The 60,948-nt window shown below is 34.5% G+C and overlaps 1 protein-coding gene across 1 annotated transcript; it reads right to left on the reverse strand.

Moving 5' to 3' along the window:
• Positions 1 to 35,508: 35,508 nt before the first annotated feature.
• Positions 35,509 to 46,412, reverse strand: NMBR (neuromedin B receptor; the record flags this gene model as incomplete). The annotated part of the gene is made up of 3 exons (XM_081296225.1): positions 35,509 to 35,910; positions 38,720 to 39,068; positions 45,991 to 46,412. 3 exons carry the CDS (start codon positions 46,410 to 46,412, stop codon positions 35,509 to 35,511), a joined length of 1,173 nt encoding a protein of 390 aa, XP_081152351.1.
• Between the last annotated feature and the right edge of the window lie 14,536 nt (positions 46,413 to 60,948).

The raw sequence follows: 60,948 nt of genomic DNA on the forward strand, positions 1-60,948 counted from the left end.
TTAAACCTTGAAGTTTTAGGATGATTTGAAATGCAATAATAAAATAATAGTACTTACCTATTTTCATAGTTTAAAATTTTTAAAAAGAAGGCTAAAGGAGAAGAACTCTTACAGTGTAATGAACCAGTATAAATATTTTTATACAATAAACACATTTACTAGAATAAAGGACAATCATGACTTTTTTGTGTAGTCCCCTGTCCATGTATGAATATAAAAGAACAAAATTCTTCATGCATTATTCAAAGATTGATACAGAAACTCTTAAAACCTTCCAAGAATTGAGCTCCACATTATAATCTTGATTACTACTCTTTTTTAAGTGCTGTTTCTTGATAATTTGCTTGACTTAGCCAACAACACCTCTTCAATGCGAAAAATCAGTTGACTAAAATTATTTGAACCACAATAAAAAATTGAGACTAGAGTTATATAATTATGGTTGTCCTTGTTATAATATAAAACAACCAATTAAAAAGATTGTAAGAGTGTCTTTTCTCACTCACACCAGGGGATAATACTTAATGATATGATATGCTCTTAGTGAAGGTATTAACTAATGTCAGTGAGGATTGTGGATTATTTTTTTCTCCCTTAGAAGACAATTACAAACTAAAAAGCTGCAGGTGACTCATTTTAATACAAAGAGATTAGCATAATATTTTGTAAAAAATATATATTATTTTGTGTTTTAAGGCTTCTTGTTTTTTGGAAAAGTAAAGTAAAAATCTTTTATAATAGCAATCTACATTGAAGGAGAAAATAAAAACTATTCTCCAGAATAATTTTCTCTCTTAAATTTACTTAATGGCTGTATAAATAAATTACAAATGGTAACAATCTATCATACTTTATTTCAAATAAATTTCCATATTTTTAATTTAGTTTTTTTACCTTATTGACGCAAAAGAATTGATATGTACAGTCATATACAAGTAATTTTTATGTGTTTCATACATATTCATAGAGCTCATCTCCATTCACAATTTGGAGAAATATCTTCCTGTTTTCCTGCAATTTTTTTAGATACATTTTCTAGGGTTAGCTCCTCTATTTTTTTTTATGAAAAGCAGTGAAGTGAAATAAAAATTAATTTTTAAGTTATCTAATCAATACTCTCAGCAATGCATTTTGAATGATCCATCTCTTTTACCTGATCTATGATTCATGAAGATTCACTTATCAGACATTACCTTAAATGGTTTGACTCCTAGATAGCTATTCTTTTCCATTGATCTGTCGATTTATTTTCACCACTAAATACTACAGTTGAATCATTGAAACTGCACTTTTAATTATCCTAGTTTTATATAAAGTTTCAATATCTATGGGACTAATCCCTACATGTTATTCTTCCTTTTCAAAATTTCTTTTCGACACTGGGGATTGTACCCAGGAATGCTTTACCACTGCACTACATTATGTCCATTTTATTTTATTTTATTTTATTTTATTTTGAGACAGGATCTTTCTAAGTTGCTGGAGCTGACTTCAAACTTATAATCCACCTGCCTCATCATCTTGAGTGGTTGGAATTACAAGAATGTGCCGCTTCACCTGGTCATATCTGCTTAATTTTTTAGACAATGATGGAATGCATTTTTGTCAGTTTTGTACAATGATTGAGAATATTGGTTCTAATCCATTCTTCATAAACTTAAAACCCTAGTTCCACCACATACTAACTCTCTAAACCTGAGCAAGTCATTTGAACTCTCTGTATCTCAGTTTTTCATCTATAAATTGACAGTAGTAATAGGACCTACTTCATAGAGCTTTTATAATAATAGAATGAATGATTGAATCTATGTAAAATGCTTAACACAGTACCTGAAAACATGAAATGGAAATATAGATATTATACAAATCTTTCTCTATATTTATATATGTGTGTAATATATATAAATATATATATTGTATAGATGTGTGTGTAATTATTAATTGGTAATTGTTCAGTCCTTTAGGCTTCCTAACTTTGAGTCTGTACTTGATTCTAGTTTTCCTTTTTGACTTAAGGATCTTGTGAAAACTAATCAAGTTAAGGCAATTTCATATTTCATATTTCAATTTCATGAGAAAAGAGTCTTATCCTGAAAACAAAAAAAAATCCAAGATTAATTTTTCCTTTACTATTTGGATAATTTTCATAGATATTGACTCACCTCAAGGCTACTGATTCTCTTGACTTCCTAACCGATAAGATGGGGGGAAAAAGTATAAACACTAGCTTTAGTGCATGTATTAAAATAATTCCCAGTTCTTTGCTTTACTGGGTGTCTTCTGCTGTGGTTTTATCCAAACTATAAAATAGGAACAACTCTCTGCATTTTACAGTTTCCCAAGAAGAACCCTATATATAGAAGATACTATCCTAGTGGTCCTTCATGATGTAATTTGGGCTCTTGTTACTAAGACATATAAGAGCTTCCAAGAGAGCAAATTATAATCAGGTGTCCCGTGGATTCTGAATTGGCAGACATAGTAGACATTTTATAAGCTCCTTGCCCTACAGTGATAGAATACAAATTGGCTCAAAAAACAGATATTGAGAACTATTATCCAAAAGAGAGGTCCAAAGGGAAACATGTGGCATGGCCTATAATTGTGACTGATGCCTTATAAAAAAATAAACAACACAAGCTTCTCTAAAAGAGATGCTATCAGATTTCAGTATGAAGCGAGAGTATTACAGACTTGCCTAGATATGCTGCTGGCGTGCCAATAACAGGTGCTTTAACTTGATGGCTGCCTTGACTAGCAGCGTCTAGAATACCTCTTGTCTAGTTCCCACTTGCTCTGATTGTAAGGCAGGCTGTTTAACCAAAGACCATATACAACTATGACCATGTCCTTCATAGGAGGCTCTCAACATATTTCCTGTTTGAATCCTGGCTTTCTCTAACTACCATAAAACTCTTGGATTATAGCTTCTGTGTGTCCACCTCCCATGGCTGACCCTTCATACAGGTATGGTCACTTCAAAAGGAAGAAGGGGAAATCATTAGATCTTTTTGTACTTAAATATAAATATGGATATATATATATATATATATTTTGGATATATATATATATCCAAAATCATAATCAATGATTATGTACTAATTGAGATTTTACCTGTAAAAATGTTATCACTGATATGTTACAAAATATGAAGTATATGGTCCACTTTTCCAGTTGCTTGGCATACATATCCTCTCTTGCTTATATTACCTCCTTCTCCCTGACTCTTCTCCCATTATCATCTCTATACTGCAATGAATTCCACAGGTCAGTGAGATCCCTGGTATTTTGAGAACTATTCTAGGGATTAATGTTTCAGAAAGTTCAGAAAAAGTGCAAATTTTGAATAAGAAGGATGAGAGAAATGGGTTCTCAGAGAAGTATTAATCATGTTTAACTTGCAAAATTCCCAACAAGATTCAAGTGCTTATGCTTTTACAAAGAGAAAATCATGCCAGATTTTCCCCCCAAAATTGGGTATCACTCACTGCAATTTCTTATTGGTTTAATATTTTCTTGGAGAAATATTTTAGCAATTTTATCGGGTTCTGTTAAAAAATATTCATTATCAAATGGTGCTCAAGGATGGTAGGTTTTACCTGGGCAGTGATAAAAGAGTCTCACATAATAACATTTATTAAGCTCAGCTTACTGAAGGCAGGTAGTTTTGGTGAATGACTTGTAAGTTTCACTGACCAATTTGCTTTACTTAAGGAACATCCTAAGTAGGAACATAAAGCCAGCGAAGCAAAACTTTAAAGAAATAAAAATGGGCAAAAAGTGTTACATGAAAAGACAATGAACCAAGTTTCAAGAATTAGAAAAAAATAGGATTCAGTGAACACTAAAAATTTGAGAGATGAAATAATTGGCTCTGAATAAGAATGAAGCAGAAATACACTCTTTATTTTATTTGTTATAATTAGTTATACATGACAATAGAATTCATTTTGACACATCAAATATAAATGGAGTATAACTCTTCATTCTTTTGGTTGTACATGATATAGAATCACAATGGTTGTGTAATTATATATGCACATAGGGTAATAATGTCCGATTCATTCTACTATCCTTCCTACCCCCTACCCACTCCCCTCTCTTCACTCCCCTCTGCCTAATCCAAAGTACCTCTAGAAATGTACTTTTTAGACATGGTATGAACTATCCCTGAAAACAATTTCCACCAGGTCAAGTCAACAGTTAAAGATAAAAAATTGGTAACATTTTAAAATTAATTTTAATTAGGTATATGTGACAGCAGAATGCATTTTGATTCATCAAAAAATGGCATCATTTTAAGATTAGCTGAGTTGCCTTAACATTTTAAGTTTATCTAAGTCTCATGTAAAGAGCATAATGTGAAATTTTATATCCCAAAAACTGTTCTTAAAAGCAGGAAGCTTTCTTTAGATGCTTGCTAAAACCTAGTCATTTCTATATACAGGACGAGTATTTCTTATCCAAAATGTGTTGAACTAGTGGTGTTCAGATTTGAGATTTCTTTTTGTTGTTGTTATTGTTGTTGATTTTGGAATAATTGCATACATATAATGGAATATATTAGGAATGGGAACCAAATCTAAAGACATTTATGCCTCATAAAAACCTCATACACATAACCTGAAGGAAAGGTTTTATGGTATTCCTATGTGCTTGTGTTTTAGCTGTGACCCATCAAATGAAGTCAAGGGTGGCTTCTTCCACTTGTGGCATCATGTCAATGCTCAAAATTGTCAGATTTTGAAGTAGTTTGGATTTCAAATATTTGGATTAGGGCTGTTCCACCTGTATAATACTCAGGGACTACAGCTCTTTGTGCCCGCTGTCCTCATTCCACAGCCTAGTTTAATGTTCAGTGGATACCATGAGATTGTAACACCACTGTCAATAGCAATGGTCCAGGTGTCTGCCTGTGTAAAAGAGGTGCACAACAGCCAGAACTTCAGGGGAATCCCAGATCTGAAACAGAACGTGCATAGTCTGGTGGCACCATTTGGTGACAAAGCACAGCACCATGGAAATAACATTAGAAGTGGAGACAATGGATCAAATTCAGGTTCTTTTATTTTCTATGTGGGCCATCTTGAACAAATTGCATGACCTGCTGAGCCCCAATTTTCTTGTTGTGAAGCCATGATAACTCCTAATTTATAAAAATAAATGTGGAATCATACTTAGAAATTTGTCTGGTTGTTCAGGACTTGACACACAAGAAGAACTCAAAAATGTGGTTGAATCCAAATCTAAATGTTCAGGATATTCCAGAAAACTTCATTTAGTTTCTACACCCACTCAAACCTAAGAGTTCACACTGACACGAACATGGAGGGCACTTGTTCCCCAAGGCATACATATCTTCCCTAAGTGTCTCTCCCGTTTGTTACACATCAGAGGTCCACAAAGTCCTGACACATACTTAATTGCAATCCACTAAGTGCTAGGAAAAGTAACTTAATAAAAGTTACTGATTTGAATAAAAATAATGACAAACACAATGTGCCAGGCACTATTATAAGTGCATTGCCTATATTTATTTAGCTATTCCACACAAAAGCTAACAAAAACAAAATTTATTTTTCTGTGCCTAAAGACATTGGCAACAAAGAGAATAGAATCCCCTGTGTCTTAGAAATGCCTCTACCATAATGAGAAGCCTGATTATGTGCAGCTGTTCTTCTTTGCATCCCCTTAGTTTCAGTCCATTTTAAGAATACAGGAATCACTCCAAATCCAGGATGCAGAACTCCACAGAAATGGTCCAGGTGGCTGGCTGCTAAGAGAGGTGCCTAACAGCCAGGAGTGTAAGCTTTCACCACTGACAGAGAGAAAGGTCAACCTAATTCAATCACAATACCATTAATCAAAACAACTTTTTTATAAATTGCTGGGGATTATAAATGATAAAGGAAATTTTCTTCCTTTCACTTTTTTACTCTTCTGTAATTTTGCGTACACCCCAAATCAAGGACTTTTTTTTTCTACATTGATGGCTGGTAATAGTCTTTTCTCAAATTCTATGAGATGGTTGGAACTATTAAAGATTTCATTGTAAGATGTCAAAGAAAGAGACAGAATAAAGTCAATCTCATGTTGAGAGCAGTCAGTGGCATTTGGTGACATTTTTACCTTTGAAGTAGCTGTGATTCTTATTGTTTTTTTTTCCCACTAAACTTATAGCTGTTAAATAAATGTTTTCTAGAATTCAAAAATTTTTACTTTAAAGAGTGAAATTTTAATATTATTGAATCATCTTCCAACAAAAAGCAGAAGTTATTATATATGTTCATTTTATACATGATAAAAAGTACTTCAAAATAGAAATAAGACATTCACCAAAATATAGAATTATTGCAGAAATTTAAAATGTTTGAAAGGCTTATTAAATTTCACACTATAATAAACATATAATGTTTCTTTTTCTCTTTTAGTACCCTTTCCCTTTTTTCTTAATAAATATACTTTTTATTTTTTTATTTTTTTAATTAGTTATACATGTCAGTAGAATGCACTTTGACACATCGTACATAAATGGAGTACAACTTGCCATTCTTCTGGTTGTATGTGATGTAGAAAACAACAGTCATGTAATCATATATGCACATGGGGTAATAATGTGTGATTCTTTCTACTCTCCTTCCTATCCTTATTACCCCTCCCTTTACTCCTCTCTACTAATCAAAAATAACTCTATTCTTTCCTAGCCATTGCCCACCACATATTGTGAATTAGCATCCTCATATAAGAGAAAATATTGGGGGGATTGGCTTATTTCGCTCAGCATGATATTCTTCAGCTCCATCGATTTACTGGCAAATGCCATAAATTCATTTTTCTTTAAGAGTGAGTAATATTCCACTGTGTCTATATACCACATTCATCTGTTGAAGGACACCTAGATTGGTTTCATAGTTTAGCTATTGTGAGTTGAGCTGCTATAAACATTGATGTGGCTTCATCGCTGTAATATGCTGATTTTAAGTCTTTGGGGTATAAAACAAAGAGTGGGATAGCTGAGTCAAATGGTAGTTCCATTCCAAGTTTTCTTAGGAACCTCCATGCCACTTTCCATAATGGTTACATCAATTTGCAGTCCCACAAGCAGTGTATGAGTGTACCTTTTCCCCCACATTCTTACCAACATTTATTGTTGCTTGTATTCTTGATAATTGCCATTCTGATTTGAGTGAGATTGAAAAAAACAAATTCCACCAGAGAATGTCTAGAACTAATAAATGAATTCATCAAAGTAGCAGGATATAAAATTAACACCCATGAATCAAATGCATGTATATCAGTGATGAATCTACTAAAAGAGAATTAGTAAAACTCCCTATTCACAATAACTTCCAAAAAAAAAATACTTGGGAACTGATCAAACAAAAGAGGTGAAATACCTCTAAAGTGAAAACTACACAAGACCTTAGAAGATGGAAATACCTCCTATGCTCCTGGACAGGAAGAATTAATATTGTCAAAATGGTCATACTACCAAAAACATTCCACAGATTTAATGCAATTCCTATTAAAACCCTAATGACATTCCTCATGGAAATATAAAAAGCAATAATGAAATTCATTCAAAAAAATAAGAGGCCCAGAATAACCAAAGCAATCTTTAGCAAGAAAGGTAAAGCAGGAGGTATCACAATATCAGACCTTAAATTATACTACAGAGCTACAGTAACAAAAATAGCATGGTATTGGCACCAAAACAGACATGTAGACCAATGGTACAGAATGGAATACATAGAGACAAACCCACATAAATACATTTATCTTATACTAGCCAAAGGCACCATAGATATAGATTGGAGAAAATATAGTTTCTTCAACAAATGTTACTGGGGAAACTATAAATGAATATGTAGCAGAATAAAATTTAACCTCTATCTCTCACCCTGTGCAAAACTCAACTCAAAACAGATCAAAGACCTAGGCATTAGACCAGAGATCCTGTACCTAATAGAAGGAAATGTATGCCCAACTTTCCATCATGTTGGCTTAGGAACCAATTTCCTCAATAAAAAATCATTTTAATTGCTTAAATTATTCTGTATCAATGATATATAAGGCTATGGTCATAATAAATTGGAAACAAAAAATTAAGCACTTAGATGACTTTACAAAATAAGATGAAAATAGGTCATATTCCACCTGTAATATTTGGACATAAAATTGTCTTTAAAATTAGAAATTATACAAATAATTAAACATTAATCCTATAAAGGAAGAGAATACACTGATGACCAAAGGAAAAATGTTTAAGGAACCTAGCCATTGGCATATGCAAAGGGTCATGGACAAAAAGAGAGCTTGGTAAAAGAAAAGATGACCCAAAGAAAAGAACTGAAACTATTTCTATTTGCAAAGGAGAGTTCAAGTTAGAGAGAGATAAAGGAAGGTCGAGGAGGGGGGGGGGCGGTTAGCAGGCTTTTTAAGACTCCATAACCACTCAAACACTTTTAAGTTCATCATAAATTATTATTGTCTCTCAAATTTGAAAATGCAATGAAAATCACCTGAAGAGCTTATTAAAGCAGGGTGCTGGACTTCCCACCTCCAGAACTTCTGATATATTAGGCTTGAGGTGAGGATGAGAATTTGTATGCTGATTTCCTGAAATTGCTTACACTGTTTCCTCTGATCACATTTTAAGAACCTGTTTTAAGTGAACCTATGAAGGACTTTCATCAAGAGAGAGAATTCTCTTATGCAGTACAAGCAAGGTAGTACAGAAGGGAAATGGCAGAGTCAAGATGTTTAAGAATCCAAGATTGTCCTCACACTACTGACCTGAACACCTGAGTGAATGGGTGTGAAAATTTCTGCAGTAGCACTGGGAAAAGAACCATTTGTGGGGAGAATAGTGTGGGACAGGTAAAGGTTGAGAGGTAATGGTATTCTGGTAAGTGTTCACCCTCCTGCCCTCTGTGGGAAGTTGTTAGTAGTGCTCACTAATTTACCTGTCCAATGTTGAGCTACTAATGTAGTGCCACAGAAGAGGGAAAAGATGTAAAGTAAGGCATTGCTAGGTAGCATTTCTATGTGGTGAATAAAACTTAAAAGAATGTTATGTTTCAGGTATAGCTATAAAGTTTAGTCAGACATACAAGCCATGGGCAAGGCCCTATTTATAACACCAAATACCAGTCTATGTAAGACCTGATCAAATAATGAAGTAAGGGCCTGGGTCTCAAGAGAAGTGGATGGTGAGATGGGTAAGAGGGGCAGTCCTGGAAAAACAGGCAGAATACCAGTGAGTAGAGGTCAGTCATCAGCAACCTATAACAGACAGCAACCTAGCAACCCAGTTGCAGTTTGGAGAGTTCCTGTCTCTCCCTAAACCAATAGCTAGAATAAAGTTTTAGTATTAAAGAATAGCAATGTTCAAGTGCTTAAAGAAGGAATCTTGTATGAGGCAGCAGTCCAAGTAATATATCAGTGCCACTTGATGGCAGACTTTCCAGGAAAGTAAAGAACTTAGTAATGTAGCCTGGTGTCTAAGGTCAGAGGCACACCAGCAAGGATATGAACACTGAGTTGTATAAATATGGGGATAATTAAAGCCCTGGATGGTGATAGATCCTGGGATCTAAGATATATAGGAGATAGTTATACATCCCCAGTGAAGATAAAGGAGGGTTTTAGGGGCTGGGAATAATAAGAGTATGATAATTATACAACTCTTATTTGCACAAGTCCCTTTCAATTAGCCTGCAGAGCATTTCCTCATGAATTGTCACTGTTCGTGGGCAGATAGATTTTATTCCAAGATAGAGAAGAGAGGTGCTTTCTTAAAATGTACCTCTTACATGTATTGCTTATGCTCACTAGTTAATAGATTTCACATAAAATTAAAATGTAGTGAAATACAGCCTCCATCATCTCCTAAATACAAAGGGAAAGCATGAGTGCCCTAATGATAAATATGCTTTTTGAAATCATTGATTGGAGTGGTTAGACATGATGTCTACTTTGTAGATCATATAGTAACTAAATTAAATGAAAACAGTTGCAAATGTTCTGAATTCATTAAGATTTGGGGAGGAAAAGACAAAGCAATTTTATTTTCTAAATTCAGCACTACACTGAAATCTATTATACACAACCAAAAAACATGAAAAATACCCTCAACTGTCTCTTGTATTGAAACAAATTATTTCAGCTTCCCACTTCTATATTTATTGTATTTACTACAATATAAATTAATTTAATCTGTTTTAAACCAATGGGATATTTAAAAAGCTAACTGGAGTATATTTCTAAGAAAAAAAATAAGCTATCCAAAAGAAATTTTAAAGGCACAAAGGTTTTAGAATACTCTAATAAGGAGAAAAAATAGGTTTTCTTTTCCTTATCAATTTTTTCCTAGCATTCTGTTGTTTTTACCTGATTTTGAGACTGTCTCTTTAAATAAAGAAAAAAAATCAGTCACTTCATTTGGTTTCTATAGTAACAAAAACTAATTTCTGGGTTTCTTCATGAGCTATGATCATGTTGTAACCAAAGAGGACTCATGGGTCTTGCAAAATTCATAAAGTCCTGATCAAATAGGACTGCCATCTTCTGGCATTTGTTTGAAATGACAGATAATTGTAACAGTTCTGCATTCCAACTACAGATTTCCCCATCCACCTCATATTTCCACCTGCTATTTCTATCTGATACATATAACATGACACATGCTCAGACAGTTCCTGGGTGACCTCATCGAGTTGCAAATAAGCCATTTTTCCCAAAGGGAACACAAAGAAGTGAGGATATCTTTGCTCTAGAAAGTTGGAAGATAAACACACTGTGTAATAAAATCTTTCTGCTTCTTTCAAGAGGTTATTTAATCATTTTAGAATTAAACAATTCAAAAGATAAGCCATATGCTTCAAGGGGAAATTTCACCAGTGATTACTATGACAGAGTTGCTCTCTTCTAGGAAAGAATGGAAAAGGGACTAATGGAAGAGGGCATAGAGGATCCAGAGACTTCCTCCCTCCCCCTCAGCTGACAGCAGTGAGTTATGAGGTGTTACAGAGTAAAACAGAGTTACCGTAAGAGCTGTCCAAATAACTTATGGCACTGAATCACAACACCATCTTCAGGAGATAATTCATGTCACCAGTGCATGTTCAGTAATATGGATTTTCTCCAAAACACCATATTTAACAGGCAACACCATTGAAAGGTGAATTTAATGGCAAAGTGAATTATTTAATAGAATTGAACAGCACTCCAACATGGAACAAGAGCTGATTAAAATGTATGCATAGATGATAAAGTCATTTAAATTAAATATTGCATGTGAGCAGAAAATAATGATAGTCCAAAATGTTAAGATGCCAGCCAAATCAAGAGATGAAGGAGAGTAGAGATAATGTAATTAGTGTTTGTATATATTTCAACACTGCCATTTTATCATTATAGACATTAAGAGTAAATTAAATTTTAAATGTATAAGGCAGATATTTATTCTATCAGAATAGTTTATCATTGCAATATCCATTTATTACAAAACTCAGCACATAATTACTTGAATAAATGAAAGAGTCTGTGAAATCTTTAATTTAAGAATTCAAGAATTATGTGTAGACTGTCCTCAAATGTGACCTAAAATCTACTTGCCAATAATGGATTAACTGAGATAACTATGAACATTATAATAAGCAATGATAGAAGTAACATTTCATTGCTGATTTTATTTTAATATTACTACTACTTGCTTCAAGTCTGAAAAAGACCAGAATGGGATCTTTTTAAAAGCCCTTAAACCCAGCTTGAGGCTTTTTGGAAAGAACTGGATAATTTGATTAGCTTTGGTCTTGGCTCTATGATCAGTGTGACATTCTGTCCTAGTATGAATTCACAACTATGATGCATTACCAAGTGCATCTACTCAGTTTATCCTGCAGGACTAGAGACGTTTCTCTGCAATTGGCAATGCTAGCATATCTCTCAGCACTATGTTGACTTCAAGTTGCTCTTTCTGAAATTTGGAATCAGTCACGCATGATGCTCTAGCTCTCCTTCCAGATCAAGTAATTTTCCACCCTACAGATTCTTTCAATAAAATAGCCAATTGTATCTGCCAGAAGTTATATATACAGGCAAGTACCAAAGTAAAAAAAAAAAAAAGAGGTTAAAAAAATGAAATGGAGGGAAGGAATACAGACATCTGATTTAGAGCTCCAAAGTGTTTAAACAAAGTTAACTGACTAGAACTACATAACCAGCTGAATTGTCTTTTAAGAACAAGGGCAAAACAAAAACATTGTCAGATAAATAGAAACTAATGGAATTTCTAAAGAATACTGCAAGAAGAAAGAAAATTATTACAGAAGAGAGATGTCAGATGAAAAAACAAGTGGGGAATAAAAATATTTAAGCGTGTTGTTAAATCAAAATAAATATTTACCATGTAAACCAACAGAGTATATAGTACAATTCTATATACTCTGTTAAATAATCTGTGTGCTCACATTATTTCCAAATTATTTCTCAGTTCTCAATTCTTTTTTCAATTTCCACTTCAACACATTAGCTCGAGTCTTCACAGCTTTTCACAGTACTGATCCACGCAATACTCTCTAACTTGTTTTTCTAACAACCTTACCCCTCTATGAACCACCCTACATGATACTTTTATATCGGTCACTTCAAGGGAAAACTCTACTTAAGCCATACCTTTGATCAAAGTCACCAGCTGCCCTTAACTTGCAACACAAAATCCAGTCATAACATGTCTTTTGAACTGCACAATCTGAAATCAACTAGACTTCCTAACTTTTGCTTCCACAATTCCCTCTGAGAAGTGTAAACTTCTGTCAAAATAAACCCATAGAGATTTGCCTACCAATATTGCTTCCACCTGAAATTACCTCAAGTCCCTGCTTAAATGAAACCAGCTCTTCAAGCCTTTTTTGACAATCTAGCATAAGCATCTGGGAACTCTCAGTCCTTCAACCCCCATTATTTGTGTATTTCTTAGGGTTTCTAATGCATTTCTCAAAATATTATAATTTTCTGCATTTATTTTCAGGTCTATCCAAAGGAGATTAATTCCTCAAATCAGTCAAAAAATTGATTTCATTTTGACCCTTTTTATTCACACATTCAATAAACATTGGTTGAGTACCTACTAAATCCCAATTCCCATCATAGGCACTGGGGATAGAGGTGTGCACCTGAACAAAAAGAATTTGGATCTCATGGAATTCTCATTCCAGGGGAAAATAGACTATAGGGGCTGGTGGCACATGTTTAGCATTTATGAGGTGAGGCCCTGAGTTTGATCCCTAGCACCACAAACACAACAGACCATAGACAAGGTAACAGATAAACAAGAAGCCTAGATTCTGAGATAAACTTTATAAAGTAAATAAATGTGGAGATGCAAATGTGAGAGTTTATTTTATCTGGGTTAGCAGCTGAGACTTAAAGAGTGAGGAATGAAAGAAGCAGGTCCTAGCTCTGAATGGGATAGTCTCAGGGAGCAAGGGACATTCTGTGATTGGCAATCTTCATAAACTATACCCAGACAAACACTTTAAAGAGGGAGCAAAACACTCCCCTTACCAAGGGAGCTTTAGGGTAAGTTTCGTGGCTTGAACAATGCGCATGATCTATGTTCAGACATGACTACACAGTGGTATTGCTTTTCCTCAATCCATTGTGCTTAGAGCATGGCTTGATCTGATATTAATGTTCTACAAACTTGTTCATGTTCAATAGTTGAACAGCAAGCTCAAGCTTGGGACCAAGCCAGTTGCAGGATGCCAGATGGGACTTTTTTTTTTTTTTTTTTTTACTTTTTCATAGGCTGTTCTATGTAGTTGTGGTGGATTGTCATGGATTTGTTTGCTTACTTGCTAGCTTATTTGTTTTATTAAGTATAGTTAGACCCACACACACACCTCTGTTAAGAGGAAAAAGTAGGAATATGTTCCAGGCTTTAGACCCAATGCTTAGCCACTACAGCAGCTCCACACCTAAGAGATCCCTGAGTCATTCTAGAGACCCCACATGTAGGTGAGGAATTTCTGATTCCTCCCATGTTTTTAAACTAGGGCTACCTGTATCATGTTGCCTGATGTTTGAAGAAAGATAATAGTGTACTTTTAAAATAGGTCAGAAACAGAGAGATGAGGCTGATATAAAATTCACAAACCATCTATGTGCCTGGATACAGTTTTACCTACAACTCTAATTCACCTTTCCCTATTATATAAGCCAATAAATTCATTTTAATCTAATTTTAACTTCTATCACTGACATTTAAAACAGTATGGAAATATATATATCACACATTAGAAAAACTTCCCAATTCAAGAACTGAAGTCCCCTCTATTAGAAATAGTCCATAATCCATCAACAATTCTTCATGTGTGTACTCCCATTTTTATCTTACATTTGGCCATCTCTCTCTGATCTGTGTGGCCACCACTCTGATGGAAGACATCACCATCATGCATACAATGGCAATTTCAACTCAAATTTAAGTTCAAAAATCCAGAATAACTGGCCACTACCAAGTTCCCAAATATCATTTCATTGTACCCTACTCTTCACTCACTCTTCCTCAGTCACACTGTCCTGTTTTGGGCCCATCAAGCTAACCCAATTTTTTTCTGCCATCAAGATGTGCTATTTCTTCTGCATAAAACATTCCTCTAACTACCATCACTCTCATTCCTATCCCTAACCCTATAGGAGTCAAGTAAGATCCTTTCAGGTACAAGTGGTACAACAGAACAATATTGGTAATAATTTTCAAAAAAATATATCAGAAGGGTCCTTTTCAACCTCCTCTCAGCTTTAACGTCAGAAGTCCTTTCACTGTATTTATTTTAAAGGACCAGGATTACACTATAATTATAAATGATTTTTTGTGTTGTTTTCTTGGTCATTTTATTTCTCCCACAATTGTCTAGGAGGCCTGGATACTTTACTTGTTTGACTGTCCTGCATAAATATTGGTTCTTATTCCCATTTCTTGCCCATCTTTCCATTTTCCCTTTAGTCTCAATTCTCAATATCCTTGCCCAAGATTTTCCTTCTGCTTGAGTTAGTTAGAAATTTCTGACAGCTAAGAATTTTCTGACCATGTCTGTTTATAAGCTGTCTACTGAACATACTGGAGCACCCATTACATATTTGTTATTCCATAAATATTTGTTAAATAAAATTTTATTCTATTTTATGTAGGAAGCATAAGTCTAAGACCTATTGCTATGAAACCCCACAAAAATCTAGAAAACTAATCAAATTAACACAGTTGAAGATTCTCTCCTCACTCAAGTTCAGGCAAAGTAGGCCATTATAAGAAAAAGAAGTGGGCTATCAAGAAAAATGTTGTATTAGAGCGGTACACAAGAAAGCTGCACAGTTGTTTCCATGGAGACTTAAAGATGAGATGCCACCATTCTCTTCCTGGTCGTGTAGATGTCTTCTCATACTTAGATAAATCTTTGGCACAGATTATAATTCTAGTGAACTGTGGTTGTTGACAAGCTAATGCAATGAATCTGTAAAAAATAACCACGCTCAAAATTGCTCATCAAATCTGAAACTTGATGCCCTTTATTTTGCAAGAGTTGGGATAAGAACAGGATGAGAACCTACATTGATCCAAAAAGAGCTATCCTTATTAACACTCAACTTTATCCCAAGGTTGACTATTTTACCCAGATACTTTTGTTTTAGCAGTGTCTATATCTAAGCAACTTATTTTTGTTTTTGTTAGTAAGCATATGAAGATTTAAAAAATAAAGAAGCCATCCATGCTTTATCTTTACTTACATTTTCTGTGAGCTAATGAAATAATCTGTCCAGTCTAAGAACACATATAGGAGCCATCTGAAGAAATGTTAAAAGCTACAATTCTGGCCTTGCTTGGGGCTCTTACTGCATCATTCCCCATCCTTTTGGGCCATGCACATCCTGGAGTCTATAAGAATCAAACTTCAGTGATAAGAGGGTGGCAATTCATACAAAGTCAGAAATTTATAGTATACAGGATTTTAGGATTCTCAATACAAAGAACTAGATCAAATAACTGAAAGTTCACAGAAGCAAATGCCACAGCTGACCTAGCCTCTGATTTATATATTCTAATAAGTAAACTATATCCAACCACTAAAGCACATCCATTTGGAAAATATTTGACATAGCTGGGCATGGTGGCACACACTTATAATTCCAGCAACTCAGGAGGCTGTGGCAGGAGGAGATCAAGTTTGAGGCCAGCTTCCTTGTCTCAAAACAAAATTAAATTTTAAAAGTTTAGGGATGTAACAGTGGTAAAGCAGAGAACCCTGGGTTCAATCTCCACACCACAAAAATAAAATTAAGTTTTATACCTATCTTAAAAAACTGATTGGTCTGTTTTATCAGTAACTTAATACTGTCTCAAATTATATTAAACTATGACTTTTTTCCTTTTTTGAACTTAATGGAACCATCATACAGAACAATTTTTAATTGTAAGTCCACAAAAAGGAAAGAAAGTTATTATGGTTTGAATATGGTATGGTGTTCCCTCTTTCCCCAAACTCATGCAGGAGTTTAGTCCCCAAAGTCATATGTTTATAGTATTAAGATAGTAAAAACTTAATTGAGCTTTGATTCTTAGAAGTAGGGTCTTTAGGATTCGATCAGATTAGATCATGAGGGTGGAGCGCCATGATTGAATCCTGTTGGCTGCATGAAAGTGAGAGAGACCAAACAGACACAGCTGTCTCTCCCTGTCTCTTGCTATGTGATATCCTGCACTGCCTCGGGACTCTGCCATCAAGAAGGCCGTCATCAGATGTGGCTCCTAGGCCTTGCATCTCCAGAACTGTGAGCCAAAATAAAGCTTCTTTCTTCAAAAGTTGTCATTATAGTAATGATGAGCTGCCTCATACAGAAGATTTCATGCAGACCTAATGGAAATCAGTGATTAAATTGTAGCTAGAGAAGAGTCCTTGTTCCACATCACATGGTGACTCTTAACCTACAAAAATGATTCTCAAGGGTGTTGATTCCTGATGAGTGACTACGAGCTCTAATCTCACCTCAAACCACAAGGTATTTAAGAACAAAGCAAATCTAAGGGCATAAACATCTCATGTGGCTTTTAGGACAAAGGTTCCAGTTTTGCTTTATGCCCATGTCATTTCTTTAAAAATATCCCACCCAAATTATATTTTACAGAACTTCATGCTTCGGGAGGCCAAAGATAAAAATTCATCAAATTCTGGGGTTATCTCTCCTGGAAAAATATATGTTGATCTCTGCATAGCAAGGTAGATTATAAAAGCACAGTATAAAATAATGATAAATTAAATATTTCATAGATTGGATTAATTATAAAGTAGTTCCTGTTCACATTCATTTCCAATAAAAAAGAGGAATATAGGATGGTCCCTTTAGACACCACACAAAATGCTTCCATCGTTTATTCTTAGGTACCCTTTTTATCTGCCAATCCTGCACATTTCAACTTTCATCTAGTCAGTCTACAATTACTTAGTGAGCATCAACTACATTAAAATACAATGTAGGAACTATTTGAAGTCACAGGATATACTATACATCAACACAGACAAGTCCCTGCTTTTATAGGATTTATATTCAAGATGAAGGAGCAACACCATGCAAGCAAGTCAATAAAGAGACAAGATAGACACTATAAGAGCATAAATCAAGACAACGCCATATGATAGAATGATAGAATGGGTAGGTTGATCACAGAGAGCCTCTCTGACAAGAAAGAGACAGCCATGTGGATATCTGAGAAAAGAAAATTCTACACACAAGACTCAAGCACAAAGGCATTCAAGTGGGAACTTGTTTATGTGCTAAAGGATCAAAAGAGAGGCAGTGAGGCTGAAAGCCAGTGAGTCAGAGTTAGGTAGAAAACGAAAAGTCTATAAGTCAGGGGCTATATCTTGTAAAATAAGCAAATCATTTTTATTTTATCCTATGTATATTAGTAAAATATGATCTCGTCTAGTTTTACCATGATTTTTATTTTTAGTGTAGAATATGAACTAAAGTGAAAGCAGGGAGGTTGTTTAAGAGTTAATTACATTGACCTAGGCAAAAGAAGTGGTTGCTTAAGAGTTCATGGTAATAATTGAAATGAAGAGGCACAGATTTGAGATATAATCTTTGAAGTAGGACTTGATGATAGAATAGAGTCAAGGGTCAGAGAAAGATGAATTAAGGATGGTACTTTTGCCCTTATTTTCCTTCAGTAAAGACTGAAAGGTATAACACTTACTAATATACAGAAGGACTAAGCAGATTGGGGAACAAGGAGTCAGCTACAGACACAATTATGAGATGCTTGTGAAATGCTCACAGTGAATGTCCACAAAGACAGGATTTACAGGTCTGGACCACAGCTGATGGCCTCTTCAAGGCTCCACCCAGCTCCCAAGACCCTTCTTCTTGGGAAATCAGCCTGAGCTAAAACTTGAAAATCACTATTATAGTGCCATAGCATCCTCCCATACTTTTCTTCTCTTTTGTTTTCTTACCCTTAAAAGGAAATCTTCCTTTCCTCATTCCCAAAGAGTTGGACTGCTCAGCCCAGGAATGAGAGCGTATTTCAGCATGACTTTGGAACTTCCAATGATTCTGTATATGGTCTTAAATATATGAGTTCTACCAAAAGTAGTTCCTTCCTACCTCTGCTGTCTTAGCAATGGCTGATAGAGTAACTTCCTTTGTGACCTCCTTATGCACCAACTTTGACAGTCACTTGCAAACCAAACCCATGAAAACCCCATCTCTAGTTTAGTTGGGTAATTCTGCTCAAGTCTCAAGTTTCTCTTCAAAGTCATTACTACAAATGAAAATAGCAAACAACAACCCCTTCACTTGTTTCTTAAGTTGTGAGGCTTTTTAATGGAATAATTTGACTGCAATGATAAAGAGCAGTTTCTAAAGTTTTCTTAGAACCTTCACTAAAGAATTAATTAAAGATGGCTAAAAGACCATACTAAAACCAGAGAATGCTCTTTGAAATATGCAAATATTTTGCCTTATATATAACATTTTGACTATATTTCTTTGATAAGGTAAAATATCCACTAAAATAAGCTCTCAATAATTATATTTCTGATTTTTTTCTTACTCTATGAGTATTTACAGTTTCAATAAGAACCAGTTTCTGCTTTTCCACAGTAAGTCAAATATGGGGGTGGGTAATTCCTTTTCTGTACCAGTTCTCCTTACTATTTCCTATCTTCTATATCCAATAATAAGATTCACAAAGCTTTCCCTGATTAGTATTTGCAATGGTTGTTAATATTCCCAAAAGCTAAGGACAAAATTGACCCTTACTTACCTAAACACGTTATGTACTCATTAATTGTCTTTAATGATGATTAGTAATAGGTGGAAACATTAAGAAAAATGTTGATTTCATATGCTTTGAGGTAACTGATTTAATCTAAGAAAAGCACAAGAAGATTAAACTAATTACATAATTTATTTGTAATTAAAATAGCCAGTAGAATCTAATAGGAGAATTTAACCTATATCAATACTAAGATATTGAGATAAGGTGAAAAGTTCACATAATCACACAGATACTTTGTCTAAACACCAAAGTATAAAAGTAGATGACTGTGTGGATGCTTTATTTTCCTCCGGAAGTTTGGTACTGTCAATATATTGTTGTTTTGTAAGTCTCTAGAGGATAAGAATGTTATCCTGGCATAAAGGATGTGTGCTAAAAGAGTGAAAGATTTTCTCTTTGAAGACCTGTCAAGTGCAGCCGTTGGCTTCAGGATTCCATACCATCTCTCCAGCACTATCTTATGAAAATAATTTGAGTCAAGACATTCTCATTTGTCACCACTTTTGCAATCTATTAGAATAAATTGAGAATACTAATATGAATATACATTAAATCGCCAAATACAGTTCTGAAGAATACCCATCAAGAAATACCTTCTCTAACAACAGTTCAGTCATTACAGAAGACAGGTACAACAACAAAAATCCAAGCAAGTCATTTATACGTTCAAAAAATAACATGATGCATCAGCCAATTAAATCCTGAAAGCAGAAGAAACTTCTCACATATTTAATATTCAAGTAAAAAAATCTCACAGAAAAAGAATATTGGGAAATTGAGATTTTCTATTTCCTTAGAATATACAGTTGAAACCAAACTGAAGGGGGTCTTTTAGCCAATGTATTTGTGTCTGAAATGTGCAAATTCAACTTTTTCTTCTTTTCCTTATAGATTTCAGGGTTTTGAAACAGAGCTTTTTTAAGCAACTATAAATTTTGTACTTTGTTCTTCGTGTGCTTTTCTCAACTAACACCTTCCAAGATCTACTTTATTATGTTATTACAAAGAAACAAAACATAATTCATAATACAATAAAAATTATTTATTAAATCAAGGAATATAAAGAATAATTGCATGCTTTATAGAATATAAATTTCAGTCAATGAATAAAAAACACACTGCAGTCAATGAAGTCTACTATATCTCTATTGTATCAGTGAGCACTCACTGAAAGGCACAATATTCAAAATATATCCAAGAATAATTTTCCACAGATTCTGAGAGGGAAAATAAAACAAAGCCTCATGTTGAGACTGATTCTGATTTGGTCTGAATTAAGTTCATTATGCATTTAAAATAAGAGGAGAAAGCTATACTAATATATTAAATGTATTATTAATGATGCCATCCTGCACATTCCCACAATTCATATGTTGCCAAATTATCATTCAGGGATTTAAAGAAAATTACTATCAGATCTCTTACTCATGACAAGTCTTTTAAACCTTAGATAATAAAACGAATGTTAATTTAAAGCAAAATATTTTAATCAGGTTAGTTGTAACATGAGTATGATCATTATTTATGGTATTGTTTTTCCTTATAAATATTTTAGGTTGGCATTCATCTCCAACCATCAATACACACACAAAAAAAAAAAATAGAAGAAGAGATTCTGTCTTAGAGTTAAAGGTCTGATGCATTATAGGTAACTTGCTCTAATATGTACCTTTGAAATTTGATTATGAAAATCCAACACCAATGTCTTGAATAATTCTGGCATAGACTGACATGCCACTAATTGGAATATACATAATTTTGTGAGCTTCCAAGTTTCTATTGTTTTCTAATAAAAGAAAAATTATTATTTGAAGCTAAGAAAGAGAGACGTGTTAGGCTTCAGGGCTATCTGCAAATTTTTGGTTGTCTGGTAATTTGAATTATTGCAGAGAAGAAATAAGATATTTGACACAATCATTTAGTAAGATTTCCAGTTTTGACTAAAATTATATATATATAAACTTTCACCAGAAATTATATTTATAATGATATTTAGATTTTTATATGATCTAAGGAAATGTTAGTAAAGGGTATGATTATGAGATAATTTAAAATAGAAGCATCCCTACTCAACACCTGGATCATGATTTTGAAAGACTGTAGAACATGCATCTAGAATTTGGTTATTTTTATTTTCAAGTGTGAAAATTTTATACTCTGACTTTATTAAATACTATCTTATTGATTAAAAATAAGACAACCTAATAATTCAAAACTGAGGTTATTATAAAATAAGGAACTAAAAAGCAATAAAAGTGTTCAAATATTTATCTTTGTTTTTGGATTCTTGAATTTGTTCTCAAATGACAAATTCTTCTGAAATAAATGTATTCTCTTGTCCTGTGCCATGAGATATGACAAACCATTTTATTCAACAGTGCTTCATTTCATTAATATCTTTCTTGGCAGACTGCCAGAGAGGAGAACCAAGTTCTAATTTTTTAAATACTCTAGACAGCTTATTATAGCTTAGGCTGAAATACGAAAGCAGACAGATTAAACATACCTGAATTCCAGCGTATGCTTTTATAAGGTCTTTGTTAATTACAAGAGATGTGTTTTATGAAACAAGCAGAAATCATACTGCTGTTGGTAATCTGTTATTGAAATAAATTTCTGTTTTTCGAATGAGTTAGAAGAGCACACTCAATTCAATTTACCATTGAATTTTATTAAGTATCAAAAGATATTTTATAGCTGTTTGACCATGCTCTTTCTGCTTTTCCATGAGGAGACTTTGTCTGCCAAAAATTATAAACGTAGGTCTGGGGTTGTGGTTCAAGGGTAGGGCACTTGCCTTGAACATGTGAGGCACTAGGTTCAAACCTCAGCACCACATAAAAATAAATAAATAAAATAAAGGTATCATGTCTATCTACAACTAAAAAATTGTTTTTAAAATCATGAATATATAAGGATGACACAGTATAACAAAGACAACAGGGTCATATAAAATCATCTATGGGATATTTTTCCTCCTACTTCTTCACTCTCATAGGAACATTATCCTGAGGAAGGAAAGAAAGATTTCTCCTTTCTTTTACACATACACATGAATATACATGCAAAAGAGTAAAAAAATGGACTATACTGTTGAGAACTTGCTTACAATTTTTGGCTAGAAGGAAGCAGCAGATTATTACATACTAAAAGCAAACAGATTCCTAATATTCAGCAGAAAATTAAAAATTTTCAGAATAGAGCTAAGTTCCAGATAAAAATTTTTGCAATATATGAAAATAATAATCTGAACATTCTAATACTTCATTTCAAGATTTGATTATCCACAGTGCCAAGTTACCTCAAATGATTATAGGTTTCCCATTCCAAATAGTTCTGCTGAGTATCATTCGATATTTTGTAAAATTCTTTTTAAGTGAATAGAGGATTCCAACATGGCGGCGGGCGCAGAGAGATCAAGTCTCTGACCTCTTCAACTGTGCAGGCATAGGGAGTCGTAAACAACCTAAATCTGTTTGCTCAGGATCACTAGGCAATGCTGAGCTGACGTGGATCTGGGGCGAACAGTCTGGGCCTCTCAGAACACACACTGAGCCCGGATCGGCTGAATTCAAGCTCCCGTTCGCCTGCTTCCCGCAGACAAACAGCTGTGACTCAGCACTAATCCATCCGGCTGAAACAACTGGTCAGCCCTTCTCATCCTACGGAGGTAAATGCCAACTGAGCCTTCTTAGGTAGTGGCCACAGGTTTGAAACGGGGCTTGGGAGAGACAGTAAGGACCCACCCGTTGCATTGGTCGCCCGGCAAAGGGAAACAAACTGTCGCCATTTGCAAGAGATACCACCATGGCAGAGAACTGACGTCACCAGACTGCCATGGAGGAGATAACTTCATTGAAACCTCCCGTGACAGGTGTGTAATTCCCTAGCCTTCCCTCTCCACACATCGGGGAAACCTTAAGGGCCCCTCCCAGCTCTCCTGTGAGCACGATAGCCAGACCCAGGGAATCAGAGGTGGCGCGGGGGCGTGGAACTACCACTCCTACCAGTGCTGACAGCTGAAGTCTCTTGCACCAGCTACCGGGGGCGTGGCTACCGGAGGGCAAGTAAAATTCTCAGCCCCAAGCTCTACAAACTTAGGGTCTGAGGGAATGGCAAACTGGAAGAGTGTGCCCAGTTGTGCATGAAAACAGGGCTCCCAGGAGCAGCAGACGTGGTGTGTAGCCAGTATTGTGGTGAGCGGCACCCGTGAGAGGGGCCTGGCTAGAGGAAAAGTGGGAAGTGACTAGACACAAGAGGAGGCCCTAGGCACTCAGGATTGGAGACTCGCCCAGTCTGGGAGGAGCTGCTGCACAGTGATTGGTTCCCGCGTATTGACAGGAGAAGCTTGGCCTGGTGGGCACAGCGCCACCTACTGGAAGAGAAGTTAATCAAATTCTAAGACTGCATTTATTAGTTTTTTTTTTCTTTTTTCTTTTTTTCTTTTCTCTTTTTTTTTTGATTTAGGTTTTTCTTTCATTTTCATTTTTCTTTCTTGTTGTTTTTTTAAAATTTTTTTTACAATTTTTTTAAATTTTTTTTCTTCTAATTTTAATTTTAATTTTTTTATTATTTTTTTAAAATTTTTTTTTCTTTTTTTATTTCCTATTTTTTTCTTCTTTTGTCTTTTCATTTCTTTTCAATTATCTTCATCGCCTGGTGGTCATTCCTCAAAAAAAGAAAAAAACCAACAAATAAATGAGCTCACACTTCATCTCAAAGCCCTAGAAAAGGAAGAGCAAAACAACAGCAAATGTAGCATAAGGCAAGAAATAATTAAAATCAGAGTGGAAATCAATGAAATTGAAACAAAAGAAACTATTGAAAAAATTAACAAAACTAAAAGTTGGTTCTTTGAAAAAATAAATAAGATCGACAGAACTTTAGCGATGCTAATGAAGAGAAGAAGAGAGAGAACTCAAATTACTAACATACGGGATGAAAAAGGCAATATCACAACAGATGCTACAGAAATACAGAAGACAATTAGAAATTATTTTGAAAACCTATATTCCAATAAAATAGAAGATAGTGAAGACATCGATAAATTTCTTATATCATATGATTTGCCCAGACTGAGTCAGGAGGATACACACAATTTGAACAGACCAATATCAATGGATGAAATTGAAGAAGCCATCAAAAGACTACCAACCAAGAAAAGCCCAGGACCGGATGGGTATACAGCGGAGTTTTACAAAACCTTTAAGGAAGAATTAATACCAATACTTTTCAAGTTATTTCAGGAAATAGAAAAAGAGGGAGCTCTTCCAAATTCATTCTATGAGGCCAACATCACCCTGATTCCGAAACCAGACAAAGACACCTCAAAGAAAGAAAACTACAGACCAATATCTCTAATAAACCTAGATGCAAAAATCCTCAATAAAATTCTGGCAAATCGAATACAAAAACACATCCAAAAAATTGTGCACCATGATCAAATAGGATTCATCCCTGGGATACAAGGATGGTTCAATATACGGAAATCAATAAATGTTATTCACCACATCAATAGACTTAAAGATAAGAACCATATGATCATCTCGATAGACGCAGAGAAAGCATTCGACAAAGTACAGCATCCCTTTATGTGCAAAACATTAGAAAAACTAGGGATAACAGGAACTTACCTTGACATTGTAAAAGCTATCTATGCTAAGCCTCAGGCTATCATCATTCTGAATGGACAAAAGTTAAAGGCATTCCCTCTAAAATCTGGAACAAGACAGGGATGCCCTCTATCACCACTTCTATTCAATATAGTTCTCGAAACACTGGCCAGAGCAATTAGACAGACGAAAGAAATTAAAGGCATAAAAATAGGAAAAGAAGAACTTAAATTATCACTATTTGCAGATGACATGATTCTATACCTAGAAGACCCAAAAGGGTATACAAAGAAACTACTAGAACTAATAAATGAATTCAGCAAAGTGGCAGGATATAAAATCAACACACATAAATCAAAGGCATTTCTGTATATCAGCGACAAAACTTCTGAAACAGAAATGAGGAAAAACACTCCATTCACAATATCCTCAAAAAAAATAAAATACTTGGGAATCAACCTAACAAAAGAGGTGAAAGATTTATACAATGAAAACCACAGAACCCTAAAGAGAGAAGTAGAAGAAGATCTTAGAAGATGGAAAAATATACCCTGTTCATGGATAGGCAGAACTAACATCATCAAAATGGCGATATTACCAAAAGTTCTCTATAGGTTTAATGCAATGCCAATCAAAATCCCAACGGCATTTCTTGTAGAAATAGATAAAGCAATCATGAAGTTCATATAGAAAAATAAAAGACCCAGAATAGCAAAAGCAATTCTAAGCAGGAAGTGTGAATCAGGCGGTATAGCGATACCAGATTTCAAACTATATTACAGAGCAATAGTGACAAAAACAGCATGTTATTGGTACCAAAACAGGCGGGTGGACCAATGGTATAGAATAGAGGACACAGAGACTAATCCACAAAGTTACAACTATCTTATGTTTGATAAAGGGGGTAAAAGCATGCAATGGAGGAAGGATAGCATCTTCAACAAATGGTGTTGGGAAAACTGGAAATCCATATGCAACAAAATGAAACTGAATCCCTTTCTCTCGCCATGCACAAAAGTTAACTCAAAATGGATCAAGGAGCTTGATATCAAATCAGAGACTCTGCGTCTGATAGAAGAAAACGTTGGCTCCGATCTACATATTGTGGGGTCGGGCTCCAAATTCCTTAATAGGACACCCATAGCACAAGAGTTAATAACAAGAATCAACAAATGGGACTTAATTAAACTTAAAAGTTTTTTCTCAGCAAGAGAAACAATAAGAGAGGTAAATAGGGAGCCTACATCCTGGGAACAAATTTTTACTCCTCACACTTCAGATAGAGCCCTAATATCCAGAGTATACAAAGAACTCAAAAAATTAGACAATAAGATAACAAATAACCCAATCAACAAATGGGCCAAGGACCTGAACAGACACTTCTCAGAGGAGGACATACAATCAATCAACAAGTACATGAAAAAATGCTCACCATCTCTAGCAGTCAGAGAAATGCAAATCAAAACCACCCTAAGATACCATCTCACTCCAGTAAGATTGGCAGCCACTATGAAGTCAAACAACAACAAGTGCTGGCGAGGATGTGGAGAAAAGGGTACACTTGTACATTGCTGGTGGGACTGCAAATTGGTGCGGCCAATTTGGAAAGCAGTTTGGAGATTCCTGGGAAAGCTGGGAATGGAACCACCATTTGACCCTGCTATTGCCCTTCTCGGACTATTCCCTGAAGACCTTAAAAGAGCATGCTACAGGGATACTGCCACATCGATGTTCATAGCAGCACAATTCACAATAGCTAGACTGTGGAACCAACCCAGATGCCCTTCAATAGATGAATCTATAAAAAAAATTGTGGCATCTATACACAATGGAGTACTATGCAGCAATAAAAAATGACAAAATCATAGAATTTGCAGGGAAATGGTGGCACTAGAGCAGATTATGCTTAGTGAAGCTAGCCAATCCCTAAAAAACAAATACCAAATGTCTTCTTTGATATAATGAGAGCAACTATGAACAGAGCAGGGAGGAAGAGCAGGAAGAAAAGATTAACATTAAACAGAGGGCTGGGGATGTGGCTCAAGCGGTAGCGTGCTCACCTGGTGTGCGTGCGACCCGGGTTCGATCCTCAGCACCACATACCAACAAAGATGTTGTGTCTGCCGAGAACTAAGAAATAAATATTAAAAATTCTCTCTCTCTCTCTCTCTCTCTCTCTCTCTCTCTCTCACACACACACACACACTCTCTTTAAAAAAAAAAAAAACATTAAACAGAGACATGAGATGGGAGGGAAAGGGAGAGAAAAGGTAAATTGCATGGAAATGAAGGGAGACCCTCATTGCTATACAAAATTACATATAAGAGGTTGTGAGGGGAATGGGAAAATAAACAAGGAGAGAAATGAATTACAGTAGATGGGGTAGAGAGAGAAGATGGGAGGGGAGGGGAGGGGGGATAGTAGGGGATAGGAAAGGTAGCAGAATACAACAATTACTAATAGGGCATTATGTAATATTGTGGATGTGTAACTGATGTGATTCTGCAATCTGCATTTGGGGTAAAATTGGGAGTTCATAACCCACTTCAATCTAATGTATGAAATATGATATGTCAAGAGCTTTGTAATGTTGTGAACAACCAATAAAAAAAAATAAAATTAAAAAAAAAAAGATTGTAAGCAAGATGATGAACCTGTCTCTGCCACAGTCTTGTCTTTTGAAAATGACAGCATTACCACTTACTTCTAGGTTGGTTTGAAAAATAAAAAATATAATACACTTAGAATATTTGCAGCCCATAGTAAATGTTTCAAAATTGGAGGGTAAGAGTTACATAAACAATAATCTGAATAAACAGGAACCCATTTGATTACCAATGCGTTTTCTCCAAACCAGCCCCAAGAATTTTGAATTTTAGGAAATGGCAACATTTTAGGGAAAGAAACCAACTTACTGACTATGATTGTGTTTCTTCAGGACTGAAGCTGGCAGTCACAACTAGCAAGCAATGAAGGCTGATTGCATAACCCTTCCTGGTGGTTTCAGAAAGTATGTAAAAGTAGAAACCTAAAAGTATAAAGGGAAGGACAAGTTAGTACTTAAAACTGATAATATCGACAAGGATATGATCTAATTTTTGTAAAGGTAAAATTTCTAAGCTGTTTCTAAGCCGCAAAGCCTGAGTTAAAATGTAAAAGACCGGGCATTGTAAAGTTTCTAAGCTGCAAAGCCTGAATTAAAATGTAAAAGACTAGGTATTGTTAAGTTCCTCTGCTACACCCAGAACCTGAAATTCCTGAGATAGTTAAGACAAGGCCCTACTGGCCATTTAGCCTAGGCCCTGTGCAGTTTGTCACAGGGCCCGAACCAATCAGTTTGAATGTGTACCCCACTTAGGAGTGACCAATCACCCATGCCCAGCCTGTTCCCGCCAATGAATGTACTAATCATGTCTCAGAGTTGTTGTTCAATTTTCCCACGCCTCATGGTGATTTGTTCTGATGTATGCAAAGCCCCCCCCCCTGCCCTCCCCAAAAAGTGTACTTAAGCTCTGTTTGACCACTACTCTGGGCTCTGGGCTGTTCTATCTTCCTGAGTGAGCCTGGAACCTCAGCATGCTGAATCAATAAATCCCCTTATGCCAATTGCAAAAAAAAAAAAATTATTTTTAAGTTCCTATGTGGGTTAAATTTATATTATTCTTCTACTATGAGGAATAATGGGTAAGTATTATCTGTTTATTGCCCATGAGTTAGTTCCCAGAAATGAAATCTTTGTTAAGTTTTGCTACATACCACTTCAAGCACAAATTGCCCATACATATTAAGACTTGGGCAAATAAAATTTCCTGCTCCAAATTTTGTGGTGAGATGTAACATATGGAAAAAATAGAGCACTCAGAAGAATTTGGCATCATAATTTAGAGAATGAAATGGTATAAAATGCTTTAACCACAACATATAATTAACACATCCTCTTAATGATCATTTAAAATGCAGCTTTAACCAGACATTGTTAGCTATCTTCTTTTTATTCTTTTATAATCTTACAAAAATGGCTTTTTGCAACAAAACTGAAATTATTTTTTCACATTTCCTCTTGGGTTAGAAAATTCTGAGGAAAATATACAAATGTGATAATTTATCTGAAGTTGAAATATATATTCTTCCACTATTTTAAGAGTGATCTAGTGGTTGAAACATTTTATGTCTTAGAAACATTTCATGAGTGAGCAATGAGGCTAGTAATAAAATGTTGTAAGTGGAACATTATACTTATTTAAAATCTATTAACCATTTTATAGCTCTGTAGTATTGTATAAACATTTAAGGTAGGTTCTAACAAATAGTCAAATGAAATATATGTTTGGGTAAAAAAATTCCATTAATTTTTATTTCTCTTCCTTTTTATATAGCATATACAATATTAAGAAAGAAATTCAGGGAAAAATTATGACCCCACATTTTTTCATATAAAATTTATTTTTGTAAAGGTTTTCACATGGGTGACCCAGAATTTCAGCTGTTTTTCTTATGTTAGGAACAATAAAGGTAAATTTAAAAGAAAAAATTTTTTCATCCTCCACCCTCGGGTAACCTCTACATTTAAGGAAGGAAACTATTGACATAAATACTTCTATCTTTCAATGAATTATCTGAATACTAGATTCCTAGAAGTCCCGGATGGATCAAATACATTCATGTGTTGCTTACAAATGCCAATACAGTTACACATTACCAGAAATGTATTGTTAGCTTTTTTCATAATTGTGTTAACATCACAAAGTGTACTTACACAAATTTAGATGACCACACTGTCAGTAACAAACATAATCTTTGGACATCTTAATATATGCAGTGTATCATAGCCAAAATGCCATTATGCATTGAAGGACTATATAAGAATTTAAAGACAGATAAGAGTTTACCAATAAGTTCTTCCTTCTATATCTGATATGTTTATTAATCCTAAATTTCTTCATCCATAGGATGAGAATTAGAAAAATACCTACCTTAGAGACTGATGTAATGATTCTTATAAAGGGTATAATATAGGATCTGGCACATAGTAAATGTTCAATAAATTTTATTATTATTCTATTATATGTTAAATATAGTGATAGAAGCTACCTTCACTAAACACTGAAAATTATGCAAAGCACTGTGTGAATAGTTTACACTCATGACATAACTTAACCCTTACAATGTTATTAACCCACTTTACAAATGATACAATTGAGGGGGAATAGTCTGTGGTTTCAAGTAGTCAAAGAATCCTCTTTTTGTATTTTTTTAAACAATTCCTGGTTCAAAGGAAGAGATTCACACAAAAGGATATAGTCTACATGAATACCAAAATAAGAATTTGATGAAATTTCTCTTCATTATGGCATATATTGCCCCATTGAACATATTTTTCAGAAATATTTCCTTGAATTATGATACTACTAGATGAAATTGCATAAATCAGTAATAGATTACCTTTGTATGGGTCTATTGCAAGCCATGTATTAATCTATGCTCATTTCAACAGATTTAGAGTTTAGCATTTTTATTTTACTTCTAATATGCATTACTCAATTGGTTTACTTCTGTAGTGTGCATTTCAGAGATAAATTTGGAATTAATTTATTTTGACATCAGTGTTTGGTAGCAAGAACCATCTTAGATTGCTTTCTGCTGCTGTAACAGAATACTGCTGTAAGGAACGACATGATTAAACAATAGAGGTTTATTTGGCTCACAGTTCTGGAGGCAGGTGCTGTGGTTTGGATGTGAGGTGTCCTCTAAAAGCTCACATGTGAGACAGTGCAAAAAGTTTCAGAGAAGAAATGATTGAGTTATGAAAGCCTTAACCCAATCAGTGAACTAATCACATGATGTATTAATTGAGTGGGAAATGAAGGCAAGTAGGATGTCGATGGAGGAAGTTGGGCTTTGGTGGGGCAAGTATATACAAATACATATATTTGTATTTGGCAAGTGGAGATCTCTCTCTCTCTCTCTCTCTCTCTCTCTCTCTCTCTCTCTCTGTGTGTGTGTGTGTGTGTGTCTACTTACTGATCATCATGTGAACTGCTTCCCAACACCACACTCTTCCACCATGATGTTCAGTCTCATCTTGAGCCCAGAGGAATGGAGCTGGCTATCTAAGGACTGAGGCCTTTGAAACCATGAGCCCCCAAATAAACTTTTCCTCCTCTACAATTATTCTGAAGCAGACTAGGTACCCCCACCCAAAAGACCCTTGCCATAATTAAGCTTCTCCTCTTGTCAGATCAGCAGGGTGTCTGCAGAGGTTATTGTGGTGGTTGTTAGTTTCTTCTTTCTTGTAAATACCAGGTTTGTACACAAAAGGTGTGACAGAGTCAGTCCGAAAGCTTGTTGTACAAAAAGATATTATCTCTATTTTCTGGGTAAAATCTTGTGAAAGCAGTGTCTGGCCTAGAGGAGAGATGGGACAGAAAGCACCTGTCATGTGAACCTCCAAGTGCCCTCTGCAACCACCACATCTGCTGAGAATAAAATTCAAAGAATTTTCAAAACCTTTGTTCAGAGAATCTTAGGCAAGAACCACCTGTGAACCCTGAAGTCAATAACCCTGCTTCCTGAAAATTCCTCAGGTGTCCAGCTTCTTCTGTCCTACTTAGTTCTGGTTGGGTCTTTCCAATGAAAAAGCTAACTGAAATGAGTGGGAAGTTCAAGTCTAAGAGATCACATCTGGCAAGAGCCTTCTTCCTGCATTATAACATGGCAGAACACATCACAAAGAGTGTGCATGAGAGAAAGGGAGAGAAGACAAACTTATCCTTTACATGCTTGCTATTCTTGCAATACTGAATCTATTCCCTTGATTGTGGCACATGAATCTATTCTTAAGGGCAGAACCTTCGTGTCCTAATAACATCCTGAAAGTCCAATCTCTCAACATTTTTGCATTGGGGATTAAATTTTAACCACATAAACTTTGGGGCACACATTTCAACCAGAGTAGCCGGAGGTGGTAGCACATGTCTGTAATGTAACCCCAGCAACTCTGAAGGCTGAGGCAGGAGAATTGCAAGTTCAAGGCCAGCCTCAATAACTTAGTGAGGTCCTAAGCAACTTAGTGAGATCCTGTCTCAAAAAAAATTTTTTTAAAGGGTTGGAAATGTAGGTCAGTAGTAGAGTGCCCCTGGGTTCAATCCTCAGTACAAAAAAAAAAAAAAAAGAAAAAAAGAAAAAGAAAACAAAGAAAAACAAACAAAACAAACAATAGGAAGAGCAGTGAAATCTTCAAATGTTCACAAACAAATATAGATAATCTCACTCTACAATACAGTTAGCACCAAAAAAACACATTGATAAACCCATTGTAAATTGAAAATATCACAAGTTATCAATGAATTTAAAACACCTAACCAACCAAACATCATATTTTATGCCTACACTAAGCTCAGAACACTTATATTAACCTAAAATGAGGCAAAATCATTAAATAGAAGGCCTATGTTATAATAAAGTATTGACTATCTCACACTTTTTTTAGTATAACTCCCTATAGATTACAGAATCAGCTGTTTACCCTCATAGTCAAGACTTAGTGGCCCACTGCAGCTGCCCAGCTTCACAAGAGTATTGTACCATAACTAACCAACTCAGGAGAGGATCATGACCAAAAATCTAAAGTGCAGTTTCTACTGAATGCATATCACTTTTGAACAATTGTAAAATGGGAAAAAAAATCATATGTCTGACCATCTTATAAAAATATTTCTACAAGTAAATATGTAAAACAGATATGTATGATTTAAACATGTGAAACTCAATAAATGCCAAAGTACAAACTGTAATTTTATTATGATCCCAATCTTGTGTGTGGTATGAATGTGGAAGTTTCGTTTGACTTGGAAAGTGTAAGATAATTGCAACCATTAAAGACTCATTTTCATCATAAAATATATTTTGTAAATATATAAAATATACTTTATGCTGAGAAAGAGAGATAAATGTGATTATGCATCAGAAAATATATTGCAATGTAGTAATTCTCAGGACTGTATTTTAAAGAAAGGGCATATTTGAGAAAATGATGTGATTCACAGAACTTTTTGAAAATAAGAAATCCTAACAGGAAGTGAGTGGATTAACATTATAACCCAACAGTAAGGTACAATAGTCAAATTTTTTAAAAAGTCTCCACAGATAATCTTTAACCTGCTTAATTTGCAAACAGAGTTGTAAGAGTATTGACTGAGTCTCTAGAAAGCAGGATTAACACTAAAAGAAACTCTGACTTTCAATATCTACTTAAAACAGCCAGAAGGAAAATTTTATAAGCAGACAAAAATTGATAATATTATATGCTCTGATACGTGACTATTGTTAAGATTATTCTTTCTAAAAACAGAAAAATAGAAACTTGTGCCATTTCAATCATTTGTCATTACAGAAAAATATTTTTAATGCAATAGGTGTTAAGTAAAAATTTTCTAAAATATTTTATAAACAATTGTTTTTTTATTCTTGTGAAACAAATTTGATTTTTAGGTTATATAACAACATTATTCTTTTAAACTAAATTATTAGGAATTTACTATTAATATGCACACATATACCTTAGTTTCATATATAAATATATAGTTTCATATGCATATTTATCTTGAAAGATATGTGTTCATCTATATTGCAGTGTTTTCATCTGAATACACAATATATATGTATGTATATATTAAACTAGGAGGAGTATTCAAGATATATGCTTATGTATCTTGAGATTTTCACCTGTATCTACCATCATCTTACACCATCCAGAAGAAAAGTTCTGCATTGAGCAACATTTTTACTCTGAGGCTCTGACGCCTTAGGTTTCAATGGATGGCCCTTGGAAGATTTAAAAATCAATATAAATCCTGTGCATGCTATTTGTGTGACTTTATAATGGGAGGATCTACAGTTTGTCTACAGATGAAGAACAACTCTTCAAGGTAATGGGAAGCCACCGGTTATTGGCAGTGGAATAGTGAGATGCACACATCACGCCATGGTATCTGCTGTAATAGCCCAGCTCTTCCACATAGCTGATTAATCTTCTTCAAGTTATTTAATATCTCTGGGCTTCAATTTCTTAATGTATAAAGTAAAGATAGTAAAAAGACCTACTTCAGAGGTGAACGTACCATGTAGTTAATGAAGCCTAATGGGATCCTGATAAAGTGTTCACAACACCAGATGTTTTAATCTAATTTGCAAAACTGTATACTTTTTTGAAAAACAAAAAGATGCCCCCAAATTGGATGTTTATACCCTGCCAAAACTGGATCCTAGTCTCTTTCACCTCAGTGATTATATTGAGGACTGAGTTAAATAATACATGTATATCTTTGGGAGTCTTCTTATAACACAGAAAATATTTTATTTGTGCTTGTTGTCCTAATTGGTATCAAATAGCATAGGCAATTTTCTTGTGTTTATTTTTCCAATTGCTATATGCAATTGAAAATTTCATATGTTAAATGGAATGGATTAGCAGTATTTAAGGAAGAGCTTAAATATAAATATTTAAACAGTTATCTCAGCAAATTGGGAAAAAGCAATAGTATGAAATACATTGTTTCAAATATTAAGTTTATTGATACATGCTTAAGAAGGGGCTAGCTTTTAGGATTTTATTGAGATCATGTTTTTATTTTACTGAAAAAAAATCAAGATATTCATTCAGAGAAAACTGTGATATCATGCATAGAAAAATTGCTTAAGTGAGATTTCACATACTTGTCAGCTGGCTATTGCCAAGGAGGATGAGAACTTACCAGAATTACACAAATCTTATCACATTTACACAGAATCAACAGAACTGTCAAGAATTTAGCAATGTATACAAAGACATGCAAATTTCTGAGTCATAATTTTACAATTTGGGGCACATGAAACCAACTTAACGTTCATAAGGTAAACCATACTGATATGACACCTATTTATAATTCATAATGCAAATGTCATCATACCTTCACATTACATTCCTAGAAGTTACAGATATAGGCTACTTTTATAAGCTATGATTTATCACACAAGGAATCACAATAAACATTGATTTGTGATTAAGCTCCACTTTTTTATTTTCCATTATTTTACTAATACGTATGTGTGTGTGCACGTGTGTGTACTAGTTATGAATAAAATGTACTCACCAGGAAAATATAACTTGTATTCCTAATAATAGGAATTCAATATTCCCCCTGTTGAATCATTGACTCAATATACTAATTTATTTTATGCTTCAAGAGAAAACAAATTTAAGTTAAATATGCTAGAGTTGGCTCTAGCCACAGCCTAAATCCTGAAGCAATTTTCATTTATACACATATTAAATTGGTTTTTGAATCACTTTTAATATGAGATACGTGTGTAGCATATGGGTGTCTGTAATGCAATTTAAAGTTTCATTCGGAGTAAACTGTTTCTTGCCTTTTCTGAGTCAATCATTAAAATGTCTAACAAATTAACTGAGCAACAGTGAGAATGGAGAAATTACTTAAGAGTTCTTCTCTGCTCAATAGGAATAGGAAAGTTAGAAAATTCTTCTGAAGAAGTGAGTTGAATGGCCATAATCACAGCGCCATTTCCTGTTTCACACTGTGCCCATTTAGTAGTGCAGAATTGGTCACCACGTTCTTTGCATTGCTTTTCAGAGATGTCATACGCACAGCTGAAGAGCTAAGGAGGTAGTTGGTGTTTCTCTCTGGATAGGACTTCCTCCCACAACACAGCTGGCTATTAAAATGTTTCCTGAAGCTTTCACTGAGGAGATAAAGCGCAAATGGATTGACACAGGAATTACAAAAACTCAGCACTCTGGCAACTAAGGTGACAATCATGTGACCTAGAGATGGGTCAATCTCCTTATAGTTGAAGGACCGGTAAAGGTAGAGAATGTGATTTGGAAACCAACAGAAGACAAAGCATCCCACAAAGACCAGCACAATTTTAGCCAGGCGTTTCCGTGTTTCCATCTGTAAAAGCAGAAGGAAATAGTCCCATTGGTTAAAATGAAAACAGAGTTTTCACATTAAAAATTTACACAAGAAGAGTGAAGCTTATGATAGCATGACAATACCTCCATAAACATAAAACATGTATTCTTTTTTCAACAAAATGATTATTTTAACAGCTTGGTAAAGTACATTTTGATCACTACACTATTTTCATTGAGTTTACATAAGACTAGATGGTAAATTATTACCAAATGGCTACGTATTCATGTTAAAACTGTGATCTGAAAACATTCTTATTTTCCAACTACTTTCCTTTTCTTAAATTTTCATTGTGTTCAGTATAAATATGTCGTTTCTGTTTGTATTAAGTACACCAAATTAAAGAATACAGGAATATATTCAAATTTAGATATTCTTTTAAAATCTGGGCATTTTAGAAAAAAAAATGATATATGAAAAAGGATTTTTTTTAAGTCTGACTACACAAAAAAAGAAAAGGAACTTGAAATTTAAATCAAAGCATCTGGAACACTATAAACATTACTGTTAGATCACTTTTACAAATGAAAATACATTTTCTTTTTTTCATCAAATTTATGTTATATATACTGTTTTATAAGATATATTTAGAGATGTGAAACTAGACAAAATTCAAATATCAAACATTAGTACTTTTATTTGTTCTGTTTAGTTATACATGACAGTAGAGTTTATTTTGATTTGTTTAAATAATCATGGATTATATCTAACATCAAAAGTCCAAGTTTGAACAGATATTTGTCCATTTTGCCTGAATATTTATATAAATCAGTACAATGGGGAAACATAACTTATCAAAAGACAATGATGGTAGACATCACATTTTTTTAGGTAGAACTATTCTTCATCAACTGGAATATTCCAGAGAAGACTAGAAAGTTTTAGGATTAAAACAGAGCTGACCTTGAGAAGCAACATGTGTGATCCAGATGTATCCCTGTGGCCTAATTTAGATGACTCAGCAATGTCCAATATTAAATCTAGGTTTTCCAGCAGTGTCCTTCCCAGCAGGTGGAATATGGGTACCAGAATTCCATGGCAATCTATACCAGGAGATTTAGAGTAGAGTAGGCTGGGGGCCTTGAGATGACTTCTTGGCAGATGACCCAGTTACCTCTGCCAGAGTTTATAGATGCCAATAGGCAAATTCACAAAGACAAGGTAGAACAAAAAACCATTGGGGCTGGGGTTGTGGCTCAGTGGTAGAGCGCTTGCCTAACTTGTGTGAGGCACTAGGTTCGATCCTTAGCACCACATAAAAAAATAAACAAAATAAAGGTATTGTGTCCATCTACAACTAAAAAAATTTTAAAAAACCATTAACAACAACAACAACAAAAAAAAAAGGTACGGGATGATGTTGTATGAGAAGAACTCATCTTTAGAAATCAAAACCCAAAACACAAATGTCCAATTTGAAATGGAAATCACATTACAGAAGTAAAATGTTCGATGAGCCTATGAGCTGGACATTTTGCCTTAGTGATGCCAGATACGTAGAATCTGTTAATTTATATAACACTCTTTAAAAACTGATTGACTTTTTAAAATTTTTAGAGCAGATGTGGTTCTTCAGAATGGTTATCTGTTAATAGTGGTTACCTTCCACTCAAGAAATTTTTACCAGTTTTTGCTGTTGTTAAAGGTGTCAGAGGGGACTGAGATTGTGGCTCAGTGGTAGAGTGCTTGCTTAGTACATGTGAGGCCCTGGGTTTGATTCTCAGCACCATATATAAATAAAATAAAGATCTATTGATAACTATTTTTTTTTATTTTAAAAAGATTCCAGAGGATCCAGCCTACTATTCTATCTACATCCCAGTAATTTTAATAATCTCAGATTAAATTTGTTTGCCCTCAGGCTGAGGTTGTGGCTCAGCGGTAGAGCACTCGCCTAGCATGTGTGTGGCCCGGGTTCAATCCTCAGCACCACATAAAAATAAATAAATAAAATAAAGATATTGTGTTCAACTACAACTAAAAAATAAATATTTTTTTTTAAAAATTTGTTTTCCCTCAGATTGGGAGCCATACTCTCGCTGTAATAACAACATCATTTAGAAGGTCTTTTCCAGAATTATACAAATGTGCTACTAAAGACTTTCCCACAAGAACACAATTTCTATCTCTTTGTGAGTCAACACAGTTTTACCTGAAATTAATACTGCATATTCTTTAAGAAAAGAAAAGCATATAGACACATATTATAATTTTTTAAATAGTATGTAATTTTTAGGGAAGTTTATATATTTGCATTAGACCAGCATTTTCAGCCCACTCTGGATTGATACTTATTCCCTCTCTGCTGCTCTGATGTTATCAGAGCTTCACATTCCAGCATCCCACTGAAGCTCTATCCTCATATCCCAGGCAGTGCCTATAGTCTTTTCTGATTCATCCTCTTCCCAGATCCCCTGTCAGCCTTAGTAGAATGATAAAAGAGACAAAAATTAGGTAAATTTGTATTAAATATGTGAAATTCTGGGATTTATAATGTTGCTGTCTGCATAAACATTTGTATGTAAATAAAAATCTTCAAAGATATTAATTTCTAATGCAGGAAATACAAGTCATAGTCACAGACACATGTAGACTGGATCCAGTGGACCTTTGCAGGGCTATTACACAAACACACACTAGAGATAACCAAAATCCCTTCTAGGTAAAGCCAGTGCAGGTCCTATGGTCTCCTCACCATTTATGGAACAGAGAGCCACGAAATACAACACAAATGGCAGTTGCTTATTCCGACCAACTCATTCCCAGCACACGCATCTACCAAGCTTACCTGCTTTTTCGTATGCTCGTTGTACTCTCCAGGAAGATTATGTGCACTTTTAATTAAAGTTTTTGCAATGTGGTAATAATAAATGCTAATAATAGTAAGTGGTATGAGGAAATAGACCAAAAATATGAGCACCGAATGAATCTTTGGATGTAATTCATCTGTCTGAGGGTAAGGTATACATGCTGCAAAGCTGCTATTATCCAAGCTGCCAATGCGTGCCACTTCTGAAAATACAGCTTCAGGAACTGCCAACAACACGGAGATCACCCAGATGCCCACGGCCTTCACACAGGTCCACAGCAAAGCTCCCGATGCCTGCACGTCCATGGGGTTTACTATGGCTCTGTACCTAGAAAGACAATTCATCTCGAATTATTTCCTTAAAAAAAATAAAGAAGGAAATATCACTTGGAAAGAGATACCAGTACTTCTCTTGCTGCCTGGCTCTTTGGTAGAGTATGGAAGAACTAAGTTCCCTGATGTTTCCGTCTCAAGTCTTTCCACTGATAATGAGTATGCAAGACAAGAAAAGAGAAAAATATTTTAAATTGGTATTTCTCTAATTATCTTCTGTTTACCTATTTCACAATTTTTTCTTCATCTATGCATACTACTAGATGTCTCACCTTTCATTGAGTATCATCATTTATTGAATTTTCTTGTTTAAATTCTTTCATTTTCAAAATTTTATTACTGTCATTGCTATAGACAGGCTACATCCATAAGACATTAAATGTCCATAGTATAATACAATTATATTCTACCTTGATATTGTATAGCTTCTGAGCCTCAGACCTCCAACTTTCTTCTTAAAGACAAAATAAATCTTAGTTACTAATCCAAATTGGAACTTTCTATAATCCAATCATAAGAATTGAAAATAGGGCTGAGGATATGGCTCAGTTGATAGAGTACTTGCCTTGTATGTACAAGGCCCTGGGTTCAATCTATAGCACCACAAAAAAAAATAGAATTGAAAATGGAATAGTATTTTCTTTATAGCTCAAATTTTTCTTTATAGCTCATATCAGCAATTCCTAAAAGTCTCTCTCATCCCACCAAAAGTACTACTGGTGGTCACACATCAATCATAACTAGTGATAAAGGATTCATACTCCAGGACACAACTTAGTTCAAAACTTTCTACAGCAAAGGCATTCACGTACATTATTGAAGTAATGATGGTGCAAACAAATCAAAATTGTATTCAGGCCTCAATTTATTCATTTTTGTATTCAGAAGCATTCTAGGTTGAAATCTGTCTAGGAGATAGGAAGATGCAGTAAAAAGTGATTTTAGTCAGACAAATCTGAATTATCATCACATCTCTGATATCCTTTGGGAAAATCACTTGAGATCTGAATTTTCTTCATTTGTAAAGTGGAGATAAGAACACTTTGCTCATTTTGTGTATATGTGTGGTGGTGGGGGAGATATTAGGAAAAAAGTAAAAAAAACACCTGTTAAGAGCCAGACAAGTAGCAGATCCTAACCATGTCAAGACTGTGTTCCTTCTCCTTATTTAAACTTGAATTTTTCTGATGCTCATAAAGGTCAGCATATTCCAAGACTCATGACAACCAGTTAGGTTTCCTTCTCTGGTCTGTTAAGATCCTACTCTCCACTAGAGATGAATAGCTCACAGCTTCAACATCACCCCCAGGCAGCCCCTCACACATCCTGACTCATCCAAGAGATCTTTCCAGACCCTCCATGGGGAAGGGTGCAATTCATATTTTAACCTAGAGGAACTTCCCATATGAAACAAAATGCAGAGAAATTAAAGGAGAGCAACAGTATAGCAATCACACTGAATTACATGTAGCATGTACAGTGCACATTCCCCAGGTTTCCAAAAATGGTAGAAAGTGTTACCTTCCCTTATTCTTAATTGCATATTCTTAAGGAAATGAAAGAAGAATTAAAATGAGCTATTTTTCTCTATTTTTTAAGATCAGATGAATACATTCAGAGGTTTTAATTTTTAAATTAGAGAGCACTGAGTCCTAGAAATAAAAATAGAAATGCCGGTTTCATCCCACTAGTGGATTAAAACAAATTCCATATCATTACTGCCCTATTTCTAAACAATATACTGTTTTTATTTATATTTATAAAGATTTATAAATTTGTTTATAAGCAATATAAACATATTTATAAATATATTTATAAACAATATACTTACTTAATACGTGAATTAAGTATTAATATCAGTTCTCAACATTCTTTTATGGAAGTTCAAGATTTTTCCTCCTATATTATGTTTACTCCACTCCAAGCCCAATGTCCTGATTTAGTCATTTGCATGGTGTTTATTAAATATAGGTGATACAAAATTATTGTTATGAAATCATTTGTTCACTTCAGAATAAAGTACTATACTAAGATCATATATTAGGATGTTCTTTCTTATTAGCATTTCTGATTTTCCTAGAGTTAATACTTGTTCATTTTTTCATTTGCATAATTTCCCATGTACCTGGATTTAGTTTTTTTTATATGTTCCTTTACCATCTTCCTGTATAATTGGAAGCACAGTTCTTTCATTTCAGTGCTTCTTCTTTCTTAGTTTCCAATTCATCAAGCATATTTCTACCTTTTTATGGTTTTACTTTCTAAGGTACTTTACTAGTTTTAGTTTTCATCCTTTATCATAAAGTTTTTATTTCTACTATAATACTTGTGTTTTATAAAAGTTCTTTCTTGTTTTCAAATCATTCTTTTTTTCATAGTGTCATATCGCTGTTATACATGTATTTTCTTATATTATTTATGAAATTCAAATGGAAAAAAATTAATCTTCACCTTCCTGCATAGTTCTACTTTTTGTTTGTTTTATCTCTTTGTGCTGGAATCTCTTCCCAAAAGTTAGATAATTATTGATTGATAAATCATATTTAAGAAACAAGTACAAAACAAGATTATAAATTATTTTTATGTGGAGGAAGATTTTAAAAAGGCAGATAGGTGATCTCTTCAATTAGATAAAGCCTTCTTTTTAGACTATCAAAAATCACAAATGGCATTCTGAACTCTCTCTGTGTATTTATAAAGTAGAAGAAAAATGTCATTTCTCTCCACAGCATGTAAGCACATGCTATTGTAGAAGCACTATCTTAGTTAATTGGGGCTACTATAACAGAATACCCTAGACTGAGTAGCTCATGAACACCATAGATATGTTTTTCACGGTTCTGGAGACCAACAAGTCTAAGATCAAAATGCTTGCAGATTCCATGCTCTTCCTAGTACATGCACAGTGACTTTTTGATTCTTCTTCACATGATGGAAGGAACAAGGGTCTTTCTAGAGTAATTTATATAAGGGCACTATTTTTTTTTCTTGAGGGCCCTGCTTTCATGACCTGATCACCTCCCCAAATCCCCACACTCAACACTATCACTTTGAGGGTTGGGATTTAATCAAATTAATTTGGGGAAGACATAAACATTCATACCATAGCAGGTATGAATAATGTATGCTGGGACACTTCAAATAAGAATTGAAACTGTAAATCATTCAATCTGATAAGATTGTTTGCAACAGATACAAAATTATTCACTTAAGAAAAGCAAGATTGGGACAAGGGTAAGACAATCTTTTCAAAAGGGAAGATGTTGAGTTACTTCTTGTGAGATAAGGAACTCAAACCCAGGAATCCTCTCTAAAGGACACGCATTTAAATGAAAGGGCAGTAGTAAAAATTCTATAAAACTAGAAACTGAAGTTGCAAATAACACAGTACAGTGTTATTATTAGTACTGAAACACAGCTTACAAGCATCAAAGAATGTATTATATACCAACCACTGTTGCATGTGCATCTTTGGAAGCACAGAAAATAAAAACTAAAACCATCTATTGCATATAAATATGGGCATGCTTTATCATATTTCCTTGAAATATTCATATAAAATGTGGGGAAAATGTCTCTCACTATAAAAACTGTTTCACTGAACTCTTTAGCACAACAGGTGTTTGTAAAAATTTACATTTTCCCTTATGAATAGTGTTAGAATGTTATCCCTAACTGCATAGTAGAGAATAATTAATCAAAAAAAAACAGAAATAGAAAATCATAATCACTATTCATGTATTAAGTATCAATGAAGAGATTTCTTTGTCAATTCCTATTGTGAATCTTGCTATCTGTGTACAGTCTAAATTTAATGTAAAGAGGTAATTAAATTTAATCATAATACAAAATTATATTATGTTTTATCTCTTACAACACCTCAAAATTTCCATCTCCACATTTCCACAATATTTCTAGTTACATTATCTCCTTTTTTTTCCTTTTCTTATTCAAACTTTAATTTATCAGGCAGGGAAAAAAAAACAACAAGAGTCTAAGAGTGAACTATATGCAACAGAAGAAAGGGCTTTCTCTCTGCTGTATCTCTAGTACACAATATAATACCTGGCCCACAGTACATCCTCAATAAGTGACAATGTTGCCTGAATAAAAAGATGATCTCTTATTAAGACCAACTGTGGTAGAATGAAGTAGGCATCATTAGGTATTAGGTAGAAGTGGAAATGGTGGTGAGAAATGGAGAGAAGGCTAACAATGCTTAATATATGTCCATCTTCAGAATCACCTAGAGAACTGGAAAAGAAAAGATAAAGAGTATTATTAAGTTTCTCCCCAGATTTAGCAATGCAATGTCTACGAAATGAGATTTTGCATTTATTAAGATTTTCAGGTGATTCTGAATACCAGCCAGGCTTAGAGATGATTTTTCAAGACAGGGTACAGCTATGGGTATCTTTGCCACAGGCTTCCTACAAATTGATCAGTGCAATGGGTGCACATTTAGCAGCTGCACAGAGCAGTTAGAATCCTGCAGAAGCTCAGTATTTGAAGAATCGGATGCCTGCCTTTAGCATATGTTACTCCATGTTGAACATGTTATTCTTATTTTGCAACTGAGGAGTACACTGCCTTGTGAGCATAGGTATTGTGCTGTTTTATCATCTTTCTCCAGGTAAAACATTTGGGCATAACAGATGCAAGGTTAGTACCCAGGTGCCATAAACTCCAGCTGTGTGCCTGCTCTCCTTATTTATAGTCCCACAGGTTTCAGATCAAGGTGGATGAATAATCTTCAAAAACTATGGAGCAATATAAAGCATGGCAATACTATAAATACTGTGAGAATCATACAGCAGCTTCCTAAGTCAGGAAATGATGGTCCTAAGGAAAGAGAAAAGAGCTGGATATGATTGAGCTCAATGGGTTAAAGACATCTAATTTCTAGCAATCAAATATAACAACCTTCACTTGATAACAAACCAATGAATTAGGTGCAGAAATTATGATTCATCCTATTTCTGTGGTTATATAAAAGCAATTGAGTTCTTTCTATTAAAAGCAAATTTTCCTTCCTGAGTTAGCAACTAGATAGCACTCAGAAAATTTTATAACTCATATTTTGTGAAGTATGGGTCATCTTATACTTTTCAACTTTTATTTTTCCTACCCATTTTTATTTCCCTTTTTATGGTTTCCTCCCTTTTATTTCTGTTATGTGTTGTTTGTGGATTTTTTTTTTCTAAGTTGCCTTAAATTCCTCAGAACAAGTTGAAAATAGACAAAGGTAGATTGTGGTCCAAGTAGAGGATAGCCCACATTTCTTTAGCATTATAATTAAAATATCTGTGCTATATGCACAAAGTAACTTATATGCATATAAAACTAAAAAAATACTATCTATATGAAGATTTGCATTTTTGTAACCCTAAACAGAGCAAATTTACCTGTGTGCCTCCATGACAATAGTTTGAAAAAACTTGTGGGAATTAAATCAAGCCTTGGTTTTTGCTACTGTCATGTTCTAAAAAGAAAGTATAATAATAGAAATTCCAATTGTGTCACAGCTAATCATTGGTTTGTTAAAATAATTAACTAGATTTTTTTTTTTTTACTTTTTAATTAAAGTGGTTCCCATACAGAGGAGCACCTAAACTAAAAAGTCACATTTTAGTTTTGGAAGTCAAAGAAAATTTTTTAAAAGATAAAAGTAAATCATTTGCACAAAAGTCACCCAGTTCTCCAGGAGTACAGTTTTAGAGTATATACTACATGAACTAAAGTAAATCGTTTACAGTTTTTTAAAAAATAATGACTTTCAGCTTTCCACTGAATAATATCTTTCCTTCAACAAAGTGTTGGTGAATGCCCAAGTTTAAAAAAAGGGTATTATTGCAAATACCATCAAATTCAGTTCCAGACTCATTTTCATTAAGAATTTAATATGTAAATTAAAGAGGAGAGTTAATTTCACTTTAATTATCCAAGATGTTTATCTAAATAGCTTAATTCTTCTCCCTCCCCCTTTTTCAGGGAATTTAGACCACAGCTCCATGCAATGACACCTAATCATAGAGTTTGTCCCCTGCCTGACTTAGTCCTCGTGCTAAAACACCCAAAGGCATGATTCTGGATAGCAGCACTGGATTCTGGGTCAGGAGGCCTAGAATTTTCCTCCCAGTTCTTTCAAGTGGATTTACATTCCCTTAGCTTCAATACATACACATGGAAAACCAGGAGGTTGAACCAATTAATCTGCCAGGTATAATAATAGACATTTCACATTGTTAGAATGTAAAAAGTGTATTGGATATCAAAGACATATTTTACAGCATTGTTTTATCTGTGAAAAATAATATAACTTGACTTCAGATGTTAAATAGGAAGAATGGGGAAAAGCATCTGGCTGAAGAACATTTATTATTCTGTTTTCACTTCGATAAATAGTACATAATTAGTGTGTGTAAATGATGCTTCTTCTTATTTGGAAAAAGAAATCTAAAACATATCCCTAATACTAAAGCAGACATTCTTAACATATCAGAGTATTTCCCAATTGAGTAAGGAAAGTACACTTTTAAGGTTTAGGCACACACAAAGGGATCCCACAAAATTGTTGCACTTCCGCGTGTTTGTTCAATAGGTTTTCTATGAAAGTGATAATAAAGATTCTCAAAGTATGTACAGGAGTAGAGGAACTAGGATAGACAATATTAAAGGTAATGTCATTTAAATTATTTTACTTAACTTTTTGTAATTTTTTTCAAGCTTCATATCTCAGTCCTTTTTGACTCCACTTACTCTACTTCCCCCATTCCCTCTTTCTCGTTCCCTCCCTCCTTACCTCCCTCTCCACTCTCAGCCTTTCCTAGTGTCCTTCCCACCCTCTTTCCTTCCCCACTCCCCAACCACCATGTCCTCTTCTCCCCGCAACACTCCATTGCTACCTGTGGTCTTACCTGTCTGCGCTGAGGGCAGTGAGCGTGAACACAGACACCCCCACGGAGGTGAGCTGGATGGCCGGGATCAGTTTGCAGCCCAGCTTGCCAAACATCCACTCATCAAAGAAGTAGCGCGAGGCGTCCACCGGGACGCAGGTGAGCAGAAGCAGCAAATCCCCCGCCGCCAAGTTAGAGATGAAGATGTTGGGGATGCTCCTCATGGCGCTATTGGTGACGAAGATCTTCACCAGCATGATGTTGCCCAGCAAGCCCACCGAGATGATGAGCAGGTAGAGGGACGGAATCACACAGCGGACCACCAACTCCGCGGTGGTCCCGTCGGAGCCCGGCAGGAAATCTTTTTCTGACACTTCGGGAACGAAATCGCTCTGATTGGCTCCGATGAACAGGGAGAGGTTGGGGAAAGATTTGGGAGGCATGATGTCCTTTCCGGGCGAGTCTACTGGAGTTTTCAAGCGTCCGGGTGCCCCGTGAAGTGCAATGCACACTCCTTGGGTTTAACTGATGCCCCTCTCGCCCTGGCAAGTTTTCTGCTCTCGAGCAACCCGTCACGCTGCGGTGTCCCTTAGCACACAGAGACTGGAGAGAAGTCGGTCCACAGCTCCAGAGTTGCACTCTGGCAGGGGTTACATTGGCCACCGCTAGCTCAGAATTAAATAAATCAAGCAAAGCAGTGGTGTCTCTGTTCCGTCTTGCAGTGGCTTGTTCTTGCTGATAGCAAGCGGGGAGAAGCCCTTTGGCGAACAAAATCTGTCACTCTAGGGTTAGAAGCACCTGTCCCACTGTTCAAGAGCAGCAGCAGAAGTCACCCTGGCGCTGTCCAGCCTGCCAACGCTGAAGCTATGAGAAGCAGCGCCCGCGCGGGCCACGGCCACTGTGTGTTCGTCCCACACTTACACACTCAGCTCCTTTCCGCACGCAGGTCCTGTTGTACGGAACTGGGAGGAAGCTGAGCCCTTTCTCTCACATTGCGTCCCTGTATAGTTCCATTCTTACCCGCCTCCCAGCGGGAGGAGCCCCAGGCAAGAAGTTTGTGGATCTCTGATGATTTGGGAGCTGAGTTAGCAAGTCCTCAGTGTTGAATTTAGGAAGCAAACAAGTGACTAAGGGTGGAATAAATGAATAGAACCCTCTTCTCACTCTTATTTCTATCATATTCTTTTCTTACCTTATATATATATTTTTTGGTGGGGGGGGGGCAGAATAGAACTCTGGGCCTCACTTGTGCATAATAAGCAACCATCTATCACTGAGCTACGCCCCTCACCCTACACACTTCTTATATGTTAAGCTCAATCTAACCACCATTCAGAACGAGCAATCTGATCACCAGCCTCCAAAGAAACCTCTATGGACCCTGTTTTCATCTTAACTTACTTTGCTTGTTCTTGTACATGCCTTCTGGTGCACATGTGAATAAATCCCAGGTGTGAAATTGCTAGTCACAGTGCTTATGCACCTGTAGGAGAACTGACAATTTTCCAAAGTGAATTACCTACCTTTTTTTTTTATTTTGGAAACTCACTTGCTAGAATCTATTAATGCAAAATAAAGGTGTGTTTTACATTGAGTACTGACACTCCTAAATAAAAATCTGATACTTTTTTTTTTCTTTTGATACAAAGTCTCATATGAACTCAAACTCCTGAGCTCAAGTGATCCTTCCACTTCAGTAACTGGAACCATGCTGAGAGCCATAGCCAAGTAGGAATGACATTTTGGGTTGAAAGGTGACCCTGCTCAGGGATTAGGGCGGCTCCAGGTTTAGGATGGATCCTGCTGGAATAGGGTGGCTCCAGGATTAGGGCCTATCCTGCTGCCTCAGGCACCCACTCCTTTAGAGTTCCCGTTGAGTTCTCGCAGGGTTCTGAGAGTATTGGTATGCAGAGCCCGGCGGAGGGAGTGTATTTTCCCAGAACATGTATGTAGAATGTCGGTGAGAGTTCGGGAATAAAGAGTTGCTGTTTGAATCTACAAGGCTTTTGTGGTGGCTCGATTATTTTGTGCCCAGCCAGACTGCGGCAGAACCATATACAGGATGCATCACTCCACCTGATTTGACACATTCTTTTAAATAGAATGCCCATACAAGCAAAATAACTCCCAAATCACTACCACCTGAGTCTAAATAAACTGCTCAGAAATAATGGCTCAGTTCTGGAGTAACTAAATCACACTCTTTTCACTGGGAAAACATCTGACTATTCTTGGTTATTAAAGAATAAAATTTTAAAAATAACCAGGAAATTAGTTAAACACCACATAAAATGATCAGCTGAAAGTTGATATTATATGTACATGTGCAAACCCATGCACTTGCAAAGCAAGAAACTTTCACCCACCATGAAAAGTGTTTCATAACCATAGTTGGTAAATATTTTATGTCCTAACAAACATTTTTGGTTTTCACTCAATTACAAATCTTTATTGCACTCTTCTTGAATTTCATTATTTAAAATAACCCGTTATAAAGTTAAGATTAACTAAATAGAATTTTCATGTACATTTATTTGGATATATGAATATTCTATTTGTATTTATATATCTTAACAATATAACAAGCCAATTAATATTACATGTAAATTAAAATGTATCACTAGAAATTTCATCTTGAACGTTATTTAAATTTTCTCTTTTTTAACATCCAATCTCATTATGCAAAGTAAATTTATAAAACAATCTAAATTATAAAAGGTCTCAAACATTCAAATTGCACTATTTTATTTTAATGTATTTGTATGAAAATGTATTGAAATCTAAATTACTGTACAAACTTCTATATTCTCCTCTATTTTTTCTATATAATCTTAACCATTTAGATGAGAAAATGGTTAGTCCAAAAGCTGATTTAACAAATACATCATTGGATGGATTGTAGATATGAAGAATCTGTATTTAATTTTATCTATTTTGAGTAAATCCATCTGTATTTACTCAAAGGTTAAATTTTGTTGCAGCAGAGAAAATTGTGAATACTTTAATAATGATGATATTATTGATATTTTATAAAATATGTTATAAAGTTATTATAATTATGTAACATATATTTAGATACATCACATAATTACACATAACAATATTGTACCATTTCTCAATACAGAGCAGAAATAAATATCTACTAAAGAAAGAAGCTTTTTACTCTATTTAATGCACCATATGCCATTTTACTTTCATAGCTCATTTAATGTTTATAAATATTCTTTGAGATAGATACTGAAGTCTGAATTTTACATATGACAAAATTTGGTCTCATAGTGACAACATAACCTGCTTAATTTCAAAAAGGCCTCAGTAAAACTATATTTTGAAGTTTATTTTACTTGAGTTAAGTGTCTGTTGTATCTTAATGTTCCTGTAGGGAAAAATTCATGGATAAACATGAATTTCAGTATAATTGAATGATATACTTTTTAAGAAAAAGTTTTTAGTTGTCAATGGATCTTTATTTTATCATTCATTCATTCATTATTTATTTATTTATTTATGGTGTGAGAATCTAACCCTGTGTCTCACACCTATCAGGCAAGCTCTTGACCACTGAGCTACAACCCCAGCCTGAATGATACACTTTAAATCCAGAGGAATTCAATGTTTTGAATATACATTATACATTTTATTGCTTTAATACAAAAGCTATGTAGAACCATATTCTTAGTATTTAAAATTTGCTGACATGAGTAATTGCTATTGTTAAGTGAATGTGAACAATTTAAGATTTAAACTGATTTTATAACTTTCAACTGCCGCAATGAATCTTCCTTCAAGGTATTAAAAAGGAAAGGTTAAATATTATACTCAGAAAGACATTATGTAGATTCCCTTTTAATATCATGAACAACCCAAGGGTGCCCATTATTATCACTGTTATTTAACAAAGTACAGAATATTCCAACCAATGCTATAGCATTAGAAAAGAAAAGAAAAAGCCTAAAGTTTTTTTTTTTTTTAAAAAGAAGAAGAAGAAAGAGGAGACACCAATACAAAGCCATAAAATACTAAAAGCAGAATGAAATTGGCAAAATAACAAAAATCAATAAAAGAGCATAGAAAGTTTAAAAATAATTCCATGCAAATAAAAAAACCATAATATTTTAAAGTGTGTTGCAACAAATGAACACATAAACTATAGATTATTCAATAGAGAGTACTGAGAAAACCAGTTCACATTGTGAGGAATAAAATTGAGTCTCTATGCAAAACTACATACAGTGTTAAGAGTTCCAGAGCATGAAAGGTCATAGTGCAAAAAGTTGTCTGAAAAATAATAATAGAAAATAATAATAATAATAATATATTTGAAACCAAAGGTACTATGAGTGATTGCTACTTCCAGACAAGATTTTTTAGAGAAAACATTAATCAAACAAGAAAGACAAAATATAGAAAATAAGAGTTTTAAACTTTGAACAAGAAACAGAGCAACACAGTGCTTACTGAGATAGGGTGAACAAAAGAAGTGAACTCTACAGCTACTCAACCTTACTGCCTAAATAAAGAGTTTCAAAGCCATAGAAAGGCATAAGAAACTCAGACTGACCTGGAAGACTCCAACTTTCAGAGGTGGGATTTTAGGATTTCAGGGAAACCCAGATGTCTAGAATTTGCAGGGCAGAGTCCTAGGAAGAGAGAGAGAAAGAGCAAGAGAGAGCGCAAGTGCGCACTTCATACAGAGAGAACTCTGAAATAGTCCCATGTTTATTTTTTAGCTAAATAATTAATTATATACCCATGTGAGAAAATTTTCCAAGTTTTTTAAAGGAACTACTCAGAAGGGGTAGGAAAACAAGGCCCCAGGTCAATCTATGACTTCAATATGCTGTATTTCTAGTATCGAGTATAAAAACCCCTTTAATACACAGGGTATCAAGTAGACTCCCCAGAATGGTATTGTGTCCATAGTTGGGAAAAATTTATTACAAACTAAAGGCTCTTATGATCATACTTTTCTAAAAATCTACACTCAAAAATCATGACAAAAATCAATTAATTGAAGTTAAATGAATAATGGTATAGATGATATAATAAGTAAATGAAGGCATTAAATAGAAATGTTGAAAAACTATAGTCTATGTGTTTAAGAAAAAAGAGAAACTCATTATAGAAAATATAAGAATACATACATTGAATTTCTACAGAGGACAAAACAAGGTTTTTGAAGAAAAATTAACTTCACATAATTAAGAGCAGATAAACATTGCAGAGGAAAAAATGAATATAAAAGTAGAAATAGAAATAATTGAAAATGAAATACACAAAGAAAAAGACGTGAGTAAACTGTAGGAAATTTTAAGCAGACCAATAAAATTATAATTAGGTCCCTGGAAAAAGGGAAAAGAAGAAAGAGTATTTATAGAAATAATGGCCTCATATTGATGGAAAGCTAAAAAACCCTCATACCCATGGAAGCTCAACAAATTTTACCAGAAGAAATATAAAGAAAATTTTACCAAAATGTGAAACTAAAAGCTTTCTTTCTAATATCAGAAACAAGGAAATAATGTCCCCTCTCACCATTCCTTTTCCACATTGTACTAGAAATCCTAGAGATGCAATAAGATACAAAAAGTAATGAGGTAAATTGACTGAAAAGGAAGAAATGAAAATGCTTTCCTTCACAGATAACATAATTAACTATGTAGAAAATCTGAAGAAAAATAAAACATAAAAACTCATTGTAACCAATTAGCAATTTAAGCAATGTTGGCAGATATAAAGTTAATAAACAAAAGTCAATTGCTTTCCTATATATCAACAATGAATAAGCATAATTTGAAATTAAAAACCCTAAAACATTTACATTGGATCCCAAAATGAAATGTGTAGGTATAAATCTAATAAAATAGATACACTATCAATATGAGAAAACTAAAAAACTTGAATGAATGAAATCAAAGGATAAGATAAATGGAGATAATATTCTATATTCATGAATGGAAAAACTCAAGATGTCACTTCTCAATACCTTGATTTATAGATTCAAATCAAAATCTCAACAAGGTAAAAACTGTGGATATCAACAAACTAATAATAAGGTTTTACGTGGAGATGGAGAAGATCCCAAATAGTTAAAACAATATTGAATTAAAAGTACAGAATTAGAGGATTGACCCTATGTGATTTCAAGACATACTGTAAAGCTACATAATGAGGATAGTGTGATATGAGTAAAAGAATTAAAAATGTATGTCAGTGGAACAGACTAGAGACCCCCAAAATGTGCCCACATAAATATAGACAGTTTATCTTTGACAAAAGAACAAAAGCAAAGCAATGAAGCAAAGGAAATCTTTTCTATAAATGGTGCTAGAACAACTGAATATCCAAATACAAAACCACCACTACCACCACCACCAGCATCATCATCATCACTATCATCATCATTGTCATCTATGCACAGATCTCTACACTACACAAAATTAACTCAAGATGAATCATAGATCTAAATGTAGAACATAAACTATAAAACTATATAGGAGATCACATAGAAGAAAACTTAGATGACCTTGGATGTGGCAATGACTTAGATATAACACTGAAAGCATAATCTATGAAAAAATAATTGATATGCTATACTTATTGAGTCAAATGAAATGTAAACATCTACTCTTCAAAAGCTATTGTCAACAGAATGCAAATGCAGACAATAGACTGGAACATTTGCTCCAAAATATACCAAATATTACATAGAATTTTTACAATTCAATATATTTAAAAGACATGAAGAATGGTTAAAACTCAACAATAAGAAAATTAACAACTCAATGAAAAAAATGATTGATGATCTTACAGACACTTTACCAATGAACAAGGGTGGGGGTGCAAATAATCACACAGAAAGATCTGCTGTATCATATGTGACCAGGGATTTGCAAATTAAAACTACAATGAGTTACCTCCATATACCTATTAGAATAGCTGAAATTCAAAACACTGACAACAAAAAATGCACAGAAGGATCTAGAACAACAAGAGCTTCCATTCATTGATGATGGGAATGCAAAATTTAGAAGACATTTCAACAGTTTCTTAATATATATATTTATATTTTTTTCTCACCATATGACCAAGCAATTGCAATCTTGGTACATATCCAAAAGATTTAAAAACATACATTGAATGGATTCAGCTTGACATGACTGCAGACCTCCTGAATCATAACCATTGTGATTGCACCCAGAATAATCCTAACCAGTTTTTCATGCATATTTTCCCAGCACGCTAGAAATAGACAAAACCATTAGAGTAGTATATGGAGCTTTACAACCACACCCAGGCTTTATGGATGGGCCTGACTCTTTAATATTAGCTTATAATAAACTAAGTGCATTCCAGCTAAGAAGTCATTTTTGTTCTAACCCATTTATGTATCACTCTTTCTGGCCCAAATTGTGGAGATCCAACTGGTTTTGCTCGTGCCCAGGACCACATCTCCATCAGTAAGTCTCCCAATAGATTACACTCTGTGCAACCGTAGGTTTGTCTGACTTTTTATTTGGTCTCTTGGTACCTTGGAGCTAGTCCCCATATAATAGGACTGGAGTTTTCAAGAACATATATTCACTAAAAATCTGTGCATGGATGTTTATAGCAACCTTATTCCTAATTGCCAAAACCTGGAAGCAACCAAGAAGCCTTTCCAAAGCAAATCAGACAACAGACTATTTCTCAGCATTAAAAAGAAGTAAGCTATTGATCCATGAAAATCCATGGAGAAAACTTAAGCAGATATCACTAAGTGAGCCACAACAATCTTAAAAAGATACATATTGTATCATTCCAAATATGTGACATCTGGAAAGGTAGACACTAAAAAGATCAGTGCTCACCAGTGGTTGTGGGAGAGTGAGAAGAATATTTTTAGGTCACTGTCACTGAAATTATTTTGAATAGTCCTGTAATGATGAATAAATATCATTATAAATTTTTCTAAATGCATAAAACATACAAAACCAAGAGTGAATCCTTGGGTAAATTATGGCCTTTGGGTGAATATAATATTTTAATGTAGGATCTTTAGTGATAACAAACATACACTCCAGTTATTGGACATTGATCAAGGAGGGTGTTATTAATGAATAGGAGCATGGAGCATATGGAAACCACTGTGCGTTATAAGTTTTACCATGTCAAACAGTGTCTTGATATATTAGTCCATATGGGCTATTATAACAAAATGCCATAGAGAGGATAATTTATTAACAATACAAATTTATTTCCTACAGTTCTGGAGGCTGGGAAGTCCAAGATCAAAGCTCTGACAAAGTTGGCATCCACTCCTCATAGGTCATGACTTTTCTCCATCCTTATATGGTGCAAGAAGCCAACTATTCCATCATCCTCTTCTATAAAAGCATTAATCCCTCTTCCCTCATAACTTTATCATCTAACTTCTTAATACTGTCACACTGAGGATTAGGTTTCAACATATGAATGGGGAAGGCACAAACATTCAAATCATTGCAATTAACTTTTCTTTAGAGAACATAATGTGGAGGTAGTTGAAGCAGATACATGGGAATCACAAGTGAGCTTTAGTACTAGAGTTCACAGCACTTGAAATCCAGGTAGCCTATGTTGAACCCTACAGCACACATAGAAAAATGTTTATTTAAGGATAGCTACCATCATGTGACTTTGTCTTAGAGATTATATTTATTATTTTTTTAAATATTTCCTAATTACACTGGAAATTTAGCAGACATTGAATACAATACACATAATAGATTAAACAAAATTTTACTACCAGATCAAAGAAACCTTTGTGGAAATATAACCAGTCACGGGAAAATTAGGACAAACAATTTGCTTTTACTGCAAATATGCATTCAGAGTAAAGACATTTTTTTTTGCAAGAATATGACATCTCATGAATACACCGTTCTAGAAAGAAGGTATTTCCTGGCAAACTTCTTGGTCTAATAAAGGTGTTTTCCAAATGAAGGAAACGTTAAGACAACATGACTTAGCAAAACAGTAGTAAGGCTCTTATGCATTAACTCAAGCAGGTCTTTCAGGTACACTAGTACGAATTAAAACAGAAGTAACCAAGGATGAGAAGGTATCTTCCGGAATAATGAAAGTTCCACAGATACTAACCCCATCGAAACAACCATATCTGGTGAACATCCTAAACATACATAACCAAGTAATGGTTCTCAGATTATCCAAGTTCATTCAACAACTAAGGATACAAAACCAGCCAAACTCTGGCATTTGGAACTCAACCCACTTCCTCTTTCCCCCACATTTCCACATCGACATGAGAGAAGCTTCTCTGTGTATGTGCCACCAGGACCTCCTCCCCCGCAACAGACCCCAGTCAAATGCTACAATACCCTCCCCCAAGGAAAGAAGTAGGCCACCACCACCAATATTCATCCTTCCCAGATTCATACTCTGTTCCAGGCAAGAGCAGTTGGGACTTCTGTAGCTATCTTACTATATATAACCCCCACAAGTAAGGCACAATTTCTACCACAGGCACAATAAGGAATACAGATGAGCTCTGCTGGGTCACTCATACCCTGGCTCACTTGTAGTGGGGAGATTCCATGCTGGGAGAGAAGCAAGTTGTGGAGATTGAGTTACCATCCTTGCCCACTGCCCTGCTTGTTAAGCAGTTGTGTCACTCAGAGTAAAGAAGTCATTGTCCCTGCCTTCAGAGTTATGAGAGAAGTTAGCCAGTGATGGTGGTGAGGAGATAGACTGCAAAAGCTGAACTCCAAAATTCTCCCCAACAGAACTAACTTAATTTGGAACAGAGTGTGGGAAAGTTTAAGCTGAAGTACATTCTTGAAAACAATGAATATTATGGTGACAAGAAATTAAGAGGAGGTTTGTAACCCCAAAAGAAAAACAAGCTAAATTGTAAAGCTGCTACAAGTTTACCAGAGAGAACCACAGAAAACGGTAACTAAGAAGAACCCTCCTAAGGATGGAATGAACCTTAAAGACTGACCTCAAAGACCACCCTTGCAAAGGGGCATGAATTTAATTGAATCCAACTGTGAAACAATTAATGCCCTCAAGGTATTATTAAAAAAAATAGAGTAATCAACCAGCAATTACTGGAGACTAACAACTGGGATGTGATACTTACACAGGCAGACAGGTTAATAAAGGGAGAGGATCAAAAAGAACAAAGTTAAAACTACTTCATACCAGGTGACTGCACATACGCAAAGTTTTGACACCCAAGGAGTGACCTCAAGACTACACACTGTAGGCAGTAGTGGGGGGATAGACATCAGTGAAATAGTCCAACTAGTTATTAAACAAGTAAACAATATGGCTAAGATATATTATGTAAAATGTACAATTTTCAATAAAATACTATGAGGAATACAAAGGAACAGGGAAATATGATGCATATACAGGAAGACAACAATAAATTGCCTTTGAGAGGATCCCAATGTCAATGAAGGTTTCAAAGTAACTAATAAAAATAAATTCAAAGAACTAAAAGACGCTATAGTGTAAAAAGTGAAAAAGGTATGACAATAATGTCTCATCAAATATGGACTATCAATAAAGAGGTGACAATTGTTTTAAAAAGAACTCAGTGGAAATTCTGGAGTTGCAAAGTATAATTGACATGAAACATTCACCGATGTATTGAAGAATAAATTTGAACTATCATAAAAGTCAGTAAAATTGAAAATAAGATATTAGAGATTATGCAATCTGAAGAATAGAAAAAGAAAAAGGAAAAATAACAGAGATTCCCAAAAATGTGAGACACAATTAGTCTTACTAAAATATGCACAATAGGAATATCGCAAGTGGAGGACAAATAGTAAGGAGCAAACAAAATATTCAAAGAAATAATGGCTGATAACTTTCTACATTTGCTGAAAAACATTCGAGATGCATTGAAGAAACTCAGGTATTCCCAGGAGGACAAACACAAAGAGATCTACACCCAGGTGTCTCAAGGTAAAAATATTCAAAGATAAGGACAAAGATAAAATACTGAAACCAGCAAGAGAAAACGACTTGTCAAATGCAAGGGAACAACAAATGCAAGCTAAACACCATTTAATCGCATATTTTAATGGATCTATGGCATGACGTGTGAATTATATACCAATAAAGGTGCTAAAATGAAGAAAGAGAAAGAAGGAGAGCAGCTTCCCAGACTCTAGCCTATCAACAACATTCAGGGTAAGACCTGATTTCTCATCAGAAACTATGGAGGCACATTTCCTCCAGTGGGATCACATAACCATAGTACTGACTGCAAAACAGTTGTCAACCATGAATCTTATATCCAGCAAAACTATCCTCTTAAAACGAAAGCATAAATGAAGACCAAAAAAATGAGAGAATTTTTATAAACACACTCACCTTAGAAGAAATACTAAAAGAAGCTCTTCAGGCAGATGACAAATTTTAGTAATTCAAATTCACATGCAAAAGCATAGAGCATTAGAAAATACAGTTATATAATTACAAAAAAATATTACAGATGCAAGTTCCTTCTTTGCTTTCTTAATTTTAAAATCAGTTGTATAAAACAATATGTACATGATTGTATTGCTGGGTTAATGAACTGCAGAAGTGCAATGGTGTTTGACAATAAATGTCCAAAGTTGGTGGATGGAGGCAAAGCTATATGAATGTAAGGAAAAGAGACTAGATGAATCCACAGAACAAATGAAAAATCCTCAAAGATGCAAGCATAAATGAAGAATACTCATAAGAACAAATGAAGACAGCAAAAAATGGTAAATAGGAAAGCTAATACCAAAAACTCTAAAATTTATACTAGCTGTCCTTTCTTCTCACAGCTTCTTTAAAAAACGTAAGTGATATAAGGTAAAAATTATAGTAATGTATAATTGGGTTTGTAACATGTATAAATGCAATGTGTATAATAATATTGTCACAAAAAGGGGTAAGAAGGAATAGAGCTATATAGGAATAGTGTTTTCCTACATCACTGAAACTGTTAGTATAAATCTGAAATGATTCTGATAAGATGAATATGATAAGCCCTGGAATGACTAGTAAGAAAATAAAACAACAAATGTAATATATATATAAACACACACACACATGTATATATATACATATATGTTAAAGGAATTTAAAATGCTAATCTAGAAAATAAATTAGTGGTTTCCCAAGACAAGGGGAATTATGAAAAATGGGAGGAAATGGAGAAGTGTTAATGATGTGGGGTTTCCTTTGGAGACAATGAAATATTTTAAATTTGATTGTGGTGATGATTGTACAACTCTGTAAATATGCTAAACACCTTGTAATTGTATACTTTAATGGGTCTATGACATGATTTGTGAATTATATACCAATAAAGGTGCTAAAAAGGAGAAAGAAGGAGAGCAGCTTCCCAGACTCTAGCTTATCAAGTTTATTGCCAAATCTATTTATAGAAAATTGATTGAATCCTTTTAAATAATGGAAGTTTCTAAGCAGGAATGCAATTTATATTGGTCTCCTTGGGAGTTTTGATCCATGGATAGATCAAAATAAGACATTAGCAATTGTGAAACTTGTAGACGCAAGAAATACATAAAAATTTTTCTCCCACTGAGAAGTTGATAGACTCTCTTAGAATATTCATTCCATTAGGAAAAACATTTCGATTTAATCTTATAAAATGGTCAAATATTGGTTCCTGTGCTCAAAAAAAAAAAAAAAAACCACTTGCAGTTTAAATTCACTGAGACATGGCCTTTAGTTTACACCGCTGTCTACAAGAAACTGGTATCTGAGAAATGGTCATTTCTGTTAGCAAAAGGAAAAGAACATAAGAACTCATAATTTTAACTTAAATTATTTCCCTTATGAGAAAAGTTACTTGTTTATATGACACTGTGACTTCTTTCCAATTATTATTATTATTTGTGAAAAATTAATTAGACTGTCACTTAAATATTTAGTCATATGAAAGGAAATTTTGAAACACTTTCATCAGGCCACTTGTTTCAAGTAGTATTATAAAAATGGAAAACAGATCTATTCAAATTAAAATATTGAGCCAGACGAGACTGAATTTTCTTGGACAGAAAAAAAACAAGTGAAAAACTTAGGATAGCAGAAATTGTGTCAATGATTTAATGCAGAATTGTGACTTTGGAGAATATGCCCTAGTTTGTTCTTAGTAAACATCTCTTAATCCCTATTTGAAATGCAACTCTTTCTTTCTTGAGGGGATAGCTCTCATCTTGCTCAGGAACCACCAAGTTACCTTCTAACACACAGTTGAATGTTGTTTTTGTAGTTTAATTCTTAGATTGACAAGAAAAGTAAATAGTTTAATCCTTTCTAATTAAGTAGTATTTGCTTATTCTAATAAGCTCACTTAATTGCCACAGCTCATCCAATTTTTGTTCTGAAGGTGTAACAGAGTAATTTTCCAACTTTGAACAATTGACTTGAATGGGAAACGGGTAAATAACCTGCTAGAAATGGCTGACCAACCGACAGAATTATAATATCTTTTTGGTTCCCAAAATCCTATTTGAACTCCATATTTCATATTTAATGGAATCATCTAACATGACCCAGTTTTTCCCTTATTGCAGCATATGACTGGAAAGTACTTAGGTACTTCGTGTGAGCAAGAGCCAGGCTTAGTTTTCAGCAGAAGATCCTTAATTGTTTTTCAAATATTTTAAAGTGGACAAGAAAGAATAAACATAATAAAATTCTACATACAGCAGGATTGAATAAATCTCTAAAACCATTTGACATTACAAAAGTACTCTCCAAGTGAGAGACAGTACAACCAGTCTGTCTTTGCCGCAACATCCTTGTTACTAAACTTTATAATAAATCTCTGGCAATAGGAGTTAACAATTCACTCATGTATGTCTCATTGGCGCCACCTACTGAGCGCTGGTCTTTTTCTATAAATCTCAGTTAACAAATCAACTGCTGTAAACACAGAATGAACTGAATCAAAGTAACAAAAGAATGATCATGTCTCCTGCATTTTATTTTCATCCTTTCTACTTAAGTTGAAGCACAGTAATCAGAGAAGTGAATGGCAACTCAGAAAAGTAGTTTTAAATTTTATTAAATATGATACTCGATTTGATAAAAAGAGACTTTGACAAAAGCAAGTATTATTAAGACATATCTGCCTTACTCATCTTACAGGCTAATAACAAAAATTATATAAATTAATGGATAGAAAAATTCTTTGCAAAACATTAAAAGTGCAAACCATTCTATATAATTTAATCGTAATGCAATGGAATTTTTAGTTTCTTTTTGTTTTCTTTTTCAAAAAGGTTTATAATACCACCTTTGAACTCATGATCCAAGTTAGCTGCTACGCTTAGGTTCAACTGAGCTTAGCATTTGGAAAAGCTGGAATATGTAATTTTACTAGAAAAATATTCTCTATATTAGATGGTTTAGAACTCATTTTTCTATTGTCTTCTCATTTCTGTAAAAATTGAGTGGTGACTTTTTTTCTCAGTAGTAAATTGTTTCTGGGTTAAATCCCCAGTCCCCACTCTCCTCTGAAAGAATGTATTGTTGCCCTCTATCATCTCTTTTACAAAGCTAAATTTATTTTTCTCCACATTTTTACTGGTGCATTGTGGTTGTACATAATGATGGAATTTGTTGTTTGTACCTGCACATGCTATAACAATATAATTTGACCAATATTATTCCCCAGAACTTTCCCTAGCTCCTCATCTCTCACTCCTTGGTACCTTTCCTCTACTGATCTCCCTTTCATATTTAGGAGATCCACCCCTACGTTTATCTTCATTTTTCCTCTCTAGCTTCCACATATGAGAAAAAAAAAATATTACCCTTGACCTGAGTTTGACTGATTTAGCTTAACATGATGATATCTAGCTCCACACATTTTCCTCCAAATGCCATAATTTCATTTTTTCTTTACGTCTGAATAAAATTCCATTGTGTATATAAACTATATTTTCTTTATCTATTCATCTGTTGATGTGCACC

The sequence above is a fragment of the Spermophilus citellus genome (assembly GCF_964194105.1).
Source record: "Spermophilus citellus genome assembly, chromosome: 5".
NCBI classification, from domain to species: domain Eukaryota; kingdom Metazoa; phylum Chordata; class Mammalia; order Rodentia; family Sciuridae; genus Spermophilus; species Spermophilus citellus.